This window comes from Gossypium raimondii, chromosome 7 (genome assembly GCF_025698545.1).
Source record: "Gossypium raimondii isolate GPD5lz chromosome 7, ASM2569854v1, whole genome shotgun sequence".
NCBI classification, from domain to species: domain Eukaryota; kingdom Viridiplantae; phylum Streptophyta; class Magnoliopsida; order Malvales; family Malvaceae; genus Gossypium; species Gossypium raimondii.
Genome location: NC_068571.1, coordinates 38,636,208 through 38,708,296, shown reverse-complemented (window position 1 = coordinate 38,708,296; position 72,089 = coordinate 38,636,208). Strand labels below are relative to the sequence as shown.

The 72,089-nt window shown below is 32.3% G+C and overlaps 7 protein-coding genes and 1 long non-coding RNA gene across 9 annotated transcripts; 4 read left to right on the top strand and 4 right to left on the bottom strand.

Moving 5' to 3' along the window:
• Nucleotides 1-9,557: 9,557 nt before the first annotated feature.
• On the top strand, nt 9,558-15,672 carry LOC105792537 (peptidyl-prolyl cis-trans isomerase CYP71). 2 transcript variants are annotated; one of them, XM_012621158.2, is made up of 13 exons: nt 9,558-9,775; nt 10,080-10,165; nt 10,398-10,486; nt 11,438-11,677; nt 11,799-11,920; nt 12,161-12,236; nt 12,360-12,467; nt 12,545-12,721; nt 12,849-13,066; nt 13,460-13,592; nt 14,166-14,389; nt 14,805-14,958; nt 15,224-15,672. In XM_012621158.2, exons 1-13 carry the CDS (start codon nt 9,621-9,623, stop codon nt 15,305-15,307), a joined length of 1,866 nt encoding a protein of 621 aa, XP_012476612.1. In that variant the 5' UTR covers nt 9,558-9,620; the 3' UTR covers nt 15,308-15,672. The 2 variants fall into 2 exon arrangements, with proteins under 2 accessions (XP_012476612.1, XP_012476622.1); XM_012621168.2 differs by lacking the exon at nt 9,558-9,775 and having other exon boundaries at nt 10,125-10,165; nt 11,430-11,677.
• A 525-nt stretch (nt 15,673-16,197) lies between these two features.
• LOC105792564 (60S acidic ribosomal protein P2-1) lies at nt 16,198-17,478 on the bottom strand. Its single transcript, XM_012621190.2, has 3 exons — nt 17,279-17,478; nt 16,535-16,770; nt 16,198-16,447 (listed from the first exon to the last, which is right to left on the bottom strand). The coding sequence occupies exons 1-3, from the start codon at nt 17,364-17,366 to the stop codon at nt 16,421-16,423; spliced, it is 351 nt and encodes a 116-aa protein (XP_012476644.1). The 5' UTR covers nt 17,367-17,478; the 3' UTR covers nt 16,198-16,420.
• A 557-nt stretch (nt 17,479-18,035) lies between these two features.
• On the top strand, nt 18,036-21,408 carry LOC105792556 (uncharacterized). Its single transcript, XM_012621179.2, has 7 exons — nt 18,036-18,186; nt 18,876-18,959; nt 19,288-19,437; nt 19,636-19,709; nt 19,827-19,945; nt 20,605-20,688; nt 20,852-21,408. The coding sequence occupies exons 2-7, from the start codon at nt 18,953-18,955 to the stop codon at nt 20,943-20,945; spliced, it is 528 nt and encodes a 175-aa protein (XP_012476633.1). The 5' UTR covers nt 18,036-18,186; nt 18,876-18,952; the 3' UTR covers nt 20,946-21,408.
• A 2,015-nt stretch (nt 21,409-23,423) lies between these two features.
• Nucleotides 23,424-26,653, top strand: LOC105792529 (putative pentatricopeptide repeat-containing protein At3g23330). Its single transcript, XM_012621146.2, has one exon. The coding sequence runs from the start codon at nt 23,613-23,615 to the stop codon at nt 26,541-26,543; it is 2,931 nt and encodes a 976-aa protein (XP_012476600.1). The 5' UTR covers nt 23,424-23,612; the 3' UTR covers nt 26,544-26,653.
• Nucleotides 26,654-35,616: 8,963 nt separating this feature from the next.
• On the top strand, nt 35,617-38,672 carry LOC105792569 (proteinaceous RNase P 2). Its single transcript, XM_012621204.2, has 6 exons — nt 35,617-36,638; nt 36,973-37,074; nt 37,192-37,367; nt 37,644-37,764; nt 38,132-38,200; nt 38,311-38,672. The coding sequence occupies exons 1-6, from the start codon at nt 35,718-35,720 to the stop codon at nt 38,551-38,553; spliced, it is 1,632 nt and encodes a 543-aa protein (XP_012476658.1). The 5' UTR covers nt 35,617-35,717; the 3' UTR covers nt 38,554-38,672.
• Nucleotides 38,673-38,813: 141 nt separating this feature from the next.
• Nucleotides 38,814-43,874, bottom strand: LOC105792586 (fatty acyl-CoA reductase 3). The gene is made up of 10 exons (XM_012621227.2): nt 43,670-43,874; nt 43,475-43,578; nt 43,188-43,390; nt 42,998-43,098; nt 42,003-42,195; nt 40,045-40,206; nt 39,827-39,908; nt 39,460-39,729; nt 39,245-39,372; nt 38,814-39,161 (listed from the first exon to the last, which is right to left on the bottom strand). Exons 1-10 carry the CDS (start codon nt 43,746-43,748, stop codon nt 39,008-39,010), a joined length of 1,476 nt encoding a protein of 491 aa, XP_012476681.1. The 5' UTR covers nt 43,749-43,874; the 3' UTR covers nt 38,814-39,007.
• A 16,831-nt stretch (nt 43,875-60,705) lies between these two features.
• On the bottom strand, nt 60,706-61,377 carry LOC105761987 (uncharacterized). The gene is made up of 2 exons (XM_012579916.1): nt 61,065-61,377; nt 60,706-60,941 (listed from the first exon to the last, which is right to left on the bottom strand). Exons 1-2 carry the CDS (start codon nt 61,375-61,377, stop codon nt 60,706-60,708), a joined length of 549 nt encoding a protein of 182 aa, XP_012435370.1.
• Nucleotides 61,378-63,037: 1,660 nt separating this feature from the next.
• LOC105770780 (uncharacterized) lies at nt 63,038-63,932 on the bottom strand. Its single transcript, XR_008198063.1, has 2 exons — nt 63,633-63,932; nt 63,038-63,438 (listed from the first exon to the last, which is right to left on the bottom strand). It is a non-coding gene; the product is annotated as an uncharacterized LOC105770780 (long non-coding RNA).
• Nucleotides 63,933-72,089: the final 8,157 nt, after the last annotated feature.

Sequence of the window (72,089 nt, the reverse complement as noted above, 5' to 3'; positions counted from 1 at the left end):
CCAGAAGGAAAACTTTTTCTAGTTCTGTGTGTTAGTTGAATTGGTTTGAGCCCACACTCGAAGCAGTTTGTGTTGCAAGAATAGCGGAGAAGATCATTTGGTTGAAAGATAGAAAACATCAAGAATCCGCTTATCCAAAAAATAGGTACGATTTCGGTCTAAGGTTTATTACTATAAATATCACAAATCGGGTCGATTTTCAAATTTTAAATTTTCTGTTGTGCACGAAAACTATTTTCAAATTGGGTCTTTTCCAACATGTTTCAACCGAGTAGTCTTCCCCGTTACCTTCAGGCTCATGTCTGTCGAGTGTAGGCCCGCTTTGAGTTAAAAAATTTTCCACAAAATTACAAGTGCGGTAATTTAACAATTTCTTTAAACTTCTGGGCCAAGTTGTAATTAAGAAAAATATCTCTAGAAATTTTCTGAAATAATTTCTTCAGATAATTTTCTTGTAACACCCCTAACCCGTATCTGTCGTCGAAATAGGGTTACGAATTATTACCAAACAAATGGAACAGTAAATCATTCAATTCATACATCAAAGCAATCATAATCTGTTTTCATTCAATTACATTCATAAATCCATTAATCGAGCCCTCGAGGCCCTAAAATTACTATAGAAACAGTCTGAGACTAAATCAAAAACATTTGGAAATATTTAGGAAAAAGTTGAAAATTTTGAACCGCAGATGTCATATGGCCGTGTGGCCAGTTCGTGTGACTCACATGGCTGAGACACACGCCCGTATCTCAGGTCGTGTGGGTATTCAAAGTAGAGACACACGGCCGTGTCCCAGCCCGTGTAACTCTCTGACTTGGGTCACACGGCCAAGCCACACGCCCGTGTGCCAAGCCGTGTAACTCTTAAAACGCAACCCTAAAAATCTATAGGGGACACACGGTCGCGACACACGGCTAAGATACACACCCGTGTTTCAGGCCGTGCGAACCCAAAATGAGCCTTAAAACATAAGTTTACCATTCCAAGTTTGTTTAGACCTTAAGAAACTCAAATACCAAATCAAAACGACATTAATTGAGCCAAAAACACACCAAAACCAACCTATTAAGTGCCTAACCAATGTACCCTCATTGGTACCATAAGTATATATAATTATACATCAAAATAATCATCAATTCAACTCATCAATTCATTCAAGCAATACCTATCTAAATTACCTATCAAAGGCATCTCAATCACAACATTTCTTTCATACATATCATTCACATTAGCATAATAACTATACCTCATTCTCATATATCATAATAGTTGACCATTTGCACAAAAGATCATACTTGATACATACATATCCCAAAACATTAATAATAACAACACAAAAGCCTATTACATGCCATATAAACCGAGCCAAACATTCTAAAAACTACCGAATTAAGCTGGATAGTGTGACTTGAGCATTGATCCGATCGTCCAACCTTCTGAGTATCTACAATGACATAAAAACAACACAAGTAAGCTTAATGAATCTTAGTAAGTTCGACACATTTAAACGAATAATCTTACCGAAGTAAATACAACAGTTCAAACAATAATAATCAACCAGGAGAATTCCTTGTCATCAACAATTTCAACTGATGAATTCATCTATGTTCAGATCAATATTCAATAAATAACAAATCTTTCAGAATTCATTAAATAGATTATCTTACTGAGATTTTTCATTCGAAGAATGACTTATAGATAAGAGTACATCGTCAGATCAACTGAACACACTAGACAAAAGCTCATAAGAGCTTACCAAACCGAAACACACCAAATAAAAGCTCATAAGAGCTGATTCAACCGAAACATGTCAAACAGAAGCTCATAAGAGCTGATCCAATTGAAACACACCAGACAGAAGCTTATAAGAGTTGATCCAACTGAAACACACCAGACAGAAACTCATAAAAGCTGATCCAACGGAAACACGCCAAATAAAGAGTATAACACGAGAGTTCGCAACAAATGTTGAACCTCGGTTTAATCGGGTAGTATACAGATATTTCCCCCCAATACCATCTCCACTACAAACCCCCATAACACACCAAATCACGATTGTACTCTATCCCGCATTCAATCCAAATCGAGCATCAAATTCAATAATATATCTCAATTTACCATTCATTATCAACAATTAAAAATAAATATACAAGTTTTTCCATGATAATTTACTCAAAAATTCATATTGATATTAAATTCTAAATCGTACAAACTTATCTAGACTAAATTGTAATAGTTGCAGAAGTTTAAGGACTATTCATTATTTTTCTTTTCCACAGTATCTACGGGATCTTGATCTAAAATATAGAATTCCTTGATTATCAGCTTACATTTCACATTCCAATTTATTTTACAATTAATACCATTTTATTTTTTAATTTACACAATTACCCCAAACTTTTACAATTTTACAATTAGTCCCTTAACCCAAATTCATCAAATTAACCATTTTCTCAAGTCAATATTTTATCCAAATATAATAGGCCCTTAAAAGTTCCTAATAAATATTAATTTTACCATTAAACCCTAAAATTTTGACATTTTCACAATTTAATCAAAATCTAACAAAAAATCACTATACAAATTCATCAAATAACATAATCAAAGCTCCAAATACATGATATTCATAAAAAAAAATTCAATATTCATCAATGGAAACTTCCAAAATTTTTAACAGAATCAAAAACAAAAGGTACAAGCTAGCTGGACCTAGTTGCAACGATGTCAAAAACATAAAAATTACAAGAAACGGGTAAGAATTAAACTCACATGCAAAGAAATTGGCTTGGCTGATTCACCTAACTTGAGAAACTATGAATTTCAGCTATGGAAAATGTAAAATGAAGAAGAAACCTATTTCTTTTACTTAATTTTGTTTTTTAATTTCCTTTAAATTACAAATTTGCCATTAATGATCACCTTATTTTGTCATTTTCCCTTACTTTGTCGTCCCACTATATTGATTAGGAAATAATTATCACTTAAGTCTTTCCTCAATTATTAATTAAACCATTTAATCATTTAAATGCATTATTTAACAAGTTTTGCACCTTTTTCAAGTTAGTCCATTTCTCCTAATTAACTATTTAAACATTTCGTCACCATTGAAAATCGGATTGTTACATTTCACTGTACAACTTTCTCTTGAATTCAAGTGTGTGTAAAATAATAACTCATGTCTCTCTTTATATGGGGAGAGTTTAGAGAGTTCAATTATAATTAAACTTAATAATTTAGTATTAAATTCATATAATACTTATCAAGATATATATTAGATTAAATTTAATATTAAATATATTAAAATAATATTATTTTTAGAATAGTTAATTTGATTTCAAATTATCCAGTAGATTCGCAGTAAGAGTGTGATTCCTCCGCTACTTAATCACCGAAGGACCACCCATTGGCCACCGAAATGTCGTCGCCGCGGCCGCCTACACCTTCGGTGCCATCGCAGGTGCAACACCCTCATAGCACCCCAAGCTGGTTCGGCTGTTGTTGGTTCGATTTGGGCCAGTGACGGCTAGATTGATTTGGTTCTACCATCGGTTAGATCGTCAACCCGGTTTGATCAGTTCTTGGGTTCCGGTATTGGTTTTGAGTTCTCGAGCACAATTTTCGATCTTAGGTCCAATTTTCAAGTTTAATTACCCATTGGGCGAATTGTCTGACTTGAAAATTAATTTCCAAAAATATCATATTTATTTTAATTAATTCGATTAATTTAATTTTACTTGATTAAAATTAATTTTCCCAAAAATTACTTACATTTTCTAAATTAAGTTTTCAAGAAAATTATTTAATTAAATTTTCTATTTAAACAATTCTCACGACTGCCTAATTTAATTCCACATCGAGTATATCAACTCAATTAAATTATTTCTAAAGTCGTAGAATTTTCTTCTGATTCAAATGTAGTCCAATTGAGTTTTGGTTAAGCTAGCGGAGAGATCAATCAGACATATACAATTAGGCTCGAGTAATTGCAATTATTTCCAGCAGCATTATTCCGATAATTGACAATTTACTTAATCATGGAGGCAGTCCACAAGAAGTACCATGATTGAAAACTCCTTATTGTATACTTTTTACGAAAGCAGTTCATCCAACTGCTTTGCCCAATGACCTCATTATTTGCAAAACGAGTTTGAAAAATGTAGCGAAAAATAAATTTAGGGAAAACCAAAGTTTAAAGAATTTTTCCAAAACAAAATCTTTGTTGTGATATCTAAAGTAATAAAAACTTAATCAAAATTGTACTTGATTTGTCTAGGATAAGTGCTTCGACCGAGTGATCTTCTCCGCTATCCTCAAGCTCACGTCTACCGAGTGTGGGCTTGCTTCGAATCAAAAAAATATCTCTAGAAATTTTCTAGAATAATTTGTTCTGAAAATTTTCTCTCAACAACTTTCTCTTGAATTCAAGTGTATATAAATAATGACCCAAGGCTCTCTTTATATAGGGAGAGTTTAGATAGTTCAATTATGATTAAATTTAATCAATTTAATATTAAATTAATATAATATTTATTTTGATAAATATTACATTAATTAAATATTAAATCTTATTAAAATAATAGAATGTAGATAAACATTAAATTAAATTTAATATTAAAATATTAAAATAATATTATTTTTGAATAATTAATTTGAAATTTATTTCTCTAGTAGAGTCCCAGTAGGAGTGTAACTTTTCCATTGTTCAACCACAAACGACTAACTGCCACCAGCCACCGCGACGCCGTTGTCGCGGCCATCAGCACCGACACAACCATGTCTAATGATGCAGGTGCGACACCCTTACGGTACCCTGAGCCGGTTCAGCTGCTATTGGTTCAGCCCGGGTCAATGATGATCCAACAGGTCTGAGTCAAACCACATGTTGGACCGTCGACCCGGTTTCAGATACCGGGCCTGATTCAACCAGTTTTTGGGTCTTGGTCTCGGTTTTGGGATCTAAGGGCCAATTTACGATTTCAAGTCCAAATTTCAAGTTCAACTACCCATTGGGCTAATTGTCTGACTTGAAAATTAACTTCCAAAAATATCATATTAATTTTAATTAATTTGATTAATTTAATTTTACTTAATCAAAATTAATTTTTCCAAAAATTACTTAGATTTTCCAAATTAAATTTTCAAGAAAATTCTTTAATCAAATTCACTAGTTGAACAATTTTTACGACCACCTAATTTAATTTCACATTGAATAAATCGACTCAATTAAATTATTTCCAAAGTCGTAAAATTTTCTTCTAATTCAAATGCAGTCCGATCGAGCCTTTGTTGAGTTAGCAGAGGGACCCATCAAACATATACAATTAGGCTCTAGTGATTGCAATTATGGTCAGAAGATCGTTTCGATAATTCGCAATTACTTAATCATGGAGTCAATCCATAAGAAGTATCATGAGTCATAACTCCTTATTGTATACTCTTTACAAAAGCAATTCATCCAACTGTTTTATCCAATGACCTCGTCATGTGTGTGTTACCCTCATATGATATCATTGATTCCTTTGAATTAAATCCGCTCACTCAATACAATCCTATTTTATCTCATTGTAACCATTGTGTCTTCTTAATGATTAATATGGTCACTTTCAACAAATGACTGTGATAAATTGCTCGTTCGAGAACGAGCAACCTGTGGCCACGTTCCATATTTATTAATCCATACAATGCCAATGAGAGGATATCATTAACTCTTTAATTGAGTTATGAATTCCACTGTTGCTAGTAAAGACATGCCATACACAAGTCATGTACCCAACATACCGGCAATGAGCTCGATCATCTTTAGAGTATAAGCCTTCACTTATATCAAAGCACATGAGTTGCATACGCATGGTCAGTGACTAATTCAGGATTTAGGTAAATCACACCATGAACATGACAAGTGAATTAATTCACAAACGGATTCAAAATTAATTCATCTTGTGTCTAGTCCTATGTATCATTCTAAAAATGAATGCATCTATGTCTCTACTCGTGGAGTCAACTACTCGGATAGCCAAGACTAGTCATCTCTGCAATTGGGATTGTAGACGACATAATAATCTTTCTCGGTATTTGAATCAAATACTCATTTTGATTCTTTTACGGGATTACGAACTCATTTAGATTATCTATTGAAGTAAGTTGCCTTTTTCGCAATGTAAACATTTTTTACAATGCCACTTATCTTCAGTTTAAACTTTAGACAATCAATGAACTAATATTTGCTTGTCACAATTTCGCTATGCATGCAAAATATAAAAGACAAAAAATAAAAAAAAGACATAATAGTGAAATGTGAAATTAACTTTATTTATTTACCGTTCAAATAAATAGAAAACAATTACATGTTTACTACAATATGGACACATTTCCTAGCACTCGTCATGTGTGTGTTACCCTCATATGACATCCTTGATTCATTTGAGTTAAATTTGTTCACTCAATACAATTCTATTTTATCTCATTGTCACTATTGTGTCTTCTTAATGATTAATATAATCATTATCAACAAATGACTGTGATAAATTGCTTGTTTGAGAACAAGCAACCTATCACCACGTTCAATATTTATCAATCCACATAATGCCAATAGGAGTATATCGTTAACTCTTTAATCAAGCTATGAATTCCATTTTTTCTAGTAAAGCCATGCCATACAAAAGTCATGTACCCAACATATCGGCTATGGGCTCAATCATCTTTAGAGCATAAGACTTCCCTATATTAAGCACATGAGTTACATACACATGGTCAATGACTAACTCTGGATTTAGGTAGATAATACCATTAACGTCACAAGTGAATTAATTCACAAACGGATTCAGAATTAATTCATCTTGGGTCTAGTCCAATGTATCATTCTTCCAATGAATACATCTATGTCTCTACCCGTGGAGTCAATTGCTCAGATAACTAAGACTAGTCATCTCCTCAATTGAAATTTTAGATGACAAAATAATCCTTCTAAGAATTTGAATCAAATACTCACTTTGATTCTTTTACGGAATTACAGACTCATTTAGATTATCTACTAAAGTAAGTTATCTTTTTTGCAATATAATTGTTTTTTTACAATGCCACTTATCTTCAGTTTGAACTTTAGACAATCAATGAGCTAATATTTGCTTGTCACAATTTCGCTATGCATGTAAAATATAAAAGACAAAAAAATAATAAAAAAATACATAATAGTGAAATGTGAAATTAACTTTATTTATTTATTCATCGTTCAAATACATAGAAAATAATTACATGCTTACTACAATATGTGCACATTTCCCAATAGTAATTATATATGCATAACAAAAATCAAACCTTACTTGATGCAATTACGTTTTTGCTCCAAAATATGCCTTACAAAATGCCTTGCAAACTTCTTCCTCTTGTGATTATTTGTGCAATTTAGTTTGCTCGAAATTGCCTTATGGCACTCAATGCTTAAAACCAGCCTTTTATACAACAAGAGTGAGTGACAATTGATTCAGAAAATATTTTCGGGATATCTCACGGGTGAGTGGGAAGTGTGCACGCGTTGAATTTGGTAGAGGGAAAACGCTTCACGTAGGGTGTGTTTTCAATGATATGTCAGGAAATTTACTGAAAACACGCCTATCTAGACGCGTTTTCAGTGCAATGTAAGAAAATTGCACTTAAAGTGCATCTAACTGGATGCAGTTTCAACTGACATGGCACAAAAATGCATGCAGCTGGGCAGACTTTCAGTGTATTCTTCTAACATTGCACTGAAAACGCGCCCTACGTGGATCGTTTTCCTACTACCAAATTCAACTCCTACAAACTTCTCACTCACACATTAGATATCCTGGGATAATATTTTTTGAAAATTTTTTATCGACCTCAACAAGCTGTAAACTACGGGTGATCAAAACTCGATTCCATTCAAAAAATCGAAAAAAATATGAACTAAGAGTTAATCGAATTGAGTAGTTCAATTTTCGATTTCGAGTCGAATTAAATTTTACAATTTGAATATACGATTGTTGTTAGTACCCTTTTGGTACTTGTCATTTTTTGAAAATTATACCAAGTTGGGCTTTAAATAATTTCAAAAGTTTAAAAATAATATTAATTTTATAACTCAAAAAATTATAAAAAATTTCTAAAGAATATATAAAAGATATAAAATGTAAAAAAACCCTAATCCATTATTTCATAAACCCTAAAAACCTTAACCTTACAAAACCCTAATCTTAAAACCTTAACAAAAATCTAAACCCTAACCCTGAAGCAATTAAAAGAACAAAAACAATAAAATAACCCCAGCCCGTGGAGAGAGAACAAAGCATTTTCTTGCCAATCCGTAGAGCTGGACGCGTTTTCGTTTTTTTGACCTAATTCGATAAATTTTAAAAAAATCGATCTAATTCGACAATTTTCTAAAAAAATTGGTATTTTTGGGCATTTTAGCCACAAATCCGTCCATTAATTAATATACTATCATAAATAATATACTATAATAAGAAATTATAAATATATTATTTTAATATATTTTTATAATTCATCATCAATTAAAATATTTTAATTTTGTAATAAATCATTAATACTATTATAAAAATAATTTATTTATAATATCATTTATCATGAATTAATATATCATCAATATTATTATAAAATAATTTATTTGTAATATTATTATTTACCTTAATTGATGATATAATCAATAAAAATATCCATAATATTACATTAATTTCTGTTAATCATAAAAATAGATATTGTTTTTATTTTGAAAATTTGATGATATAGCTGTAATATAATTTTATTACAAAAAAATTAATGAATAATTAAAATAAAAAATAAATGAAAAATTGGAGAGAGTGCCACATGGCGTATATGATTATTAATAGTAAAAAATCATATTTAAAACTTAATGTAAAAATAGGATCCACTTTAAATATAATTAAAAAATGAAGTGTTGTGAAACTCAAAAGATTAATACAGAACTCAAAATATCTATTTTTGCTTCTTTACCTTCTTTTATAATATATCTATATTATTATTATGTAGTTTTAGTAAATACAGTTTATAATTTTATATTACAATAATCACATAAATTTTTTTATTTGCATAATGATAATTAAAATTTATCTTATAATTTTAGAAAATAATATTTTGATAAATTTAGAATGTTTCACAGATTTTTCAGAATTATCATTTATTTTAAAAATCTAAATGTATTGAATGGATATTTTAGCTATAGTTTAAATGCCAAATTAGTTATTAGTCCATTAAGTTAACGTAGTACATCATCATTTGATTAGTGATAATGAAAGTTAATTGACTAATGACCAAAATATAACAAACTAATATTGTTGGTGACTATTATATAATTTTTTAAAGTTAAGTGATTGAAAAGCAATTTTAACATTAGTTTAATTATGTTCTTATATTTTATCCATAAAAAAAGCATTTTAAAACCATAAATGGGCCATCGCCTATAAATATGGGCTTAATGCTGAATCCACTGGGCTAAGATTTTGAAATAGAGACCCATACCCACCTTCCATTCTTCTTCTTCATCATCTTCCCCTCTCTCCCTCTTTTTGCATACATTTCAGAAGAGGAAAAAGAAAAAAAGGTAAAGAGAAAAACAACGCAAATGGAAGAACCTCAAAACGGAAACGGTAAGTTGAATACTATCGCAGAGGAAGAGGAGGAGCGGGTCATAGGACCAGGACCCGCCCCTCGAGCTCGACCCAAGCGCCCGCTCCAGTTTGAACAAGCATATCTCGATTCCCTTCCTTCAGCTAACATGTAACTTTCTTCTTCTTCTTCCTCTTCTTCTTCTTCTTCTCATTTCAGTAATTATTTATTTATTGGAATTTTGTCGCTTTCTCATGGTTTCCTTAGGGTTTAATGAAATTGTCTTCTTTGCTTTGGAGTTTAGGATTTTGAATTCAAGCTTCAGCCTTTTTTCATTTTGTTTTTTTAAGTGAAAAAAGAAGCAAGGAGCAAAGGAAACGACAAAATAAACTTTAATTTCTTTGTACTGAAGTTGCGAATAAAGAGCTCCAAGAGCTCATGATGTATGCCTCTTTTTTGTGTGTGTAATTTCTAGGTATGAGAAAAGCTATATGCATCGAGATGTAGTTACTCATGTTGCTGTATCGTCCGCAGATTTTTTCATCACTGGAAGTGTTGATGGTAAGCTTTATGATGTCAATATTTATAAAACAATATCTAAAAGTCCCAATATTGTATTGATAAAAAAAAGTGTCATTATCTAAAGTCTGCTTTAAGTGTATATATGCTTCTTTTCTCATTCGGGTTTTTGGTTTAAATTTTATCAGTAATATTTGAGGCTTTAACAGTGAATGGGATCTTGGTACTGGCTTATAGATTGCTTGTCTTCATTTTATTTATTTATTTTTACTAGGGCATTTGAAATTTTGGAAGAAGAAAGCAGTTGGGATTGAGTTTGCAAAGCATTTTAGATCCCACCTGGATCCCATTGAAGGTCTAGCGGTGAGATTTCCCTCCTTATTTCCCATATTCATATTGTGTTTAAAGTTTAAATCTTTTTTTCTTCTCTTCTCAATTCTTCCATGCTTCAATTAATAATATTATGCGCGTAGGCTGTAGCTTATTGTAGTTATTTTACATGCACATTAGAATTGCTTATTGCTGACAGGCCTCTTTTTTATTTTATTGACTGCTATGGAAGGCTTAAGTGAAAGTTTGTGTTATTGCGATAATTAACACCAGCTATTGTGAATTACTTAGTTAATTTCTGATCTCCTGTCTAATTACATTTGTCACTGCTTCTTTTTTATAGCGGATTTTTATTTCATTGACAATGAGCCCATGATTGCTTTAGATTGCTAGTCCACCTAGATCTTGCACAGGCTATTTGTTATCTTCTTTCATCCAATGAATTTTTGTTTCTGTTGATGTTCTGATTTTTATATTCACCCCATGATTGCTGTTTAAAGATGTAGAGGACTAACCTTTCCAAAAAGAAAAAAAAAAAGATGTAGAGGACTATAGTGACTCGTATATCATTTTGATGTTTTAATCCTTCATTTATTTAAGAGCTGTATATCATCGACAACTTCATAAGATTTTTAAATATTATGCTATTGAAAACTGATGTTTCTATAAAATACAAAGGTACGGTTAAAGACTGTTATCAGCATTGTTTAGTTTTACTCACTTCTCTTTTGCTCTATCTCCATAGTTCCTATATGTGATTTTGATTTGATAGATACATTTCTCGGAAGTGAATGGTTGAACTATATGGATGTTTCTGCATTTCGTTGTTTATGATTTGTTTTAACATTCAGAATTTTCTTTTGAATCTGCACGGCCTTTAGTTTTTTTTTTTTTTTTCTTTAAGGTATTTTATCATCTTTCATTCAGTCTTCTATGAGTTTGTTGTTGGTGCATTCATCAACCATGACTTGTTCAGCTATGCAGGTTAGTGCAGATGGTTTACTTTGCTGTACAATTTCTAGTGACCGCTCTGTGAAGGTATATGATGTGGTCAACTATGACATGATGGTTATGATTCGCCTACCTTATGTTCCTGGTGCTGTTGAATGGGTCTACAAGCAAGGCGATGTCAAAGCTAAGCTTGCCATTAGTGATAGAAATTCATCATTGGTCCATATATATGATGCACGAGCTGGTTCAAATGAACCCATCATCTCTAGAGAGGTATCTATACTTTGTTGAAAGTTTGCACGATTATCAATTTTTGAACTTTTCTCCTTTTACTTTTGTTTATAAGTTCACTTATTTCTGTTTTGATTTTCCTGCTTGGACTAATAATTTCCAGATACACCTGGGGCCAGTGAAAGTAATGAGGTACAATTCTGCATTCGACATTGTAATATCTGGTGATGAGCAAGGAATTATTGAGTACTGGAGCCCTGCCACTCTTCAGTTTCCAGAAAGCGAGTATGTGCCAATGTTCACGTATACAATCATCAGCAATGTACTCTAGTTACATGGAAGATTTACAGTTTTAGCTCCATTTAAAGATGAATATTTTCTTGTTTGGATTACAGATTACTGTAGAAACTTTCTTTCGATTGTTAGGCGATGCTGTAGTCTGATTATGGTGTTGACATGTTGAGCATTTCACTTGTTGATGCACATTGTTTGCTATTTCATAATTTGTATATATGCTGCATGCAGGGTCCATTTTAGATTGAAAAGTGATACTAATCTCTTTGAAATTGCAAAATGCAAGACAACTATTTCTGCAATTGAGGTTCAAAACTCTTCCATTGGAGTTGGTTTTTCTCTGGATTTCTTTGCTACGATTCTTTTGAACGCTTTTTGTAAATTATTAAAAATTTCGTTCTTTTTTCTACTTCATTTTATTGCTATTCAGGTCAGCCCGGATGGGAAGCAATTTTCTATTACATCGCCTGATCGCAGGATACGTGTGTTTTGGTTCAGAACTGGTAAATTAAGGCGAGTTTATGATGAATCACTTGAGGTAAAAGTTAGTGAGTGGTGGATTTTTACATAAATCCTTTTTGGAATTGCTAACAATTGTCAGTACCCTTTGAGTAGGTAGCTCAAGATCTTCAGAGAAGTGATGCTCCCATGTATCGGCTGGAAGCTATCGACTTTGGCAGAAGAATGGCTGTTGAGAAGGAAATTGAGAAAACTGAAACTGCACCTCAACCAAATGCAGTTTTTGATGAAAGCTCTAATTTCCTCATATATGCTACTCTTCTGGGGATAAAAGTAAGAAACTGTTTCCTTAATAGATTCTACAGCAGATAACAAGCTGAACTATTTTTTAGAACAAACAATAAGTACAAATTTATGCTCTCTAAATTCTCTAATACTTGTTCATATGTCATTTTGATAGATGGTTAATTTACACACCAATAAAGTTGCTCGAATACTTGGAAAGGTTGAGAGTAATGACAGATTCTTGAGAATTGCATTATATCAAGGTGATCGAAGCAGCAAGAAAGTGAGAAAAATTCCTGCTGCTGCAGCAAATGTCAATGAAAGTAAAGACCCATTAACAGATCCAACTCTCTTGTGTTGTGCTTTCAAGAAGCATAGGATCTATCTATTCAGGTATAAGAATCTGCAGCACGACATCTACTGGCTAGCAACAGCATGTTTGAATTTAGAATTCTCATGTAATGCTTCATGCCACAAAGGGTGACTTGCTACGCTACATGGATGGATCACCATTGAGATACTCATCTATTGAGGTCTGATGGATGATCAGTTATTGATGTCATAAGCTCACAGCGAAATATAAATTTATTTGGATAAAAAGTCGGGTGTCATAGTGCATTGCCATCTATATTGACAACATTGTCACATGTCTGGCTTATGTGCTTTCATAGGTTGTTCCTTTAAAAATAAATTTCACCATAACTTTGAGGTGTCTGTCCACAGTTTATAGTTAATATTCTGTTGGGGTACATATAATTACTCTGATGGTTCTAATGATTTATATAGTCGACGAGAGCCAGAAGAACCTGAAGATGCCACAAAAGGAAGGGACGTCTTCAATGAAAAGCCACCTGCTGATGAGCTTCTGGCTGTATCTGATATTGGAAAAGCAGTTACAACCTCTCTTCCTGACAATGTGGTGAGTTTTCTTTCTGTAATGTGCATGGAAAAGGAAAACTTCGAGTTGTTGTGCCCTCCTTGGTTCCGTCCTCAATATTGACCATAAGAGAGTTTAATAAGGAAAAATGCATAACAATGATGACACCTTTGTTCGAAGCTTTGAGAATATAAAGGAAATGGCATATGACATAACATTTTTAAATTTTACTTGAGAATAATTAGTTTGAAACTTCTATAAGACATGAATTAGGACAGGGTAGTAAAGGAATTCCTTTATGACCTCCCTCTCTTTCTCTTTGTCCTTTTTGTTGCATGGAAATAGCCAAATCAAATTTTGTCAAGAAGTTTAATGGTTATTAGACTGATCAGAGCAGTTATTAGAACAAAATATTTATTTGAAACCTTTTGTCTCCACGGACAGAATTATATAGTGCTAGAAGTTAAAAAGGTTATAGGCATGCAGGGAATGGTTCTTTTTTTTTTTCAGCAGAGGGTTCTTTTAAGTATATCATCTATGACATAGTTTAGTTCCTTATCTTCATTTTATGTGCATGTCTTGGATGATTTTCTGATTGGCTCTCTATTCTTCCAGATTCTGCACACCACGATGGGCGACATTCACATGAGACTCTACCCAGAAGAATGTCCAAAAACTGTGGAGAACTTTACTACACACTGTCGGAATGGCTATTATGATAATCTAATCTTTCACCGTGTCATCAAAGGATTCATGATACAAACAGGAGATCCATTGGGAGACGGCACTGGTGGGCAGTCTATTTGGGGAAGGGAATTTGAGGATGAGTTTCATAAAAGGTAACTGTTTAGCTTTTTCTAGATTAAGCATTAGCATTTTTGCCACCTGGAACTTGTAGCATCCTAGAATTTTTAGGTGTGAATTTGGTGCATTAATTGGAGGATCACACTGACTTTATATTTGCTACATTCTGACCCCTATCCTGTTTGTACCTTCTTCCTGTTGGCTCTTGCCTTCAATGATGATCATGTTAGCTTTGCTTATTGGAGGCTTTCTATAAATGCTATAGGGAATACAGTTGATTTGGCATTATGCTGGAATTTATTTGATAGACAACGATGCAAATATGTTTTACTTCCTTGGTATACTAGTAGTAATGTTCTTAGGTTACTAGTCCCATGGTTTTTATTTATTGGATTTATAACTGCTTTAAAGCTCAACTGACTGCTGGATGGAACATTTCTACCCTTGCAGTTTACGACATGACAGGCCTTTCACAGTGTCGATGGCTAATGCTGGCCCCAATACGAATGGCTCACAGTTCTTTATAACCACAGTGGCTACTCCATGGTTGGACAATAAGCATACTGTATTTGGTAGAGTTGTTAAGGGAATGGATGTGGTGCAGGTATGTACATCTCTACAGTCAGTATCATATGGCTGCTGCTTGCTTTTTTTTATTCCCTACACACACATGCATATTCTTACGAGAGGATTCAGTATGTTTTTTGGTTTGCTTCTCAAACGATGAAAAATATATAAATATTGAAGTTTTTGAATTAATAGTCCCTGTAATTGAATACCCTTTTTGTTGTTTAAAATTTTTTTGGAACTTAGTATGTGTGATGTCCTGGGGTGTATAATATCTTATTATTCTCATGCACTGTTGGCAGGGTATTGAGAAAGTGAAGACAGACAAAGCTGACAAGCCATATCAAGATGTTAAAATCTTAAATGTGACTGTGCCGAAGTCTTAAGAGTTGCTTGCCGTGGTGAATTATGTCTTGGATATTGTTTGACCTGCATTAACAATTGGCCATGAGAAGCTGGTTGGTTTGTTTAGTTCATGTTAGAACGTTCATTTTACCAATGTTCAGCTTCCATATTGGTTCTAATTTGTTTAGCCAGCAGGTCAAGATTATTGTGTTGGAGCAGTTTCACATTGCCAGGTATATCAGACTAGAACATGATTGGAATCAGATTACTTTTCCCTCATCAAGCGGTCATAGGCTGAGCAGTCGTTGAACTTTTGTTTTATGTTAACCTTCCTGAATTATGACTTTTGCCCAATGTAGAATTTTTGATATTTCATTATCGAGTGGTACCAAATATAGATTTTATATTTCCAGCCTGGTAAGGGTTTTTCTTTGAATTACATGGAGGAAACTGGTTTTATATTTAAAACTCTGGCCATGATTATGCATGTGATATTTTTAACATACTCTTGCCATTGTCATTATTTTGTTAGCAAGTGGATAAGTTTTTTTATATCAATTTGAACTTATTTAATCATTAATGAATGTTTTTACGTTACACTTAAATGAATACACTTGTATCGTTATTGTGAAGGGCTTTTAATCAATTAGGCATGGTACAAAATTGAGAAATTATTACCCCAGTTTAATTTTATCCCCTCCGTCAATAGCATCATCCAATATTTACTCATTTAGCAACGTCTTTGCTTATTTTATTATATCATTCCTCCCACACCTTAATGACTCAATGCCTTTGTACTTTGTAGGCACAGCATTAAATCAACCATATTTCAGCAATTCCCAAGTATATGTGTAACAGACCAAAACTGGGTTTCACGGTTATCCATGGCATGTATCTCAAGCCTAAAAAGAAAATGAATGAAGGGAAAAGAGAAACAAAACCACAGATTTATTCAGTCACTAAAGTATAGCTAGAAATATAAGGTATTCTGCATCATTCAGCAAACTCAACCATAAGCAGCAGCAATCCAGAAATCCGCGATTATAACAAGTGTCACTATTTTTAACTATATTCCAAGAATAACTAAAACCATGTCCAACTACATAACCACTACTAACTGCATATAAGAAGTCTTTGATATTTGCAATACTTGCTTAGTCGAAGAGGCTGAAACCCATATCCTGCATCCAAAAAGGAGATTATATCAGTAAAAGCCACACCAATAAAGGGAATTGGTACGACTCAATTTCTGAGATTGAAATGATTACATCATCGGACTCTTCCTTCTCCTCAACTTTCTCCTCTTTCTTGGTCTCGGCAGCAGGTGCATCACCAGCACCACCACCGGTTGTAGGAGCTGCAACAGCAACACCACCACCACCACCACCACCAGACGGAACTGAAGCCAGCTTCTCCCTTCCACTTGCAATTAGCTCGGTTATATCTTTTCCTTTGACTTCGGATAAAAGCATCTCTATCTTATCATCATCAGCCTCAGCTGCAACTACAACATATTAAAAGAAAAAAAGGGTTAAAAAAAATTGTTTCTGTACGAATGCCAAAGAATCCTCCAAGAATTTGATTCCACTTCCCAACATTCAGCTTTGGTGTTAGGGTTAGAGTGCTACTAATTTATTGGGTCCGCAATCTGAGAGTATAGGAAGGAACACAGATGCTGAAATCCTATCTATATACTCCAAAAGATGACTATATGAATCATGTGAGCCAAGGCTTGGTTTTACAACTTCCTTTCTGCTCTTTGTAAATATTTACTCCTTGAAGTTAAAATAATGATATATACTGACAAATGTTCAAAATTTTTTACTAAAAATAGAGATACGTAGTAATTCCCATAAATTGGGTTCAAATAGACCATATGCCTAAAAATGGAGGAACAAACAAATCATAGCTAAATTAAACCCTAAAAGATAAGTGAAACACCACCGAATCAAAGATAGAGTTAAAAGAATACAGTAGATGGAAGACAAAAAAGAGTTGAAGGAAAAAAAAACCTGATCCGAGAATAGCCTTCAAATCATCGGCAGAAGGGTTAGTGTTCCCACCCAAAACGGCAAGCAAGAAAGCGGCTATCACCTTCATTTTGACAAGGCGCTGTGGATGAACAAGGTGGTTGATTATTTGATGAGTGTGGAAATCTTTTAGGGTTTCTGTTTACTACTTTTTTTGGTGGAGCAGAACAGAGCAATCTAATTTCAAATGTATTTTATTAGGGTAAACTATAAAATAGTCATTTTTTATTTGTTTTAGATTACATTTTAGTCATTTATGTTTGAAATATTATGTTTTAGTAATTTACGTTATCTTTTTGTTACGAAGTGGTCACTCTACCGTTAAATTCCGTTACCTCCGTAACGGTAGTCCTACATGGCAGTCCAAATGAGTTTTAAATGACAACTTGAATGTCCAGTTGTTGGGATGAAAATAAATTTTTAATTATATAAATTTAATTTAAACTGCTACGTAGGACATCCAAGTTGACATTTAAAATCCATGTGAATTGCCAAATAGGACCACTGTTAAGGAGGTAACGGAGTTTAACAGTAAAGTAACCACTTTGTAACAAAACGATAACGTAAATGATTAAAACGTAACATTTTAAACATAAGTGACTAAAATGTAATATGAGGCAAACAAAAATAACTATTTTTTATAGTTTACCCTATTTTATTATCACTCTTTTTTCTCCTAATAAATAAATAAAAGCCCAAAAGCGATAATGCAGACAAGAGGCCCTAAATGGGCCTAAAGGTTCATTTTTATTACCAGCCGGTAATCAATCAATTTTAAGGTTTTTGAGTCTTCTTCAACCGGTCGTCTTCCCCAATTAAGCAAAATAATCCTCTCCCAATTTTCGAAACCCTAATTTTGTTCTTCCATTCCATTCTCTGTCAATTTCGAGGTATCTTTACAGCGTGCTTTGTTTTTTTTTAACTCGTTTCTTGGCTTCATTTTTCTCGGTTGTTATATTGTTTAGATACTTTTTTTTTCTTTGCTTAATTCGAAATGGGTGTTTTGCCTTCCATAACTGATAGCGTTAAATGCTGTATTTGAGGTCAATTTTTTTTGTTGATTTTATATGTGGGTTTTGTGCATTGAATTGCATGTTTTAACTAATGGGTCAGATGTATTTGCTGATAATATGCATAGGATGTGGCTTTGCTTTACTTGTAATGTTATTCTTGGGTTTATGAGATATTTTAGCGTCTCGTTAGTGCTTCTAAGTTCAAATGCTTGCTAATAAGTTAGTGCATTTTCGTTTATATAGGCATCTCTTTTTAACTAGTGAGTGGCTTTGCTTTAGTTGTAATGTTAGGTTTATGAGGTATTCAGAGTTGATGTAATGATTGAATTTGATTTCTGTATTTGCTTTAATTTGTTTTTGTTTTGATGTCTTCTTACTAATTGCTTCTATTTAGTAACAGGTAAGGTACAATAATGATTAAGAAACTTTGCACGTTTCAACAGTACAATAATGCCCCATTTGAATCTCTCTTTGCTTCGATCTGGCCGTAGGCATTGTTGTTACAAATATTCCAATAACGATTAAGAAACTTTGTTGATTCTATTCTCTTCTTTTTTATTTCACAGGTTTTAACTGACGCTGAGCAATAATTGAATACCAAGTTCATCTTACTAGGTGGAAAGCTAACTAGAAAGCAGCAGCCATGGATGGTATGTGAAGGTTTTTCTTTTTTTAGTTTAGATGTCTGTTATTGCAGTTTTAAGCAAAGGATTTCTTGTTTATGGTTTCTAAAGTTTTAACTTTAAATGTGAAAGATACTTCATTTTTGTTATATTCTGGACTATGGCTGAACATAGTTATTGTTTTGAAATTGAAATTAGTACGTAGCAATTGTTAAATGTTTAACATAAATATTGTGTTCATGTCTCTGCAAAGATATATGAATTTTGCTTTCTATCAATTCTAGTTATTGTTTAAAATTATGAATGACCAATACTCGTTGACTGATTTTCTTTGTTACCTGCTGTATGGTTTCAGTTGATTCACAACCAACTATGGAGGAAACTATATTGGTTGGTGATGACCTAATGATGGGGCCACCATCTCCTGTCATCCCACAAGAAATCGCATCTCATGTGCTTGAAGGTGTCGAGTTATGTGATGGGATCTTACGGAATTTATTTTTGTGTAAGTTCTGTGTTTTTAACTTAACAATCTTTATGTAAAAGGCGGAGTATGTATAGCATTGATTGACTGATATTATATCTTTATTCTTTTTGGTGACATGATTGATTATTTGCTTAATTTTGCCAAATGATAGACCAAATACTTTCTCATGCATTTCGTGTACAGCCATACATTCTTTATGATTGCTGTATGCTGTAGGTCTGCAGATTAATGATATCGAGCCTTTCTGTCAAGATGAACTGGCATTGTATAGACAATGTGCTGAAAAGAGGGTAAGGTTTCTAATGGTTATTCCTGTTGCATGAATAAGTACATCGAATTAGCTTTCTTGAGTTTCTTAAAAAAAAAAAAAAGGCTTTCTTGAGTTTGTTTGAAAATCTGGGTTTCAGGACAAGGAACTAAGGCAACGGCTTCAAGATAGCGAGAGAAAGTTGGGGTTGTCAATGCCTTTTGATCAAGCAAAGGAAAGAGCTAGTCAGCTTGAATCAGAAGTCACATCATTGGAGAGGTAATTGATTAGGATTTTATTAATGTCTTTTGCAAGAATCCGTGAATCTTGGTAGTCCTAAAATATTGTGCTTTTTGCATTTGTTACTTGGTAGTACTGAGTCAAGATTCTTTAGCATTCAATTGCAAAGCTAAATTGCTTTATCAATATTGATAAATCTTCTATAGGAAGTTGCAAATATCAGCCTTTCTGATGTCTTAGTACCAGCTCTATGAAAATTAAAGATCCAACTTATAACTGTTTGAAGTATCTTACTTTCATAGTTGCTCTTTGCTATTGCAGCATCTTGGATGAATAAAAGTATGGATAAAGTAGGAAAGTAACATGTTCTTGTTGAGGAACCATTTTGTCCTTTTTACTTGGCCTCAGATGTAAGTGGTGGATACGGATGTCTGACATGGATATATCGAATTTGTTCTAAGTTTTTTCTGTGTACTGATATGTGTGGGACTCAAGTGTTAGACACAGTACTGGAAGGAAAATGCGTTTGTTTGAGTTACATAGGATTTTCCCTTAGTTAATTGACCTCTTTCCTCATTATCATCCTTTATATTTGTTCCCTTTACCTACCATAGCATTTGTTTTTCTGTAGTATAGAATTATTTGATCACAATTGAAACTGAATGATATGTTATCTTGTATTCATGACTATTCTATAGGCGCTTGATTCTGGCAAGTGGAATTGAAGGCATTGAAGGATTTCGTCAAAGATGGAGTCTGCATGGACGACTTACAGATACCAAGTAATGCTTGTGATTTACAAAAAATCCTTTTATCTTCTCCGTACATTGTATGTTCATTAGTAGAATCCCATAAATGAATCTTCTTGATCATTCTTTTATACCAAAATTTGAGTAATCTGGTAAACAAGACATGTTAGTTGAATCGTACATTAAGTATGTGCAGGAAAAGGCTGGAATCCTTAAAACTGGGGATGGAGAAGAGAAAAGAGGATGAACCAAGCAAAACATCAACCAGGAAAAGTGGATTCTTTTGGTAACAGTGGTGGCCTCAGGTGCTTATAACAAGAAGATGCATCACGAGGGTCCATCACTTAAAAGACATGGGTCTTGGTTTAGCGTGCTGTAGGCTGTAGGTAATACGAGGGTGGAATTTATTAGTTGTGAAATCCTTGTTCTCTTCCACTCTCCTTGAAGATCAATGCCAAAGTACTTTGAAAATATGACGGGGGGTGTTGAGCTTTTTTTTTTTTCCCATCTTACAAATTCCGTCCTCCAGATCACATCTTTAGCTATAGTTTGATATAAGTATGTTCATTTGAAATTATATTTTTGTATTAGAGGTCGATGTTGTTGGGCTGGATGGGTTAAATTAAGAATTGACTAATCCTATAGATTGGATTTGTCCAAACAATATATTTTTTGATTCTTATTATCCAATCCATACATTTGTAAGCCAATCCATACATTCAATCCAAAAGGTATATTTTAGATTCTTACTAATGTTAATTTGAAATAAAAAAAAAAATACTTTGTAGTCAACTTGGATTTAAAAAATAATTTTAATAATTTTATCGGTTAAACTTGAATCTTGAAATTTAAAATGTAGAGATAAAAGTATAGATATTAAATTTCAAGTTTATAAAGAATAAAGTGATTTATGGCATATTTAAATCTTTTTAAATTGACATATTTGTGTAGTGTCATACCCATATCGTGTGTCCATATCCTATCCCTTGGAAAGCAAAAAAGTTAAAATGTGTTTCAAGTCCTTGAGCTCTGTGTGTTTGTAATTTAATCTCTTTACTTTTATTTATATGAATTTAGTCATCTAATTTCAGATTCTAATATTTTCTTCAAGTTTTTAACCTCGTTAAAATTTTTTTGTTAATATTATTCGGTGTGATATTTTGAAATAAAATATATTCATTTGGTAGTCATGTAACGATACAAATGATGTTGAGATTAACTTGAATTTAGTAGAAGAAGTTTAAAAATATTAATAATTAGACTTGCATTTTAAATTGAAAGATAGAGAGATTAAATTCCTTGAAATAAAAATAGAGGACTAAAAATTTACAAAATAATTTCAAATGTTATTTAAAATGTAGGAGGAGTAGAAAGGCTTGGAAAATATTTAAAAAGAAAAAAACTTAAAACTAAAATTATACCTTAATCTAAAATGACATCGTTTTGCTTAATTTACTTTTAGATACCGGGTTTCACTTAAAGTTGAAAAATCAACTTATTTATCCAACAAATAATTTAATTTAATTAACTATTTTAAATATTTTTAGTCAAACTCACCTGCATAAGACGTTGGGGAAGAGTATGGAGAAAAAACTGAAATATTTAGGATGGAAAGTGAAATTCATAAACATGAGGGAAAAATATTAAAAAAAGTCATTTTTTTTTAAAATTTACCGAAATGGGCTCGGTATTTTGTTATTTACTAGAATGTGTCATTTTTCCCTAAATTGCGTCCACGTCAGCGCGAAGTTAGGGGACTGTCAGCAAGTCGCTTCCACGTCAGAGCGCTTTGCATGTAAGCGCGATTTGTTGCCACGTCATCAAAGCGTGCTGACGTGAAAGCGATTTGCTGACAGTCCCCTGACTTCGCGCTGACGTAGACGCGATTTAGGGAAAAATGACCCATTCCGGTAAATAATAAAATACCAGCCCATTTTGGTAAATTTTTAAAAAAGGTGGCTTTTTTTTTGGTATTTTGCCCTCATATTCACTCCGATTTAAATATATTTTGATAAACAGTTGTCCAGATTTATTTTATTGTCAAATAGTAATTCTAATAAATTTATAATTTCTTCTTAATTTTTTAAAAGGATTTTTAAGATTTTATGTACTTTAAATTTCAAAATAATAATATAAAAATGTAAAAATATATATATGTAAATACTAAAAGAGTATCACTAGAATGAACTTAGATAAATTGTTGACCACATTCAAATGAACCTAGATAACCATTTGTCCAGTTTCATTTCCTATATGTAAAAGTTATAATTTGAGAGCAAATTAAGAGGAAATTGAGAGGAAATTTGAAAGAGGATTAGTTTGTGAAAAAAAAATAAAGGGTGAGAGGTATTTATAGATTTTTTTTGACCGTTGGGGGGGTTCACGCGCGGGGAAATCGCGTCCCCAGGGGCGCGCTACGTGGCAACAAATAGCATCCACGTCAGCCCCTTTTGCTGATGTGGACACAAATCGTGCTTACGTAGACGCGATTTGTTGCCACGTCATCAAAACACATTAACGTGGATGCGATTTCCTGACACGTCCCCTAACTTCGCGCTGACGTGGACGCGATTTAGGGGAAAATGATCCATTCCGGTAAATAATAAAATACCGGGCCCATTTCGATAAATTTTAAAAAAAAGGCTTTTAATGGTAAATTACCCTAAACATGAAGGGTAGAGGGAGGATTTAATTGAAAAATAAATAATATTTAGCGACGACAAATATGATTGGGAGATAACTGCAATTAATTTATTTAATTTTCTGTAGCTGCCCATGGTCATCTTGGCCGGGAGTGGAGGAACATAAATCAGTTGATCTCTTATCCATCCATGGAATGAAACACCCACCACCATCCATAATTTCCCCTTCTACTTCTTCCTTGTCAACTCTAAACTGTTATTCCTCGCAGAAAAAGCAAAGGAACCTTGCAAAGAAATTGCCACAACATAATCTCCATGCACTCCCTGCTCACTTGCTCTTCCATTATCTCTTCTTCCCCTCCTTTTCTTCTTCTTCAAAGCCATACTCCCAAACTAACCCATTTCCCTCAACTCAATCACATCACCCCTCAGAATTCACAACACCTAAAACTAACCCATTTCCTTAAACCCCATGCTAATCCAAAACCACCTCTTTTTTACTTCAATCTCCACCTTCAGCTCTATATCAATGCTGGTTTCATGCAAGAGGCGCGCGATCTATTTGACTCAATGCCTGAAAGAACTCTGATATCTTGGACCATCCTCATGTCAGGCTATGCCAAACATGGTCCTAGTACGGAAGCGTTGGCATTGTTCAAAGAGATGCTGTCGACTGGTGATAATCATAAAACACGCCTACGCCCTGACTCCTATGTTTATGCGGTTGTGTTGAGAAGTTGTGGAGAAATGAGAGAATTGGGGTTTGGGAAAGGAGTTCATGGCCAAGTTTTGAAGAAAGGAGAGGCTTTTCTTGATGGGTTTTTGGAGAATTCTTTGGTGAATATGTATTCAAGTTGTGGCCAATTGGAAGATGCTGTTTTGATTTTTGACGGGATTGAGAAGCCTGGTTTGGTTGCTTGGAGTTCAATGTTAAGTGCTTACGTGAAAAATGGATTTGAAAAAGAGGGTTTGAGTGTTTTCCTTGATATGGTCTCTAAGGGAATTAAGTTGGATGCTTTTGTGTTTTCAATGGTTATCAAGGCATGTTCCAACTTGGAGGAGTTAAACTTGGGAATTCAAGTACACGGTTTAATGGTTAAGAAAGGGTTTGGGAAAGGGTCTTGTTTGTTTTTGGACAATAGCTTAATGGATTTTTATGCAAAATGTAAGGATTTGAAGGGATTAAGAAAGGTTTTTGATCAGCTGCACGAGAAAGATTTAGTTTCTTGGAACACATTAATTATGGGTTATGTACATAATTTTTATTACTTTGAAGCTCTTAGGAATTTTAGAGTTTTAATGCATGATATTTGTTATTGTGATGATTTCACCATAACAAGTATTCTCAAGGCAATTTCTAGTTTACATGACATGGGCTATGGTAGGCAGGTTCATGGTTATATAGTTAGAACAGGTTTAGCATCAAATAGCTATGTAATGTGCTCTCTTCTGGATATGTATATTGAGTGCATTGAACATGAGAGCTGGGAACAATGGGAAAAAGTTCCTTTGAAGGTGTATGCTGGCTTAGAAAGAGGAGAAGCCAATGAGTGTATTATTATTGCAAGCATGCTAAAATGGTGCTCTCTGTTATCAAATCTTGATGCAGGGAAAGTATTCCACTCCTTGGCCAACAAATTAGCTGTAGATTCTGATCCATATGTTATAAGCGCTTTGATTGACATGTATTCCAAGTGTGGGGTGCCAGAGGCTGCTTTAAGGGTTTTCGAAAGAGTAGAAAACCCAGGCACCGTAACTTGGTCAGCTCTGATCTCTGGACTTTCTTGGAATGGGTGGTTTGTGGAAGCACTAACATGTTTCAATAAAATGCAGCTTAATGGTATTGAAGCAAATGAATTCACCTTAACATCTGTTATTCTGGCTTGTGTGGCTTTAGGTGATCTTAGAAAGGGAAGAGAACTGCATTGCAAGATACTCAAAACTTGTTATGAATCAAACGTTTCCATAGTTAACATGCTCATTAATCTTTACTCGGAATTATCAGATCACCAACAAGCGCTCAAGCTATGTTCCTTGGTTTCAGATGCTGAGATCTCATGGAATTTATTGATACAGGCCAGCCTCAAGGCAAATGACTATGAAATGATTCACAAACTTCTCGGGAGGATTCAATCGTGCTTTGGGTATCTTGAACCGATCTCTGTTTGTGATATTTTCAGATCCTGTAGCAGCCCAGTGCTTTTGAATATGGGGATGCAAGCTCAGGCTTACATGACCAAAAGGGGTCTTCTTTCGCATCCTACAAGTGGAAATGGTCTCATTCAGATGTATTCCGGATGTGGACAAATTGCAGAGGCTGATTTGGTGTTTGAATCGATGCCTGAGAAGAGTTCTCCGTGTTGGACATCTATCATTTCCGCAAAAGTGGAACATGGACATCCATCTGAAGCTCTGACATTGTTTAACAAAATGCGGAGGAGGAATAAATTAGTAGACTCAAGCACATTAAAATCAATCTTGAAAGCATGCAGCCAAATGGGTCGAGTAGATGAGGCACGTAGCCTATTAATGTCCATGGAAGTGGTTTACGGAGTTAAGCCATCGGAAGAGCATTATTCCTGCGTCATTGAAGCTTTTACTCGAGCTGGAATGCTTGAAGAACTTGAGAACTTCATCAATGAGGTTGTTGTAGATAAAAACGATACTAAGATTTGGAACACTGTTCTTTCATCGGCCCGTGTTATAGGTAACATGGACATGGCAAAATTTGCCTTGGAGAAGCTTTTGGAAATAGATCCAAATGACTGCTTTGCAAATCTAATGCTTGGCAAGGTCCTGGTGATGTTTGGTAAGTGGAAAGATGCATCGAAGATGAAAACATTAGGACCAAATTCCAGTTGCATAGAAGTGCAAAACAAAATATTTGAATTTGTCTCCGACCAAAAACCAAGTGAAGAAGTGTTGCATAAGTTGGGTGAGATAGAAAGAGAGATGGAGGAGTTGGGATATGTAGAAGATAGAAACCATTTGCTGCATGATGCAGAAGAGGAAGAATATGATGGTGCAGGTCTTGGTCATACTGAGATGAAGGCCATCGCATTCGGGCTCTTATCGTTACCCCACAGAACGCCGGTAAGGGTGATTAAAAGCGTTAGGATGTGTGGTACTTGTCATCATGCATGCAAGTTTATGTCAACTTTTGTAGATCGAGAATTGGTTGTTAAGGACAATTGCACCTTTCACCATTTCAGAGATGGCAAATGCAGTTGTCAGGATTCATGGTAGAAGCTGCCCATGAAATATGTAACTATAGTCCATACATACAGATACATATAGGCCATCTTGTTGGTGTTATCCTTATGATCAATGGTATAAATAACGGTATTCATTCTTTAGATCTCAGTATTATGTACTGGGAAGAATCTTTCCAAGCATATCACACAAGTAAAACCAAGGTTTCATAATCGAATTGATGGTCAAAACTATTGATTTTTGTTTAAATTATTAAAAAAATATATAAAAAATTCATGGGTGGGTCATTCATGATCTCTTTCTTCTGCCATCTTTCTTGTTACTGATTACCATGGTGCAAACCATCATGTCTGTTTTAGCTTACAAGTCCCTAGGCTGCATACATAGTTCATCATTGTCGATGAAGATTCTACCTACTCAAGTAATTATCACTCAACCCATGTTTTATATGTCAGAAAAAATAAATAAGAAAATAGAAACAAGAAAAATAAAAAAAATAGTAGGTGGATAAACTACACTAATAGTCATCCAACTATTAGTAAATTCTTTTTTGGTTATTCAACTATGAAATGACCACCCAACTATTAGTATTTTTTTTTGTCATCCAATTATTCAATTGTCTTTTTTGGTCACCAATTAGCTCCAGCTTTTAAAATTGGCATAATAGTAATTTTAACCCTCAATATTTATACATTGTATCAATTTAGTCTTAATTTTAAAAATCTAACCCTCAATATTTACATTTTGTAACTTTTTATAATTGGATGACCAAAAAAAAAATTTACTAATAGTTGAGTGACCATTTTATAACTTTTCATAGTTGAATAACAAAACAAAACTTATAATTGGGTGACTACTAGTGTAGTTTACCCAAAATAGTATTAGTAAAATATGATAGCTTTGAGGCATAATAAAGCTCTTAATATTATAAGCAAAAGGCTCAGTGCTCGGTTTGACCCCAAATCATGTCTTTTTTCTCATTTTGGTACTTCAACTTATTTTTGTCAAAGATTGATTTTTAAACTATCATTTCATTATCCGGTTCAATCCATTTTTTATATTGATTTTTTAAAAACCCACGTGGCACCAATAAGAATGTGCCACGTGGCACTTAGGCTTATTTAAAATAAAAAGCATTGACCCACCATTGGTCGGACGTTGACTGGCGTTGACCGCTATTGATCGGTGTCAATAGATCATTAACTTGCGTTGACCGTCCACGTGGTGCTATTTGAATGCGCCACGACACACTTTTTTTTAATATTATATATAATATATTGTTTAAAAATGTAAATAAAAATAATATATAATATATACATAATTCTAAAAATTTTAAAAATGAAAAATTCTAAAAAAATAAAATAAATTATATAAAAATTAAAAAAATGTATTTTTACTTTTAAAAATGAAAAAAACTTTAAATTTCAAATATATTATATATTTTTAATTATTTGTATATTATATATATATTTTTAATTGCTTAAATATGTAAAAAAACATATATAATATATAAATAATTCAATAACATTTTTAAAAAAGTTTACAAAATAAAATAAAAAATAAAAATTTTAAAAAATAAAAATGATGTAAGCTCCCCAACCCAGCTTAGATGTTAGACTTGAATTCGAAAGAGTACATTAGCCACCAAAATTATAACACCCCTAACTTATATCCGTCACCGGATTAAGGTTATAGAGCATTACCGTACAAACGGAACATTTAAACATACATTTCATACATTATTATAAACATAATATAAAACATCTATTCACATACATATCGTCCCTAATTCGGGCCTTCGAGGTCCTAGAAACACCTTAGAAACAATTTGGGACCAATTTGAAATCATTTGGAAAGTTTATGAAAAAGTTACAATTTTTTTAATACAGGGGTCACACGGTTGTGTGGCCAGGCTGTGTGCCTCACATGGCTGAGACACATGCCCGTGTTTTAGGCCGTGTAACTTTCAAATTAGGGACACACGACCGTGTCCTAGCCCGTGTCCTCACCCGTGTAACTCTCTGAGTAGGGTCACACGGTCGTGTAACTCTCGAAATTACCTCACAAGGTCGTGTGCCAGTGTAACACCCCTAACCCATACCCGTCGCCGGAATAGGGTTATAGAGCATTATCGGAGTTTACAGAACAAATACAATTAATTCAGGTTATTTACTATTCATATTCGAAACCAATCATATTCAATCATATTGTCCCTTAAATGAACCCTCGAGGTCCAATTAATGCATTTGAATTAAGTCAGGACTAAATCGAGAACTCAGGAAATTTTTCGCAAAATTTTAAAATTTTTCCAAGGTACAAGGGACACAAGCCCATGTGGTCAGACCGTGTGGCTCACATGGCCAAGTGACACGCCCGTGTGGGCATTCGATGTGAGGCACACGATCGTGTCCCAGCCTGTGTCCATACCCATGTAACTCTCTGACTTGGGTCACACTGCCAGCCACACACCCTTGTGCTAGGCCGTGTGGACAATTTAATTTTCAAAAATTAGGTGCAAGAGTCATATAGCCAAGTCACACGCCCATGTGCTAGGCCATGTGACACACACGGCTAAGACACACGCCTGTGTCTCTGCCTGTGTCTATAATTCGAAACATTCTGTTTCTCAAATTTTAAGATGTAGGGGACACATGACCGAACTACACGCCCGTACACATGACCATGTGTCACACACGGCTGAGACACACGCCCGTGTCTCTGCCCGTGTGGACAAAATAAGACCATTTCCAAGCCTTATTTCTCACCCAAAATTGCCTTACACCTACATTAACATTTTAACACATTCCCAAACCAATTCAAAACAATTAAATCAAGCCAAAACCAATTCTTATGCATGGCATATCATCACATATTTTCAAGTGACCAACTTACCAAATTGATCAAATATTCATTTAATCATATTTATACTTAATATGTATATCAATTCAAGCACACAACACATATCAACATAATATGGTCACACACACATATACATCAAAACATACCATCACTAGTCATTCCAATGGCTAATTACAACTAAATATTAATATGTCATCATTTGGTCAATTTAACCTATACATGCCATTATACCAAGGGAAATTTTACTAATTATACCAAAATGAGCTGAAGGATAGTGTGGTCTTGCTCCGACCCACTTCTAACCTTTACGAGCTTTCGAGTACTATAAAACAAAGGAAATGAAACAAAGTAAGCATATTATGCTTAGTAAGTTCGTATAACGGAAAATTAACTTACCAATCATTTACATTTAAGATAAGCATACAAAATTCATCCAAAGAAATTTGGCAATTTGCCTAAACACATATAATCTCAAGAAACTTGTTAGTCATGTATCACATGTAAACATCAAGAATCAATGATGAGCTCATCATGTAATAACTTTTATATACATATGCTTTTTCATAACATATTTCCATTTAACATGTGCATTTCTATAATAAATCATCTTAAGCTCAGTTTGACCATGTCAGAACTTTGCTCATTGAATTTATTTGAAATATCGATGGATACACATGTAGTACACTCGAAGTGTACAAAACTGTAATCCGTCAACTCATATTCAGAGGTACCTATTAGGGCATATAATCAGGAAGCACTCTCTCAAGCCATATAACAGGATGCTCATGTGAGCCACGTAGCAAGAAGCTTATCCGGGCTATAACAGGAAACTCATAAGAGTTTAAAATAGGAAGCTCATTGAGCTTAATAGGTAACTCCAAAAATTTATTATTAGGGAGCTTTGGATAGCCATATAACAGGAAGTTCAAGCGAGCCATATCAGGAAGCTCACAAAGAGCCTATATCGGGACGCTAATAAAGAGCTACGGTATGTCCGCAATACATGCAGGATTAATACCGATCATATAACAGGACGCTCACAAAGAGTTGCGGTATGTCCTCAACACATGTAGGATAAATACTGATCATATAACAGGACGTTCACAAAGAGCAACGGTATATCCGCAACACATGTAGGATAAATACCTATCAGGATGCTTGCAGGAACCATGTAACGGGAAGCTCGAGAGGGCTTACAATAGGATGCTTGTAAGAGCTATGGTGTGTCCGCAACATATGCAGGACCACAACCAATATAAGAAATCCTGTATCCATCGAATTTTATTTATTCAAACGGGACTTAACGTTTATCGAGTATTATTAAATATGCGATTGATTTTCATACATAAAACATTTATAAAATTCACACATATACAACATTCAATTCAAATATATTAATATACATGATTTAGTTACACGAACTTACCTCGATAATTGTTCGTGTTCGTAGGCTACTAATCCGATACTTTTTGTTTTCCTCGATCTAACTCCTTATTTGATCTTTCCGAATCTATATAAATGAATTTCACATCAATTTAACACATTTCATATCCAATTTAATCCAATTTACATTTTAGGAAAAAGTACCATTTTGTCCCTATACTTTTGATTAATTCCTATTTTGTCGCTAGGCTCGGAAAATTATATTCATACAATTTAATCCTTATTCCAAGCCTAACCAAAATTTTCATATAACATTTATAGACCATGTATTTCACAAAATTCATAAATTTTCCATGAATTTTACATCATTTCAATTTAGTCCTAAAATCACAATTTCATGAAAATTTCCTTTACAAAAGTTGTTTATCTATCAATAACCATTCATTTTCTACCATGAATTTCAAAATTTCAGCATACTCATCCGTGGCAAAAATTTTATATCCGTGGAAAAAATTTTATACTTTGATAACTTTGCAAATTGATCCCCAAAATAGATAGATTAGGTTATTACAATCTCAAAAATATAAAAATTACTAAAAACGGGACAAGAATTCATACCTAATTGAGCCAAAACAACTTGCTTGAACTCACTTTTTCTTAGATAGGGTTTCCATGTATTTTAATTTGGGGAAGATGATAAAATAATATGATATTAGTTTATTATCATCTTTAATTATTTCAATTTTCAATTTAGTCATTTTCTTTTCTAATTTTCCATGGATGAATCATCATAAATATCTACTAACTACTCTTAATGGTTTATTTGCCTTATAAGGACCTCAAATTTTGAATTCCATAGCTATTTAATCCCTCTAGCTACTAGAATTCAACTTTTGCATTTTATGCAATTTGGTCCTTTCTATAGAATTAAACATATAATCGATAAAATTTTCATAACAAAATTTTCATATGTCTTTCCTATCATAATGCAGACCATGCAAAAATATTAAAATAATTTTCCTTTTGGGCTCGGATTTGTGGTCCCAAAACCACTGTTCCGGTTTCACTAAAAACGAGCTGTTACACCAAGCCGTGTTAGGCCGTGTAACTGACAAACTTGTATGCAAAGAGATCTTCAGGGGACACACGACCGTGTCGCCAGGCCGTGTGTCACCCAAGGCTGAGTCACATGTCCGTGTCTCAGGTCGTGTGGACTTAAAATTCACCCAAAACAAGCCATTTCCAACACCACATCATGCATAAGCCTTTAGACCCTATGTGCACATAATCAAAGCATCAAAACCCTATCAAAACATACATGTAATGACTAACTCAAGAGTCCTAAAATCAACTAACCAATATGCTATTCAAGGCACCTCAAATGCAAACATCAAAATTTACCTAAACATGCATATTTGGTCACATTTCCATCATCAATTATAATTCAACTTCTATCAAATCTTGCCACAAACATGACCAATAACACATCACTACAAACATACCATTTGAGCCATTCCACTCATGCATCACAAGTACCTAAAATGACACAATCCAAAAAGGTATCAAATGGTACCAACCAAGACAAATTGCACAAGTTAGACATACCAAAACATCCATTAAACATTCAACTAAACACCATTACAAGTCCACCTATACGTGCCATTATAACCTTGGCCAAAACATTCAAAAACTACCAATATTTATGTTGGATAGTGTGATAGATCTCCAATGAGCTTCTAAATCGATTGAGTTTTCTATAATCTATAAAACATAGGAAATAAACTACGTAAGCACATAATTCTTAGTAAGTTCATAAAAAATGAAACATAACTTACCATTTCATTTACATAACAATAAGCATAAGCATAATGTAATTCAAACCACAAGCTTGGCACAAGCCTAAACATCATCATTAATACACAAGTTAGTGCATTTATACATAACACATTTGGTTAACCACATCATAAGTCATTTCCATATGAAAAATATATCATTTGAATCATTCATCCCTTCCATGAACATATGCATATTACCATTTGGAAACTTACCATTCCAATCCATTTTCTTGCCTGTTGAACCAACTAGAATATTATCGGATACTTGAAAAAGCTCACACGAAGTGTGCTTAAATATATAACTGTAACATTTCCTTTACATCGTTGCTCATACAAGCTGTGAAATGGGCCTGCTTACACGAGCTGTGGGTCAGAATATAAGCTACATAATACTGCTCACACGAGCTATGGAGTACCCACAACAAATGCAAGACCTTATCCTTCGGTAGGACATTCAAGACCAACACCCGAAACATGAAATCCCTAATGACATGTTATTTGTATCCTACGAATTCTTAAGGTTCAACCGGGACTTAATAACCGTCATAGCATTACTTTGGATATACATTGCTCAATAGCATTATCAATAAATAATAATATACAATTGAATAACCTGAATATAATAATCCGTACATGCAAACTTACCTCAACGACTAAGGCGTAGAAATGAAGTTGAACTAATCTGAGACTTTAGCTTTTTCCCGATCTAAATCCGTACGTGGTCTATCTTGATCTAAATAGAAAAATTCAATCCATTTAATACCTCTAGTATTCAATTTAGTCCACATTTCATATTTATGCAAAATTACTATTTTACCACTAACATTTTAACTTTTCACAATTTAATCTTTAAGCTCATAAATTGAAATTTAAGCATTTTAATCCTCCTTTCAAGCTAAAAAATTTCTCTAGGGACTTAAACCAACCCATACCAATCATCATTTCATGAATTTAACATGAACTTTTACTATTTTTACAAACAAGTCCCTAAATGCAATTTTCATTAAAAATCACTTTACAAAACTTGTTTATTTATCAATAAGGACCCATAATCTATCATTAAACATCAAGAATCATACAAAAGCATTCATGGCATAACCCTCAATCTTTAACAATTTTAAAAATTGATCCCTAGGCTAGCTAGATTAAGCTAAAATGACTTAAAAAACATAGAAATCATTAAAGACGGGGTTGAAAACACTTACATCTAAAAATGAAAAATTTGCTTTTGAAATTCGGTGGAAGAAAATAGAGTCATTTTAGTTTTATTTATTTTAACCTTAATTACACATTTACCTTTTTAACCTTTAAAAACATTCAAAATTTCAATAAAACCTCACCATGAATATCCGCTAACTATAGAAATGGTCTAATTACCATCAAAGTCCCCTCACTTTAAAGTTTCATAGATATTTGACACCTTTAACTAATAAAACTCTACTATTGTACTTTTTACGATTTAGTCCTTTTCACTTAATTAATCATGCAAATGTCAAAATTCTTAATGAAATTTTATTACGACCTTACTAACTTCCCATAGACATTAAAATAATAAAATAATAATAATTTACTCGTTGGATTTGTGATCCTGAAACTACTGTTCCGATTTCACTAAAAACGGATTGTTACAGGAATGATCCAATAAACTATTGAAGTTTATAAACCAGTTGTATTAAAACATTTGTTTAATTTGGAAGAAAATTTAGTTAAAGTTTTAGAAAAACTCATGAGTTAATAAAAGCTGATTTAATTATACATTTTCTTATAATGGTGATTTCCTTTGAAACTTTAGCTAATTCCTAATTTATTTATTACCCAAAATTCGATTATAACTTAGCAACGGATAATGATATTCAATTTAATTTTGTTTGACAGATATTAATTTAGTTTTAATTAAACTAAAACGAAATTATTTAGTGCATAATCAAATCTAATTCTAGGTTTATTATCCTAAATTCAAATTAAAAAATCATGCATGCGAAATAACCTCAAATATGAATCCCATGCCACAATATAAATAATATAGTTCCAAAATAACAGGAATTATAAAAATAAGCCTAATAATAACACTTTTATATAAATAAAATGTTTCTGAGCCCTCCGTATATCATATCCACGTCCTAACCTGATGGGTTATTTGTAGAAGAGGAAACAAAAAGGGGGTGAGTTATGAAGCTTAGTGTGAGTTTCATCACAAGAAAATCAGTGCAAACAATTAATCATACAAAAACATGACACATAGAATAACTCACAATAGCAAATTCAGAATATTGATATTTCAGATCATTCAACGGCACATATATAACATATTAGAAATCTCATAATTGTATGCATATGCTTTATAAATGCAATACAGTTTTGGTTTAACAAAAAAGGTCCTACTCCACCACTACACACAGCAATGAGAGTTCTTTTGAACTCTGACCACCTACACATAGGGTTGTGGTTTTAACCATCAATGGTTTGCATATAAATTGCCCATGATGTAGACACACAACAAAAACACCGTAGATGGAATCTTTAAACTCATATATATATATATATATATATTATAGATTCTATCTTTTAATAAGATACCATTTTATAAGGTTATATTACTTTACAAAACAATGTAATATAAAGTTATGACTTTATAAGATAACTTTACATAAAAAAAATTATCTCTTTACAACTCAATTATTCATAAAAAATTATAATTTACTAAATTTTTAAAATAATAAAATATTATTATCCACTATAAATATCTCTGTTTTAGTAAAGAAAATTGAATCTTGATTTCTGGACCATTACTTTACTTAGAATCAGTATGACATATATATATGATTGGTAATTTGGAATTATTATTTTAATTTTCTAGTTCATTGAGAAATGTTACTTTCTATAATAATAATAATAATAATAATAATAATAATAATATGCTTTTTTTCATTTTTTGTGTTGAAAGCTTAATTGATAAAGCAGAGCTTAAAGCCCAATGTAAAATTACAGAGTCAGCCCAGCTCTAGCTTATAAATGATATGTAACGGCAAACTTCCCCAGAATCCTAGCAATCAAAGGAATAGGCAGAGTTTTTGCGGTTCTGATATTGAAGCAAATCTTTAGGGTTTTATATCTGGGGAAAGTAGTATCCATGGCTACCCCAAGCCATCACCAAAACCCCACTCCTTCAACCAAGAAAAAGAAAACCCACAAAAACCCTGAAGCCAATTTTCTATATGAACTCAATTCTTGCTCCAAATCCAAAGACCTCAAAGCCGCTATTTCCCTTTACGACTCTGCTCTTTCCAACAATACTCGCCTGAACCAGTCCCATTTCAACACCCTGCTTTACCTTTGCTCCACTTTTGCCACCGATCCTGACTCCAAAGATCTTGCTTTACGATACGGGTTTCGAGTTTTTGACCACATGATGGCCTTAAATATCCACCCTAATGAAGCTTCTATTACCTCCATTGCCCGTTTATCCGCGGCCAAAGGTGATGGTGATTACGCTTTTGAGATGGTTAAGAAGTTGGGTGATTATCAGGTTTTGCCACGGCTTCGTACTTACGAGCCTGCATTGTTTTGTTTTTGCCAGAAGTTGGAAGCAGAGAAGGCTTATGAAGTTGAGGAGGATATAGATAAGATGGGGTTGAGCTTGGAGGAACCTCAAATTGCTGCTTTATTGAAACTAAGTGCGGATACGTGGAGAGGGGAGAGAGTTTATAATTACTTGCATAACTTGAGAAGGAGCGTGAGGTGGGTCAGTGAGGAAACATGCAAGGTTTTGGAGGACTGGTTTTGCTGTAAAGCAAGCGAGATTGGTTCTGATGTGGGTTCAGTGAAAGAAGCGATTTTGAGGAATGGTGGGGGGTGGCATGGGTTAGGGTGGATTGGGGAAGGGAAATGGGTGGTGAAGAAAGGGAATGTGGAGCCGAACGGTCGATGTTGCTGCTGCGGGGAGCAGTTGGATTGTGTTGATATTGATGATGTGGAGACTGAGAAGTTTGCTCTTTCAGTTGCAGGATTGGCTTTGGAGAGAGAGGTTAAGGCTAACTTTAGGGAGTTCCAGGTGAGGAACATATTTGCAAGTTGCTCCTTTTTCATTATGCAATGTTTTTTATTTTTTATTTTTATGATTGATTATATATATGTTAAGTGAAATAAACCTCTAAAACAGAGTTGTAGGCAACTAGGTTTAGACTTTAGACCTTTAGTGCAGGTTGACGCTCCGAATTTTGTTGTTCCTGTTGCAGAATGTTTAATATTTTGATTAATTTGTTTGTTACAATTTCATTATAATATTGACATGTAAAATGATATCTTGATATTGCAAATTCCCATTGCACCTAATTCTTACAGTTTCTCCTTTATGGTTTACTTATTCATTTATATCATTAATAAAGGATTGGTTGGAAAAATATGCGGATTATGAAGCCATAGTGGACGGAGCAAATATTGGGCTCTACCAACAAAATTTTGCAGAGGGTGGATTCAGTGTTCTTCAGGTTGTATATCCAACGGTTGGCTTGTCTACTCTGCTTTCATATTGTGCTCACTCAATTTCTGTTACTAATTGTTGTTCTTTTCTTCTTTTTTTTTTTGTAAAAATTGCAATAGAACAGCTTGATGCCGTCATAAAAGAAATGTATACTAGAAGTGGGAATAAATGGCCACTTGTCATCCTGCATAATAAGCGTGTGCGAGCCCTCTTGGAAAATCCTTCCCATAGAAAGTTGGTTGAAGAATGGATGGCTAATGGTGTTCTTTATACAACACCACATGGCTCCAATGATGATTGGTATGGATGTTGAAAAGACAAACTAACTTTGAGTCATTTGTTCATTCCGCATATTAAATCTGATTTAATATCTTATTTTTTTGTTCAACCTGACTCGGCACTTTTTTTATAACTTGAGAAGTCTCCCTATGCTTGCGCTATAAAATTTAGCATTTGAAGGGGATACAGTGCTGGTGTGCACTATTGGTGGCACAGAATTCATGCAGGATTGTTCTGGTTTTCAATTGCTAATTGATGCTAATTTGATTGTGATAAAAAGAATTCTTCTATCTACAGGTATTGGCTTTACGCCACTGTAAAACTTAGATGTCTGCTCGTGACAAATGATGAAATGCGGGATCACATTTTTGAACTCCTAGGAAGTAGCTTCTTTCTCAAATGGAAAGAAAGGCACCAGGTTTGTGCTGTCTGCAAACCTACTTGACATATGATCTTTCTTCTACTTTTCATATTAGTTGTTCTTGTTCTGATGTAATAAAAAGCATAATTGGCAATATTTTTAAAATTTACATTTACCTTTTTCTTTTATTTTTCTGCATCAGAAGTGCCACTTAGGTTGGACCAGTCTATGACTCTGTATAAGACATTTTCTTCTATGCTCTGATAAGTTGGCAAATGGTCCAATTCTGATTTGGACATGGATTTTAATGCTTGACTTTCTATTTTGACATTTGTTTGAATTCTCAAGGAAAGGCTCTTATTCAGTTCATGATTAGCGTTAAACCGGATCCCATTTTGCAAATTGATTTCGGTTTTATTTGCAGGTTCGATATACATTTCTGAAAGGAGCCCTGAAACTTCAGATGCCACCTGCATACTCTATCGTCATTCAGGTATTCATGGGTTATTTGCTGTTGTATTTTCATATCGGTCAAGGTCATGATTTAGCTGCTGTCAAACTGTAGTTTCCATTGGAATATAAAGAAATGAATGCGTGTTTCAGGAATCCGAAAAAGGATCATGGCATGTTCCCATTGTATGTGAGAGCGACGAGGAGTCATTGAGAAGTTGGCTCTGCATTACGAGGCCAGGTGGGTGTGAAGATGAAGGTAAAACTGGTTCCACCATGGAAACTTGTGAAATTGTTAATGGTCCCTGCTGCAAGTCAAGTGAGAATGGGAATAATGAAAAGTGTGATGATAAAACCACATCCATGACAGGTAAAAGGAAAGAGAGATCCCCATGATTCACATTGCTACTGTTATTCAATTTATAAGTGGCAAAGCCTGTTTCAAAGCCCACAGTTCTTTTGCACTTGTACGATTGAACCTGCCAATCCAAATAATCTTCCAATTTTGGGTCAAAGTTTACATTTGCAGCAATTTCACACCTTCTATTAGTTTAAACCGACGACCTGTCTGGTCCGACAAATCTCAAAAATTGGGATTCAACGAACGGAATACCATAATATGGTTGCTTCAGTTGGGTGTCTCAAATCCCAAGAACTTGGAACACATACATGCATATATGATATATTCATTAAGGCAATATATATTAGAAACACACTTATGGATATGGTTTGATTATATTCTGAACACACTTTTCGTCAACAGCTAAACATAATATTCATGCTGCCACACTAATTATACCATGAATTTGAAAAGCATTAAGGAAATATTTCCCTTTTTTTACCCCTTAAATCACTTGAAAATGTATTTTACGATGCCAGGAATATGAATGTTCATGAAATAATCTTCCCAATCAATGCTTTTAGGGTCGAAATAGAACATATCGTTCTCCACCAAGCTCGTTCTTGCTGTCATTCGCAACTTCTCGGTGTTTAAATCATCGAAACTGTACTCAACAAAACTGGAAAGTTAATTTTCATTTTTGTAAACAGAGATTGAATGAGAGTAAGAAAGTAGAAGAGGACATACGTGGCATTGAAGAACAAGTAAGGTCTGTAAATGTCGACCAATCTCATGACCCAGTTGATCTTCCTATTCAGATTGCTGTAAACACCTTGAAAGAAATGACAGAAGGCTGCATTAGCCAATTCCAATCCCTGCAAACACACATGAAATGATAATTTTGTTGAATAAGGAGGAACCCCATTAAAGGGAGGTTGAAAAGAAAGGTTATAGAGGGGTACCTTCAAAAGAAGCAAGTAACGAAATGCCATGTATCTTTGGAAGCTATCCATGCTGTTCATAACCGTAACCTTGCTAACAATCACAGGTTTTCCATCTTTGTTGATCCATGGATTCTTGGTGAAGTAGCGGAAGCCATAGTCTTGAAGATTAGAATACCTTAGGGGGTTTCTGATTGAGGAACCTACTTGGTAAATGGTTTGGGGTTGTTGATGTCTTGCCTCAGCTATCATTGCTACAATTATGGCGTTCACCACCATGTCTGCTGGTATCTGCAATTATTATATAATCAACAACCCCACCCACCCCTCTCAATTAGCATTCATTGATAAATGGAAAATTGTATAATAATATAAAAATAAAACTCACCACATCAACTATTGCCTCCAGATCTCCCAGGAAGAATGTCAATTTCCCTTTTGCATAACCAACTGCTAGGCTATCAATGGTTCTATCACAAACACATATACAAGTACTAGTTAAAAAGGAAAAAAAAAATCCAAGGCAAGAATTACTCATTAGAGCTTAGCTTAATTCCAAAATATCTATTTCCCAATAAAAAAAATTATAGAATGAAATAGAAATACCTGATACCTTCGACCCAACCGGGGAAGGGTTCTTTGTAAGTGCTAGTTATGATGGTAGGGCGAATGATGACTGCTGGTATAATGTCTTTTAATTCCCCCACCATCATTTCTCCCATTGCCTTGGTAAACACATACGTGTTTGGCCATCCATACAGCCTTGCCCTGTTTCATTTTCCCTTTTATTTTTATTTTACGATATATTATTATTTTTAAAACAAAAATATTTCTACCAAACTTAATTGTTTGCATAAAACAAGCTTATGGATAGAATCACATTGTCTTTTTCTTGGAAAAAAATATTAATATTATTAGTATCGTGACTTGTCTTTCTGATTGTATAAATATATGATACTAATCATAAATATCTAGTAAGATATATGGAATCAAATTTAAAAGTTGAAACACATAACAGCCAACAGAAATTGCATGCTTATGGAGACCTCACTATAAATTCTGTCCTATTCATGAATAACTGTTTTGTCTAGATATGCCAAGATTAGATGAAGGGAAAAATGGCTGTTGTTTTTGCTCTTTGCTTTTAATTTCGTCACCTTTGGCCGGCAGGGGTTGTGTGTGTTTGGTGTATAATTCACCACCTTATTAATGTCCTCATCTTTCTACTCTTCCAACTTTTAATTTTTAACATTTTAGTTTTTCTACTTGTTTGAATCAAAAAGTAAAATTAGTGTAATTAATGTCATTATTAAATTTGAATGTGTTAAGGATTTTGATTTTCAAATTAAGCTTTTCAATATTGAAATGCCACATGTTCAAATTTAATGAAACCCATTAATAATATCATCATTTGAACTTCAAATAAAACGAAATAGGGGTATTTGGTAAACAGAGTTTTGGGCCTTTTCTAGCTGATTTGGGCATAAATGAAGGATTGAGTAATCAAACCCTTTAATTGTACTGCTTAGTGAATGAAAGTTTGCAAGAGTTTGTTGAGCTAAAACCTTCAAAATAGAAAATGCAGGCAGTTGATTGGGAATGACATATCTGATCATGCTTACTAAAAAATTACTCCCTTTGCCACATGCTCTTAAACCTAATGAGATATGTATCCATTCCTTCAATATTTATGTACTCTTAATTTATTTTCAATTTACTTGTGTCAAATGATTTCTTATGCAATTTCATATCAATTGACATATGCTACTTGACAAATTTATCCAGAGTGTGACATAATTATCACTAATTTACATACTAAGAACATGACATAATTATCACTAAGAATATAGTTTACAATTATATTGATACACTATCAATAGTTATCAATTTTCACAAGGTTAATATTTATAAATAAAGAACTTAAGAAATTTGTTTATTTTAATTTTCAAAAATATTAACTAATTAATTTCTATAATGGATGTTTTAATTCCTTGGTAATAGTGTTTTATTTCAATAATTTCACCCAATAAAGACTAAAAGTATTATAAATTAATAAATACTTAACAATAAAATGCATCATGCCTTAATTTGTCAAACACTTTTAAATAAATAATAAATAGAATTAATTAGTCAAATCAATTAATAGAATCAATCGATCAAACTAGCTATCATCTAATTGCCAAACAGGGCCATAGAAACTTAATAATATCTAAAATTTTCATTTGTTTATTGTAGGTATATTTAGATATATTTTGTGATGATAGATAGTTGAACCAATTATCAAATCTAAAGTTATTTGTTTGTTTTTTAAAAATATTAATCGTTAATTATTAAAAAAATGAAAAATAGCAAAAATTTTCAATTATTATTTGTTGTTATATAAATGATAGCTTATAAGCTTTACTGAATGAATAGTGTATGTCAAGTTCATGTACGTGAATCCTATCCTCTCTTATTTTTTCATGCCGATTACTATGACCTATTTAAGTTAACCATACTTTTTACACATTGATATTTTATTTATTAACTGAAAAAGAAAATTAAAGAATTGGAAATGGAGTGACCTTTGAATGCCCAGATCTTTCATGGCAATGGTGATATCCTTATCAGAAGCGCCTTGGAGACGGAGAAGATGAAGTTGATCCTCAACCACTTGCTTCTCAATGTTAACATCTAAGCCTGTCACACCATTAAGTGTTTCCCCCATTCTGTATGAATTTTCAACTATAAGCCCTGACCTTTCCCCTGACACATATGCTGTCCAAAATAAATATTACACAACCATTAATTACTGCTTTCCTGCGTTTTTTTATATATTTTGCATCGGTATTTAAGTTTACTTTTAATATTTAATTTAGTATTTAAACTAACCAATATTATGTGACACGTGTATTTTATTGGAAAAATATAGATACTTAATTAAAACAAAAGAAAATTTTAAGTACCAGTTTTGAAATACTTAAATATTAAATAAAAAGAAATTTAAATATAAATTAAACATTAAAAGTAAATATAGGCACCAAATGATTGAATAAAATAGCAAAGGTTGAAGAGTTTTCAGTTCTTCTTCTATTTCTAAATATATTATATTGTGCTGCAAAAGGAACCAACGAAAAATCTTTGTTCATTTCCGATAAGATGGGAAAGAAAGACATACTTGTTTTTAACGATTACTTTTTATGTATATAATTAAGAGATGGAATACATTTTTAATCAAAATATGTCATAGGTTTATACTCTTTATAAATTTAGAATTTAATCCTTATACTTTTATTTTTAGGAATTTAGTCAATTTATTTTTAGATTTCAAAATTCAAGTCCAATTATTAACACTGTTAATTTTTTGTTAAATTTGTTGGTATGAAATTTTGAAATAAAAAACACTCACTTGATAGCCATGTAATAATAGAAAAGGATATTGTGATGAACTTGAATATAACAAAATAATTTAACTGTTGCACCTAAATTTTGAATTTTGAAAAGTAGGACTAACCGAATTTTAAATTTATGAAAAGCACAGGGACTTATGGAATATTTTAACTTTTTTTGGTATAGCAACCTGTGGATACGTGAACCAACACTTGTAGTTTGGCACATTTCTTGGCAAAGTCCACAACATATTTAGCTCCCAATGTGTTGAGGTCTAGTGCCACATCATATCTACATTCAACAAACATTAAGATAAGTTTTTAATAATTTTTATGGCTTTTAAAAAAAAAAAACAGAAATAAATTAAATAGGTTATGTACCTTTCATCAAAGTTGGTAGTTGCAGCAAGGTTAAGAAGAACATCGAGTTCCTTACAAAGGAGTTGAAGCAAATCAGAATCATGGAGACCCAAATCTTGATGGGTTAAGTCACCTGGTATAACTGTAATTTTTTGTGATATAAAAGAGCTGAAATTGACCCCACATTTCTCTTTCAGATTTCTGAACAGATCCTTCCCTACGATCTGTATCACAACAAAAATGGTGCAGTTGTTGAACAGATATGCGTTGCTTGAATAAATGATAGTAATAAATAGAAATAAGAGAACCTCATGGTGCAAACGATGGATGGCGGATTTATGGTCGGCTGCTCTTACGAGAAGATATAATTTCTTGACATTGGGTTGAACTCTTAGTATTTTCTCCACAAATACTGCATTTCAAAAGGGAAGCAAATTAAAACATTCGTACGTGTGGTCTGGGCTTTAATAAATTAAATGAATAAAAGGAGGAGTTGCTGTTACTCTTTGCCAAAAACCCAGTTCCACCAGTGACTAGAATGGATTTGTTATCAAGGAACTGAAGAGCACTTCCTAATTCCATTACAAAGTAAGGACAGAAAGAGAGGAACAAAAAGGGCAAAAATAAGAAAGGAGGGATGATAGTGAGGGTAAAGTGTAAAGGAAAGGATTGCTCATAAAGGAAATCCAATAATTCATTCAGCTGGAGGGGATGATGGATTAGATTATATAGAGAGAAAGGGTGGGCAATTTATGAGGGGTGGCGTACACCTAAGTAGTTGGAACGTGTAATTGCTTTCCCATGCCCCTTGCTCCTTTGTATTTTCACATAAATCATTATGTTATTTTGCTTTCACAATATTTGGGTAGAAAAATAAAATCAGGCATGCGATGTAAGAAATGCGTGAAGGGGGAACCTACAATAAGAATCAGCAATTAAGGTATTGCGGTTTGAGGGTTTGAGCCGACATACCTACTTGTCCTTGACTCCGATGGCCATGCAATGTCTGGCTTATGGCTACTTTGTACCGTGAGGTGAAGCTAGAAAATACTTTTGAAATTAAATTATAATTTTTACGATAGTAAAAATGTAATTTTATTATTTTAATAGTCTATATCTTTATAATTTTTAAAGGATTAAATTAAATTTTTATATTTTAAGGAAAAAATTGTAATTTTATCTTTTCTAATTTAAAATTTTAAAAATTTCAAAAGCCTAAATAAACAAATTTTCATTTTAAAGGGTCAGGCCTATCACCCTAACTGTGCACTTGCACCTAACCGTTTTCTAAAATATATCTCCAATTCCTATTTCATGTTGAATATGATTTTATTTAAATTTTATTACTCAAATTCAATTTCAAAGAAAAATATATAATTTTTTTGACTCATACATGATTGATTGCACGTGTTTATAAACAGAGTTAAATTAGGTTCAAGTTAAATATATGTATCGTATACATATGTTCAAGTCTTGTGATCTAGTTTGAAATATAAATATCAAATATTATCTAAATTTATTCATATTTGTAAATGATAAACCCGAGCTAATTTAGACTCGTCCATTATTTTTAAATTTTTTTAAAATATATTATTTTTCTTTAATATTTAGTAAAATATATATACATTATTTTTACTACCGTTATAAATATTTATTAAATTTCTAAATATAAACAACTTAACATATCTAATATTTATTATAGCAATTTAAAGTTACAATTAATGAAATAATTCCTATGTGGCACATCTTATAAGTTATCATTTGTCACAATAATAATTTGTCACGTGTAATTATAATAAAGAGTATGAGAAAAAATAATTACAATAAAGAGTAAAAGAATTATAGCAAGAGTAAAAGATTAATATATTTCATCTAATAAAAGTGGTTTGGAATTATCATAAAAAGGGTTTACAGTAAATATCAAAACAAACTACAAAAATAAAAAAGAATATCAAATTATTGCAAGAAATGACTAAAATTACGATGACTTTTCAATGCCATTTAATGTTATAGCAATTATTGCAAGATTTAACTTCCGTTGGAAGCTTTTTTTAGCCTATAAAATATAAATATTGTTAGGATTTTGAATCGATAGCCCAAGTGACTGATAGGATCTGGATTTCTGATTCGAATGAACTCGACTTGGAAGAAGAATGTTTGCCTACAGGCATAGTCAGCTGAGGACCTCGCGGGAATGCAAGTTGTTCGCAAAGATAGCTCATGTAAGCCTCGCCTGAATGAGGTCGTAAGAGGAGAGTTCGTGTAAGCTTCGCATGAATGACGTTGCGTGCCACGTCCGTGAAGAGGACCCTCGCTCGTGACTGGCAAGTGCAAGGTTCGTTGGGAGAGTTAGTCCCAGGGTCAGAAAAGACCGCGTGCTCCGCAGGCAAGCGTCCAATAAGCCGAAGGAGGCCCAGGTAATATCAGCACCAGGGACAGGGAATGTCAGTACCCTTAGCCCAAAGGCCAAGACAAAATAGTGGGCCTATTATGAGCTGTAATAGGAACTCACCTTGTTATTTTGCCTCTTTAGCTTAGCTTCTTCGAACGCTGGCGCCTCCTTCATCCTGGCGGCTAAGCATAACAACCATGCATTGATTAATCTAAAAGTGTTTAACTATTGTGACCCATATTCCACAATTACCCAAAACTTTTGAGATTTCGTACTCTACTTCTTTTTTCCAATCTACAAGTTCAGAAGGTTAAGGAAACTTACCAATTCCCAATCATTCTACTTCTAGACTCAAATCTACACGATGGGTACAACATATAAGACTTCCTTCAACTATATCATCATCTTCTTCAGGGCAACTGAAGAAGACGATGCTTAGAGAAAAGGGTTTGGAAAATGGAATTAAAGGGAAATACCGTTCTTGCACATACCTATATATATACACTCTCTCGGCACGATCTCCACAGACCATTGCCGCCACTCATTCCTATTTATTATGTCTCCCACTTTGGAACCAACTAGTTATATCCTAACCGAACCAGGGTTGACATACAACTATTTGAATTTCAGCCACTAAAATTTCTAATTTACCCGGTGGGGTCCTGTGATTCGCTAACCCTCTCGATTTAGTCCTAATTTCCTTAGTTTTGGGCTAAATTGTGATGTTCAGGTGTTACATAAATTGTATTTGCTATTTAATTATCATATAATTATTATTTGAGGTAAGTAAACTATCGAATTTGTATGAGCTTACTAAGTATTCTAAATACTTACGCCTAGACTGCTTTTATCTTGTAGATTTTGAACGTTTAGAGTGCGTTGATCGGATTAACAAGAAGTTCACACTATCCGTCAGGCGTTGTGGTAGACTCTTGATTTATTTAAGTCGGTCTAAGTGACATGTATATAGTTGTTGGGTTATTTGTAAACAAGTTTTTTAAACTTTGAAGGTGATTAATTTGAATTTCGTAATGTATGATAATAAAAATGAAGTTTAGATCTGTTATGTTTCGTGTCTTATGTTTCGCGGGACCTAATGTAATGTGGGGTATTCGCGGAACAATCCGCCATTTTTGGATATTCGTAGAAATATTTCAAATTTGATGTCCGCCTTACTTTTTGAAATAATGGTGGTGTCCGCGGAATAATCCATAGTTCAGTCATTTGAAATTCTATACATAGTTGAAGGATACTCCAAAGCGATCTGCCACCTATTGGTTCGTGGCATGATCCACCACGTATGTTTTAAGTATGTAAATATTTTGTGAGTTTCGCGTGGTAACCTCCTGTAGCTCATGTCCGGCAATTGGACCTGGCAAAGGGTGTTATATACACAGTTATATAATTTATGCTTTTTAAAAAATACTAATTACTATAAAAATATCAGTACGATAAAAAAAAAATCTAAACAAGTAACAACAATTGAAATCAAATCATCATATGTAATATGTTAGCCCAAGAAAGTAGTCAACAATATGATTATTAATAACAATAACAAGAAAAATAAATATTATAGGCAATTTTATTTAACTGTTCTAGCATTCCATATTTGTTAGGTTATTCTTTCTTTAACATTACATATACTTCTTATCATCATTTGAATCTAAATCTATATCATTAAGATTATCAAGATCTCCTTGGTCTATATACTCTTCAAAGTAGGGATCATCTCAATTCCACCTATAACGAAGTTATGAAGTATGCAACATGCTAATATGATCTAACATTGTTTTTTAATTCTATACTGAGGTGATGTTGTTAATATGAGAAATCTTTTTTTAGAACAATAAATTTCCTCTTAACCACATTTTGAAGCTATGGATGTATCAAATTAAAGAGTTCACGAGTTGTCTTTGGTTCTTGTGTCAAACCAATTCTTTTAGATGCTATAGTACCCCACAATATAGTGCAAGAAAACCTTTATATTTGCACACTTAGCATCTACCGCATTATATTTGCATTCACAATGCAAATGTATGTAGCTTTGATTATAAAAACTTATATAAACTTAATTTGGAGAAAGACTATGCTAGATTATAACCCTTTTTTATAATAAGTAAATTAAGTTAAAAATAATATAAAATTTATAATATATAACCTTTGTAAAAGATTTTTATAAAGTGCTGGATAACTTTCAAAACACTTATAATATTTTTGTCATAATTTTAGAATTTTTTTATAAATATATTATGGTCCATGTAGATAAGTTATGTCCATACTTTTTGACCATAACTTTTTATAAATAAGTATATTCTACACTTTTTATAACACGTAAATAATTTTTTATAATATATTTTTGGCCATTAACTTTAGAAATTTTTAGGATTTAAATAATATAAGTTTTGCTTATAACTTTATAAAATACACATTAATTATTTTTATAATATAACTTCTTAGGATTTATAATTTACCTTTAGAAAATTTTGGCCATAATCATCCTAAACAATCATACATATTTTTGTTTATAATATAATTTTTTATATACGAGTGTTTGGAAAATCGTAGGGTAATTGGAATTGGGCTTAATTACCTACGTAATTGCTCTAATTCTCACCCTCCCCTATTGTAACACCCCTAACCCATATCCATCGTCGGAATAGGGTTACGGAGCATTACTGAAGTTTACAGCTCAAATAAACAAACTTTTCAAACATTTCTTATTATATAATATTCATGTCAGAAACCAATCGAAATAAAACATATTGTCCCTTATACAAGCCATCGAGACCCAAAATAAGCATTAGAAACAAGTCGAGACTAAATCAGATACTCAGAGAATTTTTTGGAAAATATTGAAAATTTTCAAAGCTGCAGGGGTCACACGGCCGTGTGGTCAGACCGTGTGACTCACACGGCCAAGGGACACACCCGTGTCTTAGGCCGTGTGGACGTTCGAAATAGGGACACACAGCCATGTCCCAGCCCGTGCCCTTGTCCGTGTAACTCTCTGACTTGGGTCACACGGCCAAGCCACATGCCCATGTGCTAGGCCGTGTGAGCATACTGACTTGCATTCTTAAGAAGATATAGGGGACACATGGCCATGTCATTTGGCCATGTGTCACACATGGCTAAGACACACGCCTGTGTGGACGAAAATAGGTCATTTTACAGGCAATATTTCTCACTCAACATTTTGTATATACAAGTCACAATTAGGCATCCAAAACAAACCAAAATTAAGCCTTACACATGTAAAATCATCACATACAACCAATACGCCTTTAGGCACTCCAAATGACAATATGCAAATATATCAACCATGTACCCCAATTTTACCTAAGTGACTTAATACATATATGCATAATTGTACCAAAACCTATCACGTAGATCATTTATCAAGTTCACCCATTTGGTACCAAATATACCATTTTAAACCAATCATCAATATACCTATAATTTTTCCATCATTAAACCATATCAAACACATATTAAATATGATAAGGTCACATATATATATATACATCAAAATATACCAAACACAAGCCAAATAAGTGATTAATCTCAACAAAACACTTATATGCCAACATTGGCAAAATTAACCTATACATGCCATTATAATCGAGATTAATTAATCGAAAGTGCCAAAAGAGTTGATGGATAGTGTGATATAGCTCCGACAAGCTTACAACCAGAACGAGCTTCTAAATCACTATAAAACACAAAAAATAACACAGGGTAAGTATTTAAGCTTAATAAGTTCGTATAACAAAGAAATTAACTTACCATTTAATCACATTTAAGGTAAGCATACAAAACATATCCAACTCAATTTGGCCAAAAGCCTAATCACATATCCTCAACAACCATGTTAGTCATGTAATTCATATAATATCAAGAAACATGTATGAATTCAACCACTATTCAAATTCCATATACATGTAATGTCTATACCATGTATCCCTATATCATATATAAATAATTTCCATGTAATTCATGTAAATATCTGTACTAGTTCGTATTGAGCTCTTATAAACTAGTAACAAAACTATGCCCGTTGAACCATTTAGAATATCATTGGATACGCGGGTAATACACACGAGGTGTACTGAACTGTAATCCGTCAATTCATTACATGTATGCTTATACGAGCTGTAAACAGTAAGCTCCTCCGAGCTGAATAACGATAAGTTCCTCCGAGCTGAATAACGATAAGCTCATACGAGCTGAGTATAGGTAAGCTCATAAGAGCTGAAATCGGTAACCCTAATGACATGTCATTTGTATCCTACAAATTTTTAAGGTTCAAACGAGGCTTGGTAATCGTCGTACGTCGTCGAATATGCGATCGATATTCATATATGATTATAATACAAATAATATAATTCAAACAAAGCATATAAATTACACAATTTAATTACACGAACTTACCTCGACGAGTGTACATAGATACGGAGGCGACTAATTCGATATTTTCTCTTTACTTCGATCTAACTCTGTACGAGGTCTAACAGGATCTATACGAATAAATTTTAACTCATTTCAATATGATTTTCATTCAATTTAATCCAACATGGAATTTTGACAAAATTACCATTTTACCCTATACTTTTAATTCCTTTGTAATTTAGTCCCTAGTAGACCTGTCCATGGTAGGCGGCCCCTTGAAATATAGGAGGTTCGGGTAAAATATAGGCCGAAATATGGGCTTGGGCAAAAAATGAGGCCCGTTTAAAAATGGGCGGGCTTGGGCTCAACTTTTTTGGCTAGGCATTACCCTACCGAATATAATAAATATCTATTTTTATTTTTATTTTTAATTTTAAAATACTTTAAAAATATTTTTATTTTTTATTTTAAAATATTTTTTGTGTTTATTAAAATCGGGCGGGCCGGGCTCAAGCTTACTTTTTTTCGGTAGGGCCTGGGCAAATTTTAGGCCCATATTTGGTAGGGTAGCCCGAGCCTAAGAGTCGGGCCGAAAATTTTTCAGGTCTTACCATGGATGACTCTAGTCCCTAGGCTTGAAAAATGAAATTCATGCAATTTAATCATTACTCAAGCCTAGCCTATTTTTATACATATTCATAGTACCCCATATATTTCACAAAATTCAAAAATTTTACCATAAATCTATCACATTTTTCAATTTAGTCACTAATTGATGATTTCACCAAAAATATCTTTACAAAAATTATTTATCTAACAACAACCATTCATTTTCTATCATCAAACTTCAAAACTCAAGCATGTTCATCAATAGCAAAACCCTAATACTTTAACAATTTTGCAAATTAATCCCCAGGCTAGCTAGATTAAGTTACAACAATCCCGAAAACATAGAAATCATCAAAAAAGGGAACAAAATTACATAACTAATTGAGCAAAATAAGCTTGCCTAAATTTCAAGCTTCCATGGCTAGGTTTTTTTTTTTTTTTTGAATTTTGGTGGAAGATGACGATAATGGGTGATAATAGTTTGTTTTATTTAATTAATTATAACTTTAATCACAAATTTCTAAAATTAACCTTAATAATTCATTCAAATTACAAAAATGACAACCTATGCTTATCCACTAACAACCTTAATGGCTAATTACTATATAAGGACCTCTAATTTAAAATTCTATAGCTATTTAATACCTTTAGCTATTAGAACTTAACTTTTGCACTTTACGCAATTTAGTCCGTTTTATCAAATTAAGGGTGGGTTTGGATGGGCGATTGGGTGCGGTGCTGTGCGGTGCGTTTAGCTTACTTTTTGTCTCACGCTACAGTATCGCTACAGTATCTAATCTCACCGCCACCGTTGTTTTTACATTAACTGTAGGTAAACGCACCGCTCATCCAAACTCACCCTAAGCATGTAAACGGTAAAATTTCTTAACAAAATTTTTTATACGGTATTTCTGTAATATCTCGAAAATTACTACTGTAATACCCCGAAAATTACTACAGTAAGAAATTAGGTATCCTTGATAGTAAAATAAGGAAATAAAGTGACAAAAAGTGAAATTTTGAGTTATGGCAACATTGAGAATTATATTATGACATATTAATTCAAGAAAGGATTAAATCACAAAAGTGAGAAAAGTTTTGTTGCCCAAGAATAAATACTCAAAATTTGAGGGATTAAAGTGTAAATAAAAAAAAGTTGAAGGACCAATAGTGTAAATATTTTAAGGGTGGAATAATCTAGAAACTAAGGAAAATGGATGAATTAGGACCAAATTGAAAAGGTGAAGAATTTTGAGGGACTAAATCACAATTTTACCAAATTAAGTGATGACTCAAGGATGAAATTTTTAAAGATTATAAAGGGCAAAATGGTCAATTAAAAGAGAGAGAAATCTAGAAGATAATGATGATGTTGGAGATATTTTATATTAAATAAATAAATATTAGTTTATTAATATTTTAATTTGATTTTAAATGATATTTTATTATTTTATTAATATTTTATTTAGTATATATAAGAAAAGGAAGATGAAGAATCATCCATTCCACCATATTTCCATGCAACTAACGTGAGAAGAGAGGAGAAGAAAGAAAGTTTTGCTTTCTTTACAATTTGGTCCTTCCACCAAAAATTTACCATTTTCACCTAGAAATCAAAAGAATTTCCATAACTTCCAAGAGAGAAAAATAACAAGGAGACAATGGGGAGCTAGAATATCAAGTTATATTCAAGAAATAGAAGCTAGAGGAGAGAGAAAATCAAGTTAAAGATTGAAATCAATAGCACAAGGTAAGAACATCAAGATTTCAATATATTTTTAAGTTTGATAGTATTGAAAAAGCATGGAAATAATGTTATAGTAGAATTTTCTTATATAAGGTCTTATGTTCTTGATATATTATTGAATAGAAATAAGTGAAAGTGATGGGAAATATTATAGAGAAAAGGGAATAAGGGAGTTATAAACCTAGTAATCAACATTTTGCACTAAAACAGTTTTGGACAGCAGCAGTAGGTTAACTTTGAAAAATCACCATCAATTGTGGAAATAGAATTAGAGTATGAATAAAATATGGAAATAAATATTATTGAGTCTAGTTTCTCATAGAAGAAATTATGTAAGTAATGGAATTGTAAATCATGAGATATAATAAATTTTGTGAGACAAGGTCAGAATGAATTCGGGTTCCCCTGTTCTGACTTGGAAAAATCATTAAAAATTGTAAAAAATAATTATGGGTTATAATTTATATGTTTAAAATCCTTAAGGAGTATATTTTCAATATAAATAAACAATAATCATCAAAATTCTGTACAAAGAGATAATTAGTTTTTAGTGAAGAGGGTTGGAACCACGTGACGGTGAAACAATGTAAACTTTAAAGAATAAATCGTACTTATTGACTTAACGAAAAATTATGAAAATTTTATGGTAAGAATATATGTGAGTATAATTTCAGAAAAAAATTTGGATATCAATTGAGTTTTGTAGCTTAAGATATACTTAATTTAGTGACTATGACTCAAGTGAACATCTTGTTATGAGTAAACAAGTTAATAATGGTATTATGTATATATCAAGGATGTGGAATGGAGTAGAGGAGGAGGAAAATATATGTGAATATTCAGCTAATATGAGATTATTTTAAAATAGCTAATTTACATGTTTTAGGTCTAGGGACTAAATTGAATAAAAATAAAATTTTAAGGGTAATTTTGTAAAAATGTCAAAAAGTGACCAAATTGCATGAAATGAAATTTTTATTATTTAAAGTAATAAATTAAATGAAATATTAATTTATATCAAGATTGGATGGAAATTGAGGAAAATAAAAATTACCAAAATGTCCCTAAATTTTAGTATTTCTACAATTTAGCCCGGTAAGTTCGTGTAACTTGAATTATATTCTTAGATGATTGAAATATATATATTGGATTGAGAAATTGATTTGAATTGTGAACATGAGAAATTGTGAATTGAATGAAATGGAAATGAATTTTTGAATTACATGAGTAAATATCGGGTCTCGTAGGCCCTATTTGTTATGAATATAATATTTCGAGGATATGTTGTAAATAATTATAAAAGCACGTTAATAACTTGAAAGTTTTAATTCGGATGAAATTTTGTAACTCGGTTTAATACGTATGCAAATGTATGTATTCTAGTAATGCCTCGTACCCTATTCCAGCGTCGAATACGGGTAAGGGGTGTTACAATGTGACATCGCCAGATTCGGTCATAACGTTTAAACCGGGTTTGGGGTGTTACAATTTCTGCCATACTGTAGACCATAAAATAATAATAAAATAAATTTTTTGACTTCGGATTTGTGGTTCTAAAACTACTGTTCCGATTTTACTGAAAACGGGCTGTTACACCTATAATTGAGGTGCTTCAATTACACCAATTTCAATGAGACCTACAAATTTCATTGGTTATTCAAACATGCCATCCATATATAATTACAAACAATTATACCTAAATTCAATTACTAGGTGATTTTTCAAACACTAAAGAGAATTCTCAGCCTCCCTCTTAGAATTAGAGTATAATTGAGGTTATCCAAATATGTAATTCCAGTAGAACTATAAGTAATTATATTAAATCGCTTTTAAATACTATCATATTTTATCTACACATATTCTAATTAAAAATTGAATTGGATGGAATAAAATGAAATGATAATTGAAAATAGGTGATTGTTTGACAAATATGTTAGATATAATCTTTAATCGAAGAAATGTAAAATCAGTAAGAAATCTCTTTTAATGGAAAGATGAAAATATATGAAACAATGGCTCTCAATCAAATAAGATTGATGTCCCCATTTATGAGAATGGCTACAAATTTAAATGCTACATATTTAGGACCACAACATTGTACTCCTATCTTGGTCAGAGATTTAAAAAAAAACAATAAAATTATAAAATTGAAATAAAAATTCGTCAAAATATAATAAATGCCCTGTTTCCAATTTCCACTACGGATGGACCTTTTAAAATATTTTACCTTCACCTTATTTGAGTTTAGACTTAATTTATTTTTACTTTGAATTAAATAATATTTTTTTGAGTTTAGACTTAAATTTAATATATATTTATATATTTATTTATTAAAAGAAAATTTTTAATATATATCAAGGGCTTTTTTTGTAAATATTTCGTGGTGAGGTGGGGTAAATTTATCTTAAATTCGATCTCGATCCAACTCGATTATTTTTTTGTAACTTCACTCGAATTGACCTGCCTCAAACCTGATTTTCCAAAAAAAAACTCGATCCTAATGAATTGGTTTGGGGCAGAAACCATCGTATTTGGGGTTTTTTTTGCCATCCCTAATTTACAAAAAAAAAGTAACTCTAAGAAAATATTATACAACTATTCACATATTAGATTTTAAAAAAAATTATAACCTATTTGAAAATAATGATTTGGGTAATTTTTTTATTTGGATAGCAAATATAAAAATCAGATTTTGAATTTGGACAAATCCAAGTCTAATTTCATAAGAGTTAAGTTCTAGATTTCAAAATCTATTTTAAAACTTGGAATTTTCAAAATCCAAGATTGATTTGAAAAACATGAGAACTTTTTGTTCCCTTTCTTGTCACACTTCCTTCAAAACCCAAACAATAAATAAACAATTTTACTTATAATATATCATCAATGGAGCTCAGTGTTTTTAGAATTGAACTAGTAAGCGAATCGGTTAGACCGCTGGTTCCCGGTTTGATTGAATAAATTATTAAAAAATAAAAATAGATAAAATCGGTTCAATCGGTTTGATCGTCAGTTCAACTGGTTCACAAATTAACCAGTCTAACTCTTTATTCCAAACTAATACTCCAATCAATTCTCGATCCAATCAGTTTGACCAGTTTTGAAAATATTGACGAAGCTTCATGCATTTAATTTAATACAATAAAAATATTCAAAAATTTCATTTATACTATAATTTTTACAATTTGAATTTATAAACCCATGAATTTTAGTTTATAATTTCCATAATTAGGCTACCGATTTGCTAGTGCAACCGGTTCGATTGGTTTGACTGGTACAATTGGTTTACCTGTCCGTTTGGTTCTATTAAATAAATCTTTAAAAATTTATAAAATTAAAAATATTAAAATAATTAAAAATTGGTATAACCGATTCAACCACCCAATTAATTGGTCCGTATCGGTTCCCAAATCAATCGATCTAATGCCTTTCTCCAAACTAGTACCCTAGCCAGTTCCTAGCTTGACTGGTCGGTCCAATCCGGGTCAAACAACAATGCTCAAAATTCTCCTAAATAATTAAATTAAAAAATAGTTTTAAGACTTAGAAGTAGTTGAAATCCAAATCTAAATCTGAATTATCCAAACAATGAATTTGGTTAATTCAAAATCTTAATTTTCAAATATCTTAATTTTCAAACAAATAATTTAGAAATAATAAAATCATAAATCATAAATTTCAAAGCTAAAATTTTAAAATTCAAATCTAAATTCTAATTCTCAAATGCTACCTTATGAATTTTAATCATCTCATTGGATTTTGCCTCCGAGACTCACCGATCCTTTCCTTTCCCTTGGGGTTTCAAGGGTTTGTTTTGGTTTTGCACTCTTTTGATGGATTTTTTTGGTTGTTTAAGTGGTCCTTTGATATCTCTACGAAGATATGATGAATCAATGCATTAGTTGAAACTTGATTCATACAAATATCTAGTACTCATGTAACTAAGCTTTGGCTCAGTTCCTCGTGTCAGAAGTTTTGGCTTATAAACGACATCCCTTTGGCTTGAAGGTTTTTGTTTTGATGCATGATCATTCCTAAAATAGTTTTCATGTTCTTTTAGCGTGTTTAGACTTGCATGCTTTGATCATTTTAGTTTCTTGGCTGGATGGAGTCTCATTGTGTATCACAATTCTGGTGATTTTCTTCTTTATTTTATTAAAAAAATTGTCAATTGTGCTAAGGAAATATTCAAATGAATAGCTTCATTTTTAATTTAAAAAACTAACATATACGAAATTGATTTTATTATCAAATGAGTAAATTTTCACATTGGAATAATACTGCCCCATGTATTAGGTTTGAGAAAAAAAAATCAAAAGATAAGTATAGTTGAAGCTAAGGGTCCCCTGCATTACATGTCTCTATTTATAGATAGTACATAAGTTATGGAAGAACACCTCGAAATAATTGCTACGTACGTAGTGTAATTATTATTTTTTATGTTCCAAATATGGTTTAAACAACTTAGTACTATGTTGTAGCATACTCTTATAATATTTTGTTGACATACAAAAGTAGCAGGTGAGATGACGGTTCACACAGTGGTGAGGCTGAGAGCTGCTAAAGGAGTGAGATGTATAATGCTTAAAAGTGAAGAGTTGAAGAGGAAGAAGAAGACCTTCCTAAGGCTAAGGATGAAAACCTATAGGTGAGAGTGACCTTCCTTTCCTCATGCTTTGGCATGTGGATAGTATATCTTGTCATTGTTGACCACTTAAAAAGTAAAGTATCCCTTTAGATAGGTTATGATACAATTGACATGGACTTGGTATGGCCTTACATGTGATCCTTACAAAGAATAACCTTACACATGTCATTGGCAAAACGAATTAAAAGAGCTTTACATGTTATACATACATTTGTATTCAAAGCTCGTTGGTAATGTAACACCCCACGCCCGACTTGATTATTAGATCCGAGTATGGAGTGTCACAAGTTAAAACCACTAAACTAACAAAACCATTTGTAAACCAAACATCTTAGCTCTGTGTATCGGAGCGATGTCTGCGTACTAGATCGATGTTCCAATGTATTGAAAAACATATAATACATTAAACGCGATTTAAAATAGTATTACGCCACTTATAGTTAAGGAATAAGAAAACATCATTTGGCGAAAGCCTTGTAAACGTGTGTAGGTTCAAGTGAAATCATAAACAAGTTACCACTCCAGCAGAAGTTAAAAGTTCATTTCCAATTGACTAACATCATTGAAATAGTTTGGTATGTAGCCCAACAAAACTACATACGAAAACCCAGAAATAAAAAACAACATTTTCAAATACAAATTCTTTTTCAAGTTCAACCTGGTAGAATCTATCAAACATCCTAGTTCCCTAGTGATTTCATATTTACACAAGACAAGAAAATGGCTCACAAATAGGCTGCAAGTATGGTTGAATTCCTACAACGATACATTGTCACGTGTGAAATGATATGCGATTTGTGCAAGTATACATGTCAAATCAACTAATAAAATGATGAGTGAGTATCGTTCCCACGAGGATCGAATTGAGGCACAAAGTTGGTCAAGTTATTTTAATAAAGTCGGGTTAACGTTATGGCAAAACGATTGAATGAAATGTTATAGCAAACTAAGGTAAATATGCAATGATGAGTAATATATGGAATTAGTAAATAACTGAGAATGCTATGGCAAAGGTGATAGTAGGAATGTAATGGCAAATATGAGAGCGATATGCAATATTTTATAAATAAATAACTACTAAATATTTTGTGGCAAAGATACTTCGACAAAGAATAAAGATATAGTGTCTATGATATTTATGCGGTAGGTTGGGATTATTCAGAATCAACCTTCATTGTCGATAATGTTATGGCAAAATCCTGATTAACTTACTGTGCACAAGAGTCCTAAAGTGGTCTGTCTCTTTTGGGGGTAAAACCTCAAGTTCCTGTCCCTGCTCATACAGGGTCTTACTATAACAGCTTGTATAATTCTTTCTGTATGATACAAGCATCATTTGAATGCTTGCTCATGCCATCCGATATTAGTTAAATTAATCTAAAATTTTTCGTATTAAATTAACTTAATAAGAATAATATGCCATCGACTATTCCTAAGGATTGCACTTATAACCAAGTGTACTAGGGTTTAGCCAACAACCCAAGATTATCTTTTCTCTTATTAAATTCTTTTTGGTTTAAAAATCCCTTCCTTTTGGATAGGTGGTTATGAGCTCATTATCTCATAATCTTTTTCCTCTTTTTAAATTCTTTTTCTCTAAGATAAAACCAACAACCCAAGATTTATTTCCTCTTTTTAGGCAGATTTATCTGGTACAGGTAGAGTTGGCTGAAACTGGTACGTGTTAACTGTTGACTCGGTCATTTCTCGGAATCGCGAATTGCCACTGCATACAAGTCGAAAAACTGTCCACCTTTTTGCTTCGGTAACCTTCACTCGTTTATTTCTTATTCCTTATCCTGAACTTGCAAATCCACCAATCACAACCCTTCCACAAGCAATTAAAAGTAACAAATAACATTTAAACACAGTCCAAGCTCCTAATGCAATGATTCAGGAAAAATACTAATGAAATGTCCTAAAGTGCAACTAAATGTACTTAAGTACATGCAATTAGCTAGGTCTAAAGGCATGAAATATAACTCTTTTCAAGAGTTATCACACCCGCAAACCTATTTTATTGCTTGTCCTCATGCAAAATATACATGCATGCATGAATACAAACATTTTGCCAGCACACAAACCAACTCATACTACCAAGCTATTCGAAGAACAACATATTACATCATTTCTCAGCAATCTTATTTTTCCTAAAACTCGTTCGAGTGTCAAAGGTTTGCTTAACAAAGGCAGTGTAAAAAATTTCTCCCTAAAAACAAAATTTCCTAAGTACTCATGTATTCTCTCTTTCGGCCTATAGCAAACATCTCCTAATTTACTTAGTTCATTTTTTACCTAAACATAAGTCACTTGCTTCAAGTCTATTCACAATATATTACTCACAATTGATTTTGCTTTCTTTTTTTTATGTTTTTTTTTCTTTTTGAAAGTAGTATTATTAAGGGATTTAGCATGTCACAAAACTATTTTGACTTGACAATCACAGTGGAGCATACACTAAATTGCGGAGTACTTAATTATGTCACAATTTAAATCAACAGCCACTCATGAAGCGTAAGGCTTTTGACTAAAAAGACGAATGGAGCATACAACTACCTTCTTAGCCACTCAACCCTTTACTACAATGGAATGCCCCTAATTTTTATTTCTTTTATTTCACACTCTTATTTAAACTCACATTTCTAATCAACAGTACAATAGAGCAAACAAAATGTGTTGACGTACTGGCAATTCTAAGCATTTGAGTGCCTACTGTCCTTTTATTTAAATAATGCTTTGGCAATATAACTAATGTTTGGATTGAAAAATCCCTAAGTTCATTAAAAGATACCTACTATATTCCAAAAGAAAACTGAATGTTAGGCCATCTCATTTTTAGGAATCAATTTTCAAGCAACCTAAGCTAAATTCACCAAATCCACTGTCACATATTCTAGGTATATCGAAAAATTTAAGCTCATCATTGAACATCATAAGTAAAGACTATACTTCTCATAGATAAACAATACTTTGATAGTTACATGACAGTGGCAAAACAAATTAACTATACTAAAATGAGCATACATACTAAATATAAAGTGCAGCCTAGATGCACAATACACCCCAAACCTAAGGGATGCATTGTCCTCAATGCATGTATAAATATGTAACAAGAAACAAAAAGATAGATATGCACAAAAAATGTCATGGAAAAATAAATAAAATGCATGAGATAGGGAAAGAAAACTTTCCTGGCTTGGATTGGAGTGTAGGTACTTCATTCGGCCCTACGAGTGGATTTACGGGCATTGTGTTTATCAGTCTCCGTGAATCTAGAAAAAAACTACTCATTTATTCAAAAACAAAAGTAGAAATGAAAACAACATGAAATAAAGATGAAACTAAAGTAAATCAATTAAATAAATGAAAAATAAAATAAAATAAAATAAAATAAAATAAAAAACTACTAACTCAAGCATTGCAGAGGTCAATAGATTGCTTGTCTCGTTCCACATGAGCATGCCAGTAGTGCTTCAAGCATTGTCCATTATCTTTAAATGTGACCCTCGTTTCGTGTCTTTGACATCAACAGCTCTTTGAGGATATATGTGAGCTACGATACAATGTTCATAAAAATTGAAAGGTCTATTTTGCTCCAGCAAAATGCACAAGGGTTTAGATATCTTCGGAAAATTCTTAATGAATCTTTTATAAAATGCTACATGTCCTAAAAAGCTTCTAATACTCTTAACACTGGAGGTTCTTTTATATAAAAGCGATCTGATAAATCAAACTTCTCCCTCGGTCTAACCACAAACTACTTAAGTTCATCAAAACTTACTATATCACTCTGCTCAAGTGATTCTTCGTCAATATCAGAATTGCTATGGCAAAATCTTGTGAATTCCTCCACTGTTGTTTCTGTCAATCCAATGACACGACATTCTTTATTCTCATAAGCATATTTCAGGGCATTAAATTCATTGAACGTGATCTGCTGATCACTTATTCTCATGGTTAGTTCACCTTTCTTCACATCAATTAAAGTTCCGCCTAAAGCAAAAAAAGGTCTTCCAAGAATAATTGGCACATTTCGGTCAGCTTCAAATTCTAAAATGAGGAAATCCGTAGGAAAAATAAATTTATCTACTCTTACCAGCACATTTTCAATTTTACCTTCCGAATGGGCATAGGATTGATCAACCAGTTGCAACGTAACCATAGTAGGTCCTGCTTTCTCGATTTTCAGCTTCCTGAAAATAGACATAGGCATTATATTTATACTCGCTCCTAAATCACATAACGCCTTACCAACATAATGATTTCCAATTGAATAAGAGATAGTGAAACTCCTTGGGTCTTTTAACTTCGGAGGCAGCTTATTCATCAACATTGTTGTGCACCCTTCAGTGAGAGCAATAGTCTCAAATTCTCCCAATCTGTATTTTTTCGACAGTATGTCTTTCATGAATTTTACGTAGTTGGCCATTTGCTCCAACGCTTCAACTAGCGGTATGTTAATGTGAAGTTGTTTCAAAACATCCAAAAATCTTTTGAACTGGGCCTCTTGTTTACAATTGTAGAATCGTTGTTTTTTACTTTATTTGTTTTTTTTATAACAAGTTGGCTTATTTTAAATTTAAACTATTATATTATAGTCAAATTATTATTTTAATAAAATTATTTTTATTTAAATTTAGATGAAAATATTTATCTAATGTTTTAATATATTTTAAACTAGATTGCATACGTATGACTAATAGTGTTTGTCAATGTAATTGTTTTTAAAAGAATGTTAACATAAAAGAAATTTGATAATACATATTAATAGTATATAAAATGTATGTTTTATTATGAAGTTTGAAAATATTATATTAAAATGATTATAATAAATATATTGTTAAAATAAATTGAAAAAGTTTGGATTTGAAATATTATATTAAAATGATTTTAGTAAATAGATATGTCAAGATTTTATTATAAAATTTTGTACTAACAAATAAATTTATCTAAGAAAAAATTATAACTTACAGTAACAAAAAGAATTTTTATTATAAAAATAATAATGAGATTAATTGAAAAGAGTCTTATAAATTGTGATATATATATATATATATATAATAATTAAGTTATATTTAAAGTAAATCATCTAATATAAAACTCAAAAGAAAAATAAATACTTCAAATAAGAAACACCAATTGTCTAAAATTATAATGTCAGCATTCTTATTTAATTACAAACTTCTAATATATATAAAATTGATTTTTCGGATCCCGTGGATTGGGCCAAGTCTTCAGCAAGCGGTTTGTATTTTTTTATAGGAATAAAATAGACAAAAATCTAAAGTATTAATTCTAATAATCAGTGAAAATATTGTAGGAATGGAATTAACTAGAATTTTGATTATCATCATGTAGTGGTAAAACACATTAGATGTTTTAGTAGAAAGTTTAAATTCAAACTCTAGAAATGATATTATTAATAAGGACAACTGAACCTCGAAATGATTAAGTTTATTGGATCATAAATGATATTGTTGAAAGGGGTAATCATGAATCTTGAAAAGATTAATTTTAATTAATTGTAAAATAGACCAGAAAAATACATAAAGGGTCTGTTTGATTGCCAAGAAAATGTTTTCCGTAAAATGATTTGGAAAATATTTTACTTTTCTAAAAATGATTTCTTGGAAAATATTTTTGGTGTTTGATTGAATCATGTAAAATATTTTCTCATTGTTTGATGATTTCTTGAAAATATTTTCCGGAAAAGTTGTTTTACATATATTAATATATTAATAAATTTTATATTTTAAATTGTTTTTACATATATTGCAATGATTTATTTATAATAATACTCAATTATTAAGCTACAATATTAATCGTTATAAATTGAAAAAAATGCTTTCTTATTAGTTGGAAAAAAAGTGAAGAGAAATGGCTAAATTTACCTTTTTTATTTTATTATTTATTTAATGGGAAGTAAACTTCATACAATACAACATTCTTGAGCAATAATTAAATTCCCAATAGACTAAACTTGTGATTAATTTGGTCAAAAATCAATCAAAGCTTAGGAGTTTGACACAATTAATTCAACCTTTCTCTATAAAATGAAGTATAAGCTTTATGGTAATCGAACATCTCTCTTAAGATCATCAAATGTTTTGTGAGAGTCAAAATTTCTAATGGTTAACCATTTACAAATGATGAAGTATTGTTGTCTAAGAGAGAGAGTAGTGATATATGTATACCATATAAACATACACTACTTTTTCTAAATGTCTGTAGATATTAACAAACTTTAATACAACAATACAACTACATGCATGGTATTGATCCTTTACCTCTTTTTATGTATGTATATGTACTAGTTGATGTTGAATTTTAAGGGCAAGACTGGCTTGAAGATTCTTCTTAAGTCGGCTCCTTCCTTCATGGGGAAAAAAATATAGAACGAAGCTTGAATGAAGAAGAAGTCTCAACAACTTCAAGCTGCGTCATGATGATTGAGAAATTCTATTATACAAGGATACACTAGATCTACGGCCTGCATCAAAAGGAAGTGTAAATATTTAGGAGAAGCTAATTATGTTGCATCATATATGAAAGTATTAAATCTTACCCGTTGGGCACCCATTATATCATAGTGCGCAATATGACAGTTAAAAGCATCAATGCCAAAGTCTACATTTAGCATTTGTGCATTATCCTAGAAGCCAAAGGTGAAGCATATTTTCTTACCGAAGTTTTCCGTAACAAGCTTTTCAAACAACTTTGGTTGCAACATGTCCAGAGCAGAAATTTGAGGACTCAACCAAGACAGGAGGTAGGGAGGGTTAGCTGCAAAAGGATGGGCAGCAGCAAGCAATGTTCCAATTGGAATAACAGGAACATTTAGGACCTGTGTAGGGTCTGCCTACTCACCGAAGAGAAATAACATCAGATTATTGTCAATATATATACAAGCAGATAATAACACTTCACAAAGAAACAATGCTTAAGCAATTTCGCTTCAATAACACTTGCCAGGGGTAAAAGCAGTTTGAGTGACGATATAGAAGACATATGAAGGGTTGATTGATGGGGGTTAGGAGTTGATGGTTCAAGTACCTTATATCCCATTGTTGTAGTTTCTTGTAAGCAAACAAAATTGTTGTAGATTTGGGGTTTTCTTTTTTTTTTCACAATTTCAAATTTGAGTTTTTTTTCTTTTGTTTCTTTATATTCTAATTGGTTTTGTTGAATATCCATTTTAAATTATTAGCAAGCGGTTGTAATATTACTAGGTTTTCAATATTATTCTGAATTTGTGTCTATTTGTTATCTTAAATCATCATTGCTTCTTCTTTTTTGCATAGAAAACTAGTTAATATTAATTTTCTGAATGCCTATATGTTATCTTGAATCAATGTATTATTGGATTATTGATAATGTTCTTCAATTTTCTTTAATTTTATTTGTAAAATCCCATAAATTCTTAGAACATGCTCTCTTTTAACGTGAAAAACCCCTCGATGAAAGTAAAATCGATAAAACTCAAGTTGAATACATCCAACTTAAATAGAAAATATATAATAAAAGCTCTTGTAAGAAAAAAAATGAAGCAGGAGATAAAAGACAATGCAAGCAAAGGAAATGGAACAAATTTGATGGAGATATTAGAAAATCTAAGGAAGAATTCTTTTATAATTTATCATTTATATATATTTTTAGAGTTTTATTTTTTTTTAAATTTAGATTATGATATTTAAACTTTTTTATTAAATTTTAATATATATTTAAAATTATGACATCATCATGGTGTTATTAATGGCATGTGTAATTGTCTAGTGCTGACACCTGTCTCATACTTAACGGTGTTAAAAAAAAACCAAATTAGTTAACGGAGAAAAATTCAGGTACCAATATGAGACAAAAAAAACATTAAATACCAACCTAAAAAGAGCGGACAAATTTAAGTATGAAATTTATATTTAACCCCTAAAATTTGGATTTGTAAAGGGAGGAAAATAATTATTTCGTTATTATTAAATTGGCGGGAGTTGCATGTCTTGTTGGAAGTTGAGCTTGAAAGTAGGCTTCATTTTCTTTAAAGAAAATATTGGTGTGGTATTCATTAGGGGTGAGCATTCGATCGAATCGAATAAATTTTTTTTGAGTTAATCGAGTTTTCGAATCTTATTTTATCATCCTAACTTTATTTTAAGTTTTCTCGAATCGAGTCGAGTGAGATGAAATTCGAATCGAATATATTTGTTCGAGTTAAATCTTAAAAAATAATTTTTGGTCCTTGTAACCATTGTCACCCATCGTAATAAAATTTGTCCACCTTAATCAAAATTTTTATTAACTTTCATCACCTCATAATTTATTTATTAATTTTTTATATACTGGTTAGCTTTTTTGCTTGCTTAGTTGTTTCAATTATCTTCAGATTTTTGTCACTATGTATTTTGGAATTAAAAATATATTAAATGTAAAAATATGATTTTTAATAAAAGTTATTTTAAAATAAAATGTGAAATTGATACCAATATAAAATTTTAACACGAATATTTTATGGCATAATTAATAATTCAATTTTAATATAAATATTAAATATGACTAAACAATTCAATAATATAAATAATATAAAATGTGAAATTTAATTTAATAATATAAATAGTAGATATAAATAAAATTATTACTATTTATGTTTAGTGATTTTTGGGATAATTTTGATTTTTATTTGAGAGTAAAGGGTGAGAAGTAAAAGTTTAGAGGAAAAATAAAAAGTTTTGGGGAATAAAAGTTTGAGGGAAAGTAAATAGGGGGAGTAAAATTTTGGAGGGAAAATATTAAAAAAAATTGGAGGTGGGAGGGTTTGGGATAGATGGGAGGTGGGATGGGAAGGGAATAAAAGTTTTAGGGAAAAGTGAGAGGGAGTAAAAATTTTGGGGGAAAATAAAAGGTTTTGAGGGTTTTTGGGAGTAAAATTTTGAGAAAAAGTAAATGGGAGAATAAAATTTTGGTGGGAAATAGATTTTGGGTAGATTGGGGGGTTGGGAGGGGAGGGGAGGGGAGTAAAAGTTTTGGGGGGAAAGTGGGAAGGAGTAAAAGTTTTGAAGGAAAAGTAAAAAGGTTTGGGAGTTTGGGGTAAAAATGTAAAATATTATAGTTTGATATTCGAATTATTCGAATTCGAAAAAAAATTCGAGTTGATTCGAATAACTCGATTAACTCGAATAACTCGATTCGTTTAACTCGAAATTCGAATTTTTTTCGATTTTTTCGAGTCGAATCGAGTTTTGCTCACCCCTAGTATTCATGTGTTTTATTATAAAATATTTAAATCCGTGTTATATTTATTTTATTTCTATTTAAAAGCGATATATGAATAAATTTTGAAATATTTAAGCTTATATACTTCATTCAATATTTAAGCTTATATTTAAGGTTTGGCAATGACATAATCTGTTTCCAGACTAAAAGGATAAATTTATAACACAATGAAAAACTTGCAACAAAATATATCATAGTAAAGTCATATATATCATCATTAGCTTCAATTACGCTTTAAAATCTCTCGAGAAAAAAGATAAAAGCACTAAGGATGAGCAGCAAAGAAGTGAAGGTCTAGAACAAATGGAAATCAAGAGTGGTGCAAAAAGAAGGGCCTAACCTAGAAAATGTTTTCTAGTTACAACAAAGGGGAAAAAAAACATACTAAGGATGATAGACTTGTACGAAGATGGGATCAAATCATAGCTTGAATTTGATCACATTATTGCTTAAATTTGGCTAGAAAGCTTGTATCATTGTCCAAAATAATATTTTATATTAATACATATTTACACTTATGTTTAAACAAAATAATTTTATTAATAAATAATAATGTGTGTCAAATTCAATGAAAATAAATTTTACTCAAAATAAAATTTGTAGATAGCAATTAGCAAGGTTATATAAGAGCGTTGGTAATTTTTAATAAACAAAATAAAATAAAATAAAGGTTTTGAAAGAGATATTTTGTAATGACTCAACTTTTGTCAATATCGAAAATGAAATTTTAAAATTCCATTTTCGTAAACCGAATCTGTAAGGATGAAATAGGAAGATTTATGGGAGTTAATATGAAAATATATTAAATATCGGTTAAATAATTTAATCGAGAAAATTGTTAATTAAAGAAGAGAGTAAATTATAAAAGTTCAATCGCTATCAAGTTTTAATTTTAAATATATTTGAGGACCTAGTTAGCAATTATCCAAAAGATCAAAATGGTTATTTAACCATTTTTAAAAATGAGAAAGTGGGAAATGATGATGATAGCTGCTAAACTTTCATAATTGTAATTAGTAAATATATATTCTTTAAATTAATGGATTAAACTTGATTAATTATGATTAATCAAAGGTTAATCTAAGTATAAATATAAATTTAAGTGGGAGATGAAAATATTGTCATCTTCTCCATTAAGCTTCAACCGTCCAAGCTAAAAGAAGAAGAAAACTTCTTTGTTTCCTTCCCATTGTGATCCAAAATCAATTAAGGTAATCAAGCTAGTTCTTTAATTTTAATTTTTTTATAGATTTTGAATCATGGGAGTTTGATCTAGCTAGTCCATGTGTTAATTTCTTCAATTATTTGATGTTTAGCAAGTTTTCATTAAAACATAATTTATGAAATTAATCTTGAAATTGAAGAGATTGTTAGATGGTGAACTCAGATTATGTTAAGGATTAAGTTACAAATTAAATTAAACTTGTTAGAAGATTTTGTGACATTAGGGACTAAATTGAATAAATTGAAAACTATCATGAAATTATACTATAGATGAAATTTACAAGGTCCCTAATGAAAGAATATAAAATCAAATTTTGATCCGATATTAGATATCGAAAAATATGAGCATTTTGAATATATGGACTAAAATGAATAAAATGAAAATATGTTGATTTTGTGTTTGAATGTGATTTGGATGTGAACTAATGTCATTTTTATAATTGAATTATCAAACGTAGATAAAGAAAACGTCAGGCCGTCTCGAGAGAAAGGAAAGACGAAAGTTGTAAATGAGTAATGAAAATATAGTTTGTACTTTTATGATTTGAGTTCAATATATATATACACATACATACATACATACATACATACATACATACATACATACATACATACATACATACATACATACATACATACATACATACATACATACATACATACATACTTGTCTCATGGCTCAATTTGTATATAATGATATAGAATGTCGAGAATTAAATTGAGCATAGTATAAACTCAGATAGTATGAAACTATGATATGTGATCATGAACATATATGTATTGATTCATTGATTACCCTATTAAATGTCTCAGATAGAGTCATGTATAGTTAACATACCATAGGATTAGTGTACTAGATTATTGTAACATCCCAAATTTTTGGTTTAAAGTTTGTAGAATTAATTCAAGAATGAGTAATTGGCTTAGTGATTAATAGTTAATAAAGTTGTCCTTGAGACCTGAGTCTGATTCCTCTTACACGTGCAAATTTTATTTTTGTAAATTTTTGCTTCCCTTCCTTAGGTGTGTCGTCCAACCTAGTAAAAGTCTTAGGTTTAAATACCAACTTTTAGTTCAGAAATTAGCCTTTTGCATTCCTATTCTTTTCTCCTTGCCGCCCAACCCTTCTCCCTCTCTGTTCATCTCCATTTTTCTTTTTCTTTTTCCTTTCTTTTCCTATCATTGGTGTTGTGATCCCTAAATTCCATTCTACTGTTTCTTTACTTGTTCGTTGTCATATAATTGGATGGGGAAGGGTAAGATACTTTGAGTTAGATCCAAATTTACGTTTTCTTTTCTTCCATTTTTTATTTTTCCTGTGCTGACGAAATATGTGATCTCATGAATTAAACCTTGGTGAAGGTTCAGATTTGGATCCCTCATGTAACGCCCCATACCCGGCCTAAATGACAAGGCTAAGTCTAGAGAATTACATCTATGATTTCTCAAAAACACGAATTCCCAATGTTTAGTTTTCTTTCTCTTTAAAAACATTTAGAATCAAAGGAACTTAACAAACATAAAGTTCAATCCACGACTTAACATCTAGGAAATCAAATTTACGAAAAGAATATTAAAACTACTAATAACGTAAAAGATAATAAGTAGAACGATTGAGCTCCCGATTCGTCGACCCGATCAGCCTTGTGGGTTATCTACAGTTCAATTAATAGTCAAAGTCACTAACTAACTCAAAAAATGAATTCAAAATACAATCAATAGAATCATGTCTGCAAACGAAACTTCTCAACCATATACATAATCAGAAACAAAAAATATGCAGTTCAGCTTAACAGAACAGATGTTTAGCAGAGTAACCAATTTCAAATACGGAACAGATTAGAATCAAATGCAGTTTCTTACCCCCATGCGCTACACACCGTCTCTGTCCAACCCAACACACCATAATAGGTATTTACTACCCATCCAGCCCTACACACCATATAGTGTCGGAATGACACATTTCAGAATATTTGCAGCTTAGTTGTTGTACAAATTGCGTTAAATGCCAAATTCAATTACAATCTCCATGTCTTAGCCACTGATTCAGAGCACATCACTACCTCCAATATACAGTTCCCAACACAATGCAAAAACAAAATTCAAGTGACGATTAATGCAAAAGTTTATATAACCATTCAGATACAGATCAAGCTCATGCAGAAAATATATATCAGCATTACTAACGATTTTCACATGCCATACGCATACAAATATCCAGTACCCAGTCTAGAATCATAGAATAGCAATTTACGTAATTCAATGCAGTTCATACGAACCCCACAGAGGACCGACATTTGTTTCAAATAAAGTATGCTGGCCGAGGGAAAAATACTGTTCTTGGTCCACACGCCCATGTGATTTCACACAGCCTACACAGTTGGCTCGTGTAGCCTCACATGGTCTAGCACATACTCGTGTGCCTGCACTTGTGTCTCACACAGCCTGACATACACCCGTGTCAATGGTCGGTGTGGTCCTAGCACGCAAAAAGTGAGTCACATGGCCTGGACACACGCCCGTGTCTCTAGTCTGTATGTTTCTAAGTTATGAACAGTGAGTGATACAGTTTACCACACGGTCGTGTGGCATCAATAGCCATGGTTTTTTGCGTCCAAAATTTGTAGAAAGTCTGGTTTTCAGTATGCACCTATTAGTGATTCGAAGTAGGAACAACGCAGCAGGCTTCCGAAGCCTAAAACGACCATTCAATAACTCCATTAACAACTTAATTAAACTAAAATGCTAATTCAAATTTGAAATTAAACTATGTCAAATTTTTGACATAGAACCATGAACACAAAATATTCACTTACCACAGATCGTTCAATCCCTAAATAGAACTTAAATTGTTTGAGGAATACTCTTCTTAGGATCTCCACCTAAACGAAAACAAAATGGGCAATTAACGAGAACACGAGGCACACTAACAGTAATTTCCAAACTCACAGAGTAACGTCGAAAACAAATGAAACGAAATTACAACAATAAGAAACTTACGCAAAATTCTTCAATCAAAACAATGAATGACACAATATCATCTATTTAACCTGCTAGCAGAGTTACCAAAGTAATCAAACAAAAGAAAGAAAAGAGAAAGGAAGTAGAAACGAAAAGAAAGGAAAAAGAAAAAGAAAATGGGATGAAGGAAGAAAGAATGCCAAATAAAAGAAATAAACCAACCAAAAACATTTAAAACATTTAACAAATAGCACACAAAATGAATGTTTCTCTATCATCTGCGCAGAGAGTCAAACATAGGACCAGGATGTAAACAAAAGCTTAGCCATTGAACCAGCAGACTCATTCTTGGTACCCTTACACAGAATTAAACTTAAGTTAATAGTTCACGGATAGGGATTAAGGCAAAATAAAATAACAAGACTTTTTAAAAAGACTCGAACCTTTGACCTCGAACACATAAACAAAGCACAGAACCACAGATACAGAGACCTAAATACGATAGAATTCAACAGTCAACATTCAAATTTTTGGGGCGCTACACCTCAAATCTATAGTAAAGGAAGTAGGACGTCCGTATTAGTTAATCAATTACTAGCAGTGTAAGTAATTTTGGAAATTCAAACCTGAATTTTTGGTTTTTATTCATCTGGTCTAATCGGATTCTAAAGTATATCGTAGAGATTGTTGCTAAATGTTTGATAGGTACAAATCTAAACTCGATCTAGTTGGATCTTGAGGCTTAAGAGCTGCGATTAAGGACAGTACTTCAAAGTGCGATTTACCAGGTGTGTGTTCTAACTAAAAGTTAGCAAATCGAGTATGGTTTTTGGCCCACATGGGTGGTCGACATGGTCGTGTGCCATTGTAATGCTAGGGTTAAAACTGAGCTACACAGCCTGACGCATGACAGTGTGACCATTATTGGGGAAATGTTATCGATTGTCACACTGCCTTAGAGAGTTACACGGCCTGACCGCACGTTTATATACCTCAGTAACACAGTTTACACCCCTTCACACTGCCTCCTCACACGATCGCGTGACCCCTGATTCACTATTTTTTCCATTATTCTGTGAAATGTTTCATTTTAATCTCTAAGTAATTCCTTGCATGATAAAACTCCTATAAGTATGATTGTGATTTCATTACTGATTTATTGACTCTATGACCGTGATTGTTATGATAATACTTGTATGTAAGCATGCTATGGATTGCTACTGTTAATATTTCTTTCATGGAAATCATGTCTCTAAAACTGTTAAACCAAAGCATGTTGAGCATGCCATTGATATTGTTACTAAATTTTACTGTTTAACATGATATGCTACAGGATTGGTATGCCATTTTGCACTACATGAGATTGGGTTTGTTGGATGACGGAGGAGTTCCGTGGATTACTAGTAGCATTTAAAGTCCGCAATATTGTTGTCAGTGCACTACATCGGAGTACTGAGGAGATTGGGCGATTTAATCGCATTATTGGCAGCTTGTCTGTAAAATTATCGACAGTTTATCTGCATTACTATTTATAGTGGATTATCCACATCGATCTTTAGCTCACACTGTTTGGAGTTCGGTAGGCTAGTTCTGGGAACTCATGGTGTGTAGTGGATGGATGGGTAGGATTATTGCACTGTTTCACTAAACATGCCATATACATAAGATATTATGCTAATGTAAACCATATGG

Coding starts and splice junctions, on each gene's coding strand:
- LOC105792529 (XM_012621146.2), top strand. CDS start 23,613: ATGCACTCCCTGCTCACTTGCTCTTCCATTATCTCTTCTTCCCCTCCT.
- LOC105792586 (XM_012621227.2), bottom strand. CDS start 43,748: ATGGAATTAGGAAGTGCTCTTCAGTTCCTTGATAACAAATCCATTCTA. Junction 43,099..43,187: donor ACTACCAACTTTGATGAAAG/GTACATAACCTA, acceptor TGTTGAATGTAG/ATATGATGTGGCACTAGACC. Junction 39,730..39,826: donor TGGAGGCAATAGTTGATGTG/GTGAGTTTTATT, acceptor TAATAATTGCAG/ATACCAGCAGACATGGTGGT.
- LOC105792569 (XM_012621204.2), top strand. CDS start 35,718: ATGGCTACCCCAAGCCATCACCAAAACCCCACTCCTTCAACCAAGAAA. Junction 37,075..37,191: donor GTGGATTCAGTGTTCTTCAG/GTTGTATATCCA, acceptor GCAATAGAACAG/CTTGATGCCGTCATAAAAGA. Junction 37,765..38,131: donor AATGGAAAGAAAGGCACCAG/GTTTGTGCTGTC, acceptor TTTTATTTGCAG/GTTCGATATACATTTCTGAA.
- LOC105792564 (XM_012621190.2), bottom strand. CDS start 17,366: ATGAAGGTGATAGCCGCTTTCTTGCTTGCCGTTTTGGGTGGGAACACT. Junction 16,771..17,278: donor GAAGGCTATTCTCGGATCAG/GTTTTTTTTTCC, acceptor AATATGTTGTAG/TTGCAGCTGAGGCTGATGAT. Junction 16,448..16,534: donor AGAAGGAAGAGTCCGATGAT/GTAATCATTTCA, acceptor TTTTGGATGCAG/GATATGGGTTTCAGCCTCTT.
- LOC105792537 (XM_012621158.2), top strand. CDS start 9,621: ATGGAAGAACCTCAAAACGGAAACGGTAAGTTGAATACTATCGCAGAG. Junction 10,166..10,397: donor CATCACTGGAAGTGTTGATG/GTAAGCTTTATG, acceptor TATTTTTACTAG/GGCATTTGAAATTTTGGAAG. Junction 12,237..12,359: donor CAACTATTTCTGCAATTGAG/GTTCAAAACTCT, acceptor ATTGCTATTCAG/GTCAGCCCGGATGGGAAGCA.
- LOC105761987 (XM_012579916.1), bottom strand. CDS start 61,377: ATGGCCAACTACGTAAAATTCATGAAAGACATACTGTCGAAAAAATAC. Junction 60,942..61,064: donor ATCCTATGCCCATTCGGAAG/GTAAAATTGAAA, acceptor TTTTTGCTTTAG/GCGGAACTTTAATTGATGTG.
- LOC105792556 (XM_012621179.2), top strand. Junction 19,710..19,826: donor GACAATGTGCTGAAAAGAGG/GTAAGGTTTCTA, acceptor TCTGGGTTTCAG/GACAAGGAACTAAGGCAACG. Junction 20,689..20,851: donor GGACGACTTACAGATACCAA/GTAATGCTTGTG, acceptor AAGTATGTGCAG/GAAAAGGCTGGAATCCTTAA.